The sequence below is a fragment of the Arachis hypogaea genome, chromosome 5 (assembly GCF_003086295.3).
Source record: "Arachis hypogaea cultivar Tifrunner chromosome 5, arahy.Tifrunner.gnm2.J5K5, whole genome shotgun sequence".
Taxonomy (NCBI): domain Eukaryota; kingdom Viridiplantae; phylum Streptophyta; class Magnoliopsida; order Fabales; family Fabaceae; genus Arachis; species Arachis hypogaea.
Window position 1 is genome coordinate 78305644 of NC_092040.1, and position 72089 is coordinate 78377732.

Consider the following 72089-nt stretch of genomic DNA (forward strand, 5'->3'; position numbering starts at 1 on the left):
TATTAAGGTAATCCCTGAAAGAGACCTGACAAAAGTCCAAGAAAGAGGATTACAAAAATAACTTAGAAGGGGACCAACACAAAGAAATCGGTTATGGGGCGCTAAAAATACAAGCAAAAGCGAGAAAACCGAGAAACAAGTCGGACCCATACAGTCACGCCCTCAAAGGATCCAAGTTACAAACAATAAGTACAAAAGCCATCCAAAGAGGTCAAGCAGCAAGATTCCAACACTCTCAGAAACCAAAAGAGATACCATGTTAAAGCGCAATAAAAGCATAGTATAATAAAGCTTCAAGAGGCCACCAAAATCTACCTCAGAAAGCTACTTTTGTTTCTCAAAGTAAAAGTTGCCAGGCAGGCAACTAAAATGCGTTAGCAGTTAAACAAAACAATAAAGCAGTTCAAAAGCCCACAAACCGGGCTATTTACACAAATACTTAAAAAGAAGATCAGCAAAGATCGGGAGCCTTCCACGCAGCATCAGTACGGGGAGAAAGAGGGCGAGTCTGAATAGGCACAGCATCTACAGTTCCATCATCCCGGTTCAGAATCTGACAATCTGTATCAGACATAACTAGAGGAACCGAGGAGGTCGACACCTTGATAGAAGGCACTGGGGGAGGTTCAACATCATCATCATCCTGGTCATTAGGGACAATCTTAGCATCCCTCACAACATTGTCCAGGCTGAAGAGAGTAAGATCGGCCTCAGGAGCAATAACCCGAACCTGCTCCTTCAGGTTCTCATGGGCAGCAGTTACACTACCAACAAGATGCCCCTGAAGCTCAGAGTAATCAGCTCGGACATTCTCCATCTCCTCCTTCAGACGCATTCCCTCCCGATAAGATGTGACATAGCTATCCTTATGCCTCAGTGCCGTGTCTTCAGCCAGCCTCACAGAGGCAGCCAAAGAGAGGGAACTCACCTTCTCATTCTCCAGATTTTTTCCAACTTGGCCACCTTCACTTCAAGCTCCTCCTTCAAGCCTTTTATCCAAGCAAACCCCCATTTGGCCTCCTCCATAAAAGCTTTGGTGGCATGGAGAGGAAGACTTTGAGCAGTTCGATACAGGGCCGCTCCCATGTGTGCCATCTTGATACTACTTCGAGTTATATAATCAAAATGATGAAGAAGTGACACGTCATCCATAAGGAGGACACCATAAGACCGATTTGTTGATCTACAAACTCGACCGCATCAAAGTCAGGAGCATCAAGGTTGAAAGGCTCAATTGTTTTTTGCTTCTTACTAGGAGGAGCACCAGAAGCAGCGGCAGAAGTTTGTGGAGGATTGACTAGACGAACCCGAGGAATAGGAATTGCTTTCCTCGGCCCGGGAGAACTCGGCACAGGAGGTTTCACTGGAACCTAAGATGATCCCTCTCCGGCCGTCTTGGCCGAGATATTTTGAGCAGCAGTTGCCTTCTTTGCCTTTTTGAAGGCCTTCATGGAGTCATTGTTTTTTGACATCTCTGCAAATACAGAATCAGCCATAGTAAAGGGTTACAATCACATGAAGAGGAAGCAAAACTAAGAAAACAAGTACAGAAACAAGTCAGACAAGTACCCAAAACAGTCCGAACTAAGGACGGGTCATTCAAAAACCTTTTTGTATCAAGATGCGGTGGTTCCCCCCATAAATCCTCAAGAACAACAACCAAGCACGCTCAACCTCGTCAAGCATCTCCCATGTATACCGAGACACTTTCACATCCTTCTGCCACTCTAGAGGGAAAGAAGGCTCATCATTTTCATCAAGAAAAAAGGGGCGGCCCCCTCGACAGCACGAACTTTAAAGAAGTAATTCTTAAAATCCTTAAAGGACTCGTCATACATGGCGAAAACTTTATGGCCCTGGGCAGACCTGAAAGAAACCCAGGAAGCTTTCTTTTTGGAAGAACCACCAGGCTTGGCAGAAACAAACAGATGAATGAAAAGAGTCTGAGAAGGTGTTACGCCTAACTCTTGGCAAAGTAGCTGAAAGATCTTGACAAAACCCCCAAAATTCGGGTGAAGCTCAGATGGGGCAATGTTACACGACCACAACAGGTCAGTCTCGAAAGCAGTAAAAGGAAAAGTAATGTCCAACTGACTGAAGAAATATTCATAGGCATAGAATAAGGGATGCTCTCCCTCGATGAAGGTAGGAAAACAAACCCTTTCATCAGAATCAGGAGCGACAAGCTCACAATCCCTCTCCCAGGCACTATTACCACAGATCCTATGGCGCTTCCTCAGCTCTACGCAAAATTCAGCATCCACAACAGAGACACACATCAAGACAACGGAGTCCATCCAATCGGACATCCCCTCGGGAACTCTGGAAGACATCTTTACAATGTTATTGTGAGAAGACATGAGGCCAACTAATCCTACAATAAGAAAAGAAGATGGGATTACTAAAAACATCTCGGACAAAGGACAAAACAACTCGATTAATACGACAGAGGCAAACAAACAGAAAAAGAAAACCCCAAGACTCAAACCAAAGTCCTGGGGCATCCTTTGGAGGCAGTAACAAAGCAAGGTTTTCAGGAAAAATCTACAGCTCGCATCCCAACATCTCTCAAACAAGAAAAGAAAACTTCAAACAAACAAAGCATTTCGAAAAAGGAAAGTAGAAACACAAAAATCATCAAAGCCACTATCTTTCTACAGTCTACCAGCAAAGAGCATTGTCACAACACTAAGCAAAAAATCGTCAAAAACACAACCTTTTGCAGACTCAAGCAAAAACCCTAAAAAGTATCAAGAGGAAGTCAAGAAAATGCACTCCAAGCAAAAAGCAAACTATAGGTATCATTATCTCCCACAAAGGTACAGCAACAAGGATCTTTTGAAATTAAGGAGAAAGAGGCAGTTTTTCCAAAAATAACAGCTAGAAACAAGAATAGAACATGCGAACCCCTGGGAAACCACAAAGAAGAAACACCAAGAATACACGAAGAAGAAAAAAAACATTACAGTGATAAGAAAACACAAGATCATAAGAAAGGTTCAAACTTTTTCGACATTCAAGCAAATATCAACAATTTACCAGAGAATTAAAGACAAAGCAAAACGAAAAGAAAATGGAACCAACCTGGAAAAAAGTAGGAAGCTTCAGAAAAGTTGGAGATGGAGAGACGGAATCACCGATCACTGAACGACGCCGCAATGCAAAAAAGCAAAATGTGGGCGAAAGACAGAGAGCGAGAGAACAAAGGGAGAAGTTACGAAGAGGAGCGAAGAAGAGAAACCGTTTTTTGATCACAAATTCAAAATAAAAGGCCACAAGGAAAAATGGGGCAATTAATACCAATTAATGAAGGTATTAAACCCTCACACGTTCCCAAAGCGCTAATATAAAAGCATGCGCTTTTAGAGAAAAACGTTCCACATTCAAAAACCTTCTACAAAGGAATTGACAAAATGCTTGAGTTCGGCTTCACTAGAAAGGGACTGAAGTCAAGGACTCGACCTCAAAAAAGAAGACCGAGCTCAAGCAGGGGCACTGTTCATACCCTGGGTCGAGCTGTCCGAGCCGGGATGTTCAGTAGCAAAGCGACCGACCTCTTTAGGTCAAGCGGGCCGACCTCTTCGTAAAGAACTCGGCCAAATCGACAGGAAAGCCCAAAGAAGGGCCCAACTTAAAATGATATGGGCTGAACTTGCCACCCCGCCCCGCCAAAGGGCGGACTGGCGGGTTGGCGGGCCGGCCCGCCTTTCTTTTTTTTGCCCCAATAAATAGTTTGAAATCTTAAATAACATAACAAATAACACTATCTAAAATAAGATCAATTACAAAATAACAACAAGAATGTTAATACAAACTAAATCAATAACAAATTAACAAAAAGTAAATAATAGAGAACTGAATAGAGATTAGAATTAATAATCAGTAAGAAAAAGGTATAAAAAATAAAATAAAAACATAGAACAGAATCATCCTCCCAAGCTCCCACAAACAGAACCATCAGTCATCAAGCATCCCTCCTACAAATAGAGAACAGAATCGTCGTTCCCAGAAACAGAAAAATAAAAGAAAAACTAATCAAAAATAGAGAACAGCTGTTCCACAAATAGAATCATCAAATAGCCTCCCACGAGGGAGAGATCCGATTCGTCGTCGCCACCAGTGGGAGGGAGAGATTAGGGATGATTCGGTAAGGGTTTAGGGAGAGAGACTGCGCCTTCCAATCGAGTTGTGAAGGAGAGACAGAGACAGCAACGCTGCCATGCCGGTGCGAGGAAGAGCGGGGATGTCGTCGGAGGGAGACAGAGGCTATAGTTTGGTTACGTGAAGACTAGAGAAAGAGAGCTAGAGGGAGAAGGAGAGGGAGGCAGCGCTGCTGTGCTGTGGCCTGTGGTTGTGGGGGTTCACAAATGAAACCCTAAACTCATGTTAGTTCCATATATATATGACAGTGTAAATGACCAGAATGTCTTTCAAAAAAATTTTTGCTAGCCCACCGGGCCAGCCCGCCCCGCCCCGCCAAAGCCCGCGGGTTTGGCGGTGCGGATTTGGCGGGTCTTAAAAAAATGGCGGGCTTAAAATCTCACCCCGACCAGCCCTTTTTGGCGGTTTTGGCGGTTTGACCTGGCGGGTTTGACCCGTTTTGCCACCCCTACTCAAAGGATACGACCCTGATCCAAAGGCAGCCCAAGCCTATAGAGATAAGGGCGGTTCCATGGAAGATAAGCTTACCTCGACAAAAGATAAGATAAGATAAGATAACTAATTTATTTTATCCAAAGAAGGTCACATCTCACCATTATAAATACACATCTCACGTAGCGGACGCAAGCGGAGAGGAGAGCACGGAACAGCAATGGATTACAGAGCAGTAACCGATGAGGACATAAAATTATTTTCTCCTAACATTGCTTAGAACAAAATCTCATTAAAGAGAAAAAAATCAATCAACAAAGTAACTAATGACAAAACAAGGTCTACCTATTTTGTTCTCAATTGCAAATGACAGGATTTAACATACCTAACCTAACCCAACCCTGTTTTCATGAATTGAAAGCGATGTTGGAGACTTTGGAGTACATAATGGTTTTAATATCACATCAAGATGATTAGGTACATAGGAATTCTACATCCACTGTAGTTCATACCAAAGACATAGGAAAACTAAAGCGAACCATCGCACAGACCAAGTTGCAAATCACAAAAAATATAACGTAGCACATAATTCTTTAAGTCAAGTCTGATACCTTACATCATAATAAAGAAAAGTTTAATCCATGAACTATCTTCAAAGAACTAAAAAATAAAAAAGGCATGGTAAATTTAGCAAAGATGTCATCAATATAGAAGTCATAGTATTATACATAACCAAGCCTTAAAATTATCATACTTCACATCGGAAGAACAAAGTAAAAAGTCTAGTTTCTTTGGATTACCTTCAGCTCCCTCTCAGAAGCAATGTCAAGAGCCAATAATAGCTTCCTCACTCTCTCAAATGGATCACGCTCCTATAATCATATTAACCAAGAGAAAAATTTGAGAAAGAACTCCATGATATTAAAATAACAGCACATTATATGCTTTACTCAGTAGTGTGACAAACTTGTCTCTCATTCGAAATCTCGTCACATGTACGGTATGTGCTGCCAGGATCAGACATAGAGTGCCCGTGGTATCTATAGGTGTCTATTTCAAGAATATTTACAAAATAATAAAGAATACAAGAAAGCAATCAGAGTAAAGAAAATACCAAACTTTGATAATTTAATCAAAACTACACAAATGCTAGAAAGTATTAAAGTTAATGCAATCATATATGCAGCACTTGGGTTGAGAAAGCCCAATCTTACCTTATATACACAAGTAAGCTTTAATTCAGAGATCTATACGTACATCCATGTCTGATGGCTACAAAATTTTTATAGTTAATTCGATACCACTTATAAGTTCTTTCAGAGATCTAGTTAGCAAATCAAAATCATAACAGTATTATAACAAATTAATATTAAAATCAAAACAAAATCAAAGTAGCATTGCCAGAGAACCAGTTTCATACTAAATCAATATTAAAATCAAAATAAAATCACAACAGCATTTCCAAATTACCAGTTACCAAATCAACATCAGAACAACATAATACCAAATCAACATTAAAATCAATATTAGGCGACAGCAAAGTAACTCGCAGCAACAGCTTCAGTTAACATAAACACTTTAACAATAACCCTCACAGCAACAACGGGATAACTTAGGCGACCAATGAGAAATCAGAAACAGGGTAAAGCTCACCAGTACAGTGGCGAGTTGCAGCTGAAACAGAGTGCCGATCCAAATACCAACGGCAGTGCATAGCTCAACAGTGACGGCGAACCCAACCCCGCCAGGGACGGCTTGGCAGCAACAGAGGCAACCTCCTCCTCCCTCATCATGTTTCTCTCTCCGCGCGAACCCTTTCTTTCTCTTCGAGCTCTTTAGTGGCAGCAGTGATGGGAGGTGTGACGGCGACGACGAGCTCGACGGTCAGGACCTTCAGCGGCGGTGATGGAGTCCTCAACGATGGTGGCTACTCCTCTCTTGCTTAGTTACAACCTTTACTTCATTAAGCTTTTCTTTCATCACATCCATCAATCTCTACTTCCGAGTCCCTAACTCGCTAATTTCTCTATCCACTTCACGTTTACTTACATTTACTCCTCTTTCACCATCCTTTAAAGGTATGATGACTTTATTGCTTAATGAGTAAGAGTTGTTGATTTTATTGAACATTGAATTCTCGGTTTATGGCTATGTTTTCTATTCTTACTTGCTATCCAAGTTTTCAAGTTTCACTCTTATCATGTTTGCTTGTTGTCTATCTTACATCCTGAACATTGTTTACTTGTTTCGTGCTACGTGCTTAATTGCTTATATTCTATTATATCCTTCTTTTCAGGATGTCAGACAAGGAAAAGGCCATAGCCACTAACTCCAGAAAAAGGAAAATCTCTAAGACCTCCACTCCTTCCCCCTATGCGAACTATGCTAAGAATCCACTGAATGAAATTGATAAGGCAAATCAGTTGCTACCCTCCAATGAGCCAGAAAAATTTCCCAACCTTTACTGTAAGCTTCGCCTTCCCAAGTATCGGACGAAGAAATTGAATATGGAAAAGAAGCTTATCCCTCCCAATGATGTAAGGCGTGCTATCACCTCTCGTATTCTTGAGTTGGGTATGGACTTTGTTGATAGGGATTTGGGAAACATCAATGTCTCATGGGTCAAGGAGTTTTATTGCAACTTCTTCCATCCTACTCTGGATTCAGTACAGCTACAGGGAAGAGAGATTATGATTGCCGAGACTGCTTTTGAGGAGGCATTGCAGTGCCGCCATCTTTCTGAGGGCACCTGCGCTCATCAGCAGGCTGAGGTCGCTATCCACTGCATGACCTTTGACTATGAGGCGCTGAAGCGCGTGATTGCCTTCCCAGATGGTCCTTGGGTCATGGATGCGAACAACACTAAGCCTAAAGGGATGCACTTTGCTCATCTGACTAGAGAGGCCAAGACTTGGCAGATGATATTTGCCCACTATGTCTTACCCACCACTCACTTTTCTGAGATCCCTATGGAGATGCTACTTCTGATTGGTTGTGTTATGGAGGGTAGGGAGGTTTATTTTCCTCGATTGATCCGACAGTGTATGTGGAGAGCACATATTCATGGCCTACTCCCGTTTCCCACCTTGGTTACCAGTATGGCCGCATTAGCCGAGGTCCCCTGGTTGGATGATGATGCAGTACCACCACCCCCAGATGACAATGACAAGGAGGTTACTATTCCTTGGGGTGGCTGGGTGCACGAGAAGCCCCCGACTAGATGCCAATCTAGGGCTAGAGCAGTTGTAGAGGCAGCTGGACCTTCAGCCTCGACAGCAGCCCCATCCTCTTCTACAGCAGCAGTAGCTCCATCTTCTTCGACAGCCCCTTCTTCAGCGCCTGAGCCGACTTACCTACTGGTTCAGCGTCTGTTTTGATTTCTGTAGCGCAAAAAGTGCCAGATAATGCACCGACTGGATCGGATGGATCAGGCTCTCATCCCCCTGGGCGCTGAGTTACCTCCGCTCCCAGACTCTCCAGCCTCTGATGAGCAGGATCATCAGGAGAAGGATGTTGATGAGCCGACTCAGCAGGATACACCTCCAGCTGCACCTGACGCCACAGAGATTCAGTAGCCCATAAGGAGCCGGTCCCACAGCCTTAGACAGAGTCAACACCTACCGGTGTACCGACCCCTAATCCTCAGGTTTAGCATCGAGGATGATGCTTAGTCTTAAGTGTGGGGAGGTTGCCGGTGGCACCATGAGAGGACCGGTGAACATTCTCAGCTACTTCCTAGTTATCTTATTTTGCGCACTTTTGTATACATTTGATGCATTTGAGTTTATTTTGGATACTCCTACTATTTTGGTCCGTTCTGGATACTTTTACTGCTTATTTTGGATTTTAGATATTTTGGATGCTTTTGGACATTTTAGATGTTTTGGTTGCATGCTAGATTTTTAGTGGATTTTTATTTAGTGGATTTATATTTTCACTTTTGCATATCTTTCTATTTAGTTGTGGTTGTGATTAGAAATTGTTTGTGAATTGTTAAGACTTAGTCACCTTTTTGCATGAGAAATTGGTTTTAAATTGAAAAAAAAAAAGAGAAAGGGTAAACTAAGGAAATTTTTGAATTTTTCAATCACAACAATGCTTAGTCAAATATTGAGATTTTCCAAGAAACTTAATTATAGGGCACCAACCCAATTGATTGAAAAAAATATTTTTAGGTAACTTGCTTGAATTCATACTTTGTGAAGCATGTATTGAGCTAAGAACACAAGCTTGTGAGACTTGAGCCTATTGATGTGGTTACATTTTATAACCACTTATTTTTCATTCTTGTGTGCAATTATTCTCTTTCTATGATTGTGATCCTTGATTTGCTTGATTCTATATGTCCATTTATTTCTCGTATTCATGCATTTATATGATTGAGGCCATTATTTCATTAGCTCACTTGTCCAAATAGCCTACCTTTTATTATCCATTTTTAGCCAATTTTGAGCCTATGCTTAACTAACTTGTTCTCATTTTAGCACATTACAAGCCCAAGGTGAAAAACCAATGAAAGTCCTTTGCTTGGATCTTTGATTAGCCTAGGCTAGTGAGAGTGCTTATTATTCAAGGTTGGTAAGGCTTGGGAACATTGGATGGGATAAAAAGGGTAGTACACTTTCATATTTAGGAATTGGGAATATATTCATGTATTGATTAAATGTATAAGACCTTATGCAATTGATGTCCTTGTACAAAGTATAAAAAGAAATATAGAAAAAAAGAAGAGAAGAAAAAGAAAGAAGAAAATGAAAAGAAAGCAACCAAAGGGGACAAAACGCCCCGAAGTGAAGCACAATAAAAGGAATCAATGCATAAGTGTTATGAATCAAGGAATAGAATGCATGAATATGTAAGAAAAAGTGAAGAATGGGTAGTTAGAATAGTTTGAACTTGTATAGGTCATTATATAGGTTAGATGGGAATGTCTATGCTAATCAAAGGTCTAAACTTTAGTCCACTTAACCATAAATAATCCTACCTTGACCCTAACCCCATGACAACCTAAATGAAAGACCTCATGATGAATTTATGCATGCATTGAATAGGTGTTGATTGTTAGAAAAAAATCAAATTTTGGAAAGCATGATTAGAAGGGAATTGAGTGAATTAACCCTTAAACACTCGAGTGAATAGAGCGGATACACATCCGGTGAGGGTTCAAAAGTTCAATCACATGTGTTCACTCATATTATCTATATTCTTGCAAGCTTGAATTTCTTTTGATAGTTTCAATACAATTATGGTTTGGACTTGATTCCTATTGATCTAGTTCTTGTGCTTACACATGTTTCCCTGGGAATTGATTTGTTTGAACCAAGCATTTTCATTCACTTTAGGTAGTTGCATTTAGATAGGACTCATGTAGTTTAGTTGCATCTAATAAATGTCATGCCCTTTAGTTCCTTCTTATTTTAGCATGAGGACATGCTAAGTTTTAAGTGTGGGGAGGTTGATAAACCCCAATTTGATGGTTTATCTTGTATTGGATTTAGAGTATTTTGATGACCTTTTCTCACATTTAACCTATGAATTAGCAAAGTTTTGCAATCTCTCCCGTATTTGTGCTTAAGTGTAAAAACATTCTTTTTAAGCCTTATTTTGATGAATCCTAATTCCTCTTTGATTCCATAAGATGCCTTGATGTGTTTGCTAGTAATTCCAGGATTGAATTAGGCTAGGCATGGATCAAAGGAGCAAGGAAAAAAGTATACAAGTGGAGAGAAGCATAAAAAGCCAAAGAAAAGAAACCAGCCATGCACGCGCACGCGCACAAGGCGCTCGCGCGCACATTGCAGAATCGGCCAGGGACGCGCACGCGTACCGTGCGCGCACGCGTCGCAGTCTGCACATGACTTCATTAAGGCAGTACGTGCCTGGCAATCTTGAGGAGTTTCTGAACCAACTTTGGCGCCAAAATGCATTAAAAGGAATAAGGAGAGAATGGGAAGGCATGAATTTCTTAGATCTAGGTTTAATTCATGCTTTGATTCACTTCTCCTTTAACAATTCTCACTCTTCTCATCTTCCTCTTTCTAGTTATGTGCTTTAATAATTGCAATTCTTCACTTTATTTTGGATAGATTGTTATTCCTTTGTTTTCTTTCAATAATGCAATTTGAGGTAATTCATGATAATTGTGATTTCCTTGATTGTTGTTGTTAATTCTTTGTATTCAATTGTTGTTAGAATTCATACTTGTTGTGATTTAGTATACTTTTCTTTTGTACCTTCCAAGTGTTTGATGAAATGCTTGGTAGGATTTTAGTATAGCTTTTGTTCCTCTTGGCTTTGGTTGAGTAATTAGTGACTCTTGCGTTATCTAATTCCTTTGTTGATCGATGATTAGAAGTTGCTAATTGATTTGAATGCCTCTAAAGCTAATCTCTCCTTTAGGAGTTGATTAGGACTTGAGGAATCAAATTGATTCATCCACTTGACTTTCCTTCATGGTTAGAGGTAAACTAAGTGGGAGTAATGGACAATTTGTTATCACAATTGAGGAGGATAACTAGGATAGGACTTCTAGTACTCATATCTTGCCAAGAGCTTTGTTAGTTGTTAGTTTATTTTCTTTGCCATTTATATTTCTTCTCTAAAATCTTAAAAACCCCAAATATAACTCACAACCAATAACAAGACACTTTATTGTAATTCCTAAGGAGAACGACCCGAGGTTCAATACTTCGGTTTATAAATTTAGGGGTTTGTTACTTGTGACAAACAATCTTTTGTATGAAAGGATTATTGTTTGGTTTAGAAACTATACTTTACAACGAGATTTCATTAGTGAATTTCTAAGCCGTCAAAAATCCAATCATCACTCCTCCTAGTACTCTCCCAAGCAATACAAAAGAGAATCCAAAGAGAGAATGCAAGGCCATTGATATAGTCAATATGGCCGAATGCAGAGAGGGAGGAAAGGACAAAAATCCTAGTAAGGAAGACCTCCTGGGACGTCCTCTGAGCAAGAAGGAATCCCCTATTGAGTACCTAAAGGAATCTGAGGCTCATATAGAGACCATAGAGATTCCATTAAACCTCCTTCTGCCATTCATGAGCTCTGAAGACTATTCTTCCTCTAAAGAGGATGAAGATGTAACTGGAGAGCAAGTTGCTCAATATTTAGGAGCTATCATGAAGCTGAATGCCAAGTTGTTTGGTAATGAGACTTGGGAAGGTGAACCTCCCTTGAACTAGATATATGGGTTCAGCAAACATTACCTCAAAAGAGACAAGATCCTGGCAAATTCTTAATACCATGTACCATAGGCACCATGACCTTTAACAAGGCTCTATGTGACCTGGGGTCAAGCATAAATCTTATGCCACTCTCTGTAATGGAGAAACTAGGGATCATTGAGGTACAGCCTATCATATTCTCATTACAAATGGCAGACAAGTCAGTAAGACAAGCTTATGGATTGGTAGAGGACGTGTTAGTGAAGGTTGAAGGCCTTTACATCCCTGTTGATTTCATAATCTTAGACACTATGAAGGAGGAGGATGAATGCATCATCCTTGGAAGACCTTTCCTAGCCACAGCAGAAGCTGTGATAGATGTTAACAGAAGAGAATTAGTCCTTCAATTGAATGGAGACTACCTTGTGTTTAAGGCACACGGCTATCCTTCTGTAATAAGGGAGAGTAAGCATGCGGAGCTTCTCTCAGTACGGAGTCAAACAGAGCCCCCACAGTCAAACTCTAAGTTTGGTGTTGGGAGGCCAAAACCAAACTCTAAGTTTGGTGCTGAATCCCTACAACCAAACTCTAAGTTTGGTGTTGGGAATATACAACATTGACCTGATCACCTGTGAGGCTCCATGAGAGCCCACTGTCAAGCTATTGACATTAAAGAAGCGCTTATTGGGAGGCAACCCAATTTTTATTTATCTAATTTTATTTTATTTTATTGTTTTTTTATGTTTTATTAGGTTCATGATCATGTGGAGTCATGAAAAAGAATATTAAAATTAAAAACATAATCAAAAACAGCAGAAGAAAAATCACACCCTGGAGGAAGGACTTACTGGCGTTTAAACGCTAGTAAGGAGTATCTGGCTGGCGTTCAACGCCAGAACAGAGCATGGATCTGGCGCTGAACGCCAGAAACAAGCAACATCCCGGTGTTCAAACACCAGGAATGCACCCTGAGGAGAGCTGGCGCCGAACGCCAGAAACAAGCATGGAACTGGTGTTCAACGCCAGAAACATGCTGCACATGGGCGTTGAACGCCCAGAACATGCATCACTTCAGTGTTTAAATGCCAGAATTGCATGCAAAGGAATTTTACATGCCTAATTGGTGTAGGAATGTAAATCCTTGACACCTCAGGATGTGTGGACCTCACAGGATCATCTCAAGATTTGTGAACCCCACAGGATCCCCACCTACCATATTCTCCCCTCTTCTCAACATTCATCCTCTCTTCTTCACCACTCACACCCATCATCTCTTCCCTACCCAAACCCACCCTACATATCGGAATACACACCTCTCTCCCTCTCCTCCATATCTTCTTCTTCTTCTTCTATTCTTTCTTCTTTTGCTCGAGGGCGAGCAACGTTCTAAGTTTGGTGTGGTAAAAGCATAGCTTTTTGCTTTTAGATAACCATTGATGGCACCTAAGGCCAGAGAAACCTCAAAAAAAAAAAGAAAGAGAAGAAGAAAAAGGGAAGACAATTGCTTCCACCTTTGAGTCATGGGAGATGGAGAGATTCATCTCAAGGGTCCATAGCTCAGTAATAGAGCATTTGACTGTACATCAAGAGAGCATGAGGAATTCCCTCATCAAGAAATCGCTGAGATACCTCAGGGGATGTATTTTCCTCCACACAACTATTGAGAGCAACTAAGGATAAGAGCACCAAAATCACTAGGGATCAAGCAACAGAGGCAAGGAAGAGACATAAAGGAGCTCAAAAAGCACCATTAGTCCTTCAAAAAGGCGCCACTCTCACTAAGGTGGACTCATTCCTTAACTTCCTTGTTCTTAATTCTCTATTTTCGATTTTTATGCTATATGTTTGTTTATGTTTTGTGTCTCTACTTCATGATCATTAGTATTTAGTAACTATGTCTTAAGGCTATGAATAATTCCATGAATCCTTCACCTCTCTTGAATGAAAAATGTTTCTAATTCAAAAGAACAAGAAGTACATGAATTTCGAAATTATCCTTGAAATTAGCCTAATTATATTGATGTGGTGACAATACTTTTTGTTTTCTGAATGAATGCTTGAACAGTGCATATTTTTTATCTTGTTGTTTATGAATGTTAAAATTGTTGGCTCTTGAAAGAATGATGAACAAAGAGAAATGCTATTGATAATCTGAAAAATCATGAAAATTGATTCTTGAAGCAAGAAAAAGCAGTGAAAAAGCAAAAGCTTGAAAAAAAATGGCAAAAAAAATAATAGAAAGAAAAAGAAAAAGCAAGTAGAAAAAGCCAATAGCCCTTAAAACCAAAAGGCAAGGGTAAAAAGGATCCAAGACTTTGAGCATCAATGGATAGGAGGGCCCAAGGAAATAAAATCCAGGCCTAAGCGGCTAAATGAAACTGTCCCTAACCATGTGCTTGTGGCATGCAGGTCCAAGTGAAAAGCTTGAGACTGAGTGGTTAAAGTCGTGATCCAAAGCAAAAAGAGTGTGCTTAAGAGCTCTGGACACCTCTAACTGGGGACTCTCGCAAAGCTGAGTCACAATCTGAAAAAGTTCACCCAGTCATGTGTCTATGGTATTTATGTATCCGGTGGTAATACTGGAAAACAAAATGCTTAGGGCCACGGCCAAGACTCATAAAAGTAGCTGTGTTCAAGAATCAACAAACTTAACTAGGAGAATCAATAACACTATCTGAAATTCTAAGTTCCTATAGAAGCCAATCATTCTAAACTTCAAGGGAAAAAGTGAGATGCCAAAACTATTCAGAGGCAAAAAGCTACAAGTCCCGCTCATCTAATTAGAATTAATATTCATTGATATTTTAGAATTTATAGTATATTCTCTTCTTTTTATCCTAATAGATTTTCAGTTGCTTGGGGACAAGCAACAATTTAAGTTTGGTGTTGTGATGAGCGGATAATTTATACCCTTTTTGGCTTTGTTTTTAGGTAGTTTTTAGTATGATCTAGTTACTTTTAGGGATGTTTTCATTAGTTTTTATGCTAAATTCACATTTCTGGACTTTACTAATAGTTTGTGTGTTTTTTTGTGATTTCAGGTATTTTCTGGCTGAAATTGAGGAACCTGAGCAAAACTCTTATAGGAGGCTGACAAAGGACCGCTGATGATGTTGGAATCTGATCTCCCTACACTCGAAATAGATTTTCTGGAGCTACAGAACTCCAAATGGTGCTCTCTTAATGGCGTTGGAAAGTAGATATCTAGAGCTTTCCAGCAATATATATAATATTCCTTACTTTATTTAAGATTTGATGACGTAAATTGGTGCTCAACGCCAGTTCCATGCTGCATTATGGAGTCAAACGCCAGAAACACATCAAGAACCAGAGTTGAACGCCAGAAACACGTTACAACTTGGCGTTCAACTCCAATAAAAGCCTCTGCACGTGTAACATTCAAGCTCAGCCCAAGAACACACCAAGTGGGCCCCAGAAGTGGATTTCTGCATCAATTACTTACTTCTATAAACCCTAAGTAGCTAGTTTATTATAAATAGGATATTTTACTATTGTATTTTCATCCTGGATCCTGGATTGTATTTTTGATCCTGTGATCATATTTTGGGGGCTGGCCATTCGGCCATGCCTGGACCTTCATCACTTATGTATTTTTAACGGTGGAGTTTCTACACACCATTGATTAAGGGTGTGGAGCTCTGCTGTACCTCAAGTTTTAATGCAATTACTACTATTTTCTATTCAATTCGACTTATTCCTATTCTAAGATATTCGTTGCACTTCAACATGATGAATGTGATGATCCGTGACACTCATCATCATTTTCACCTATGAACGCGTGACTGACAACCACTTCCGTTCTACCTTAGACCGGGCGCATATCTCTTGGATTCCTTAATCAGAATCTTCATGGTATAAGCTAGAATTGATGGCGGCATTCATGGGAATCTGGAAAGTCTAACCTTGTCTGTGGTATTCCGAGTAGGATTCCAGAATTGAATGACTGTGATGAGCTTCAAACTCGCGATTGCTGGGCGTGATGACAAACGCAAAAGAATCAAGGGATTCTATTCCAACATGATCGAGAACCGACAGCTGATTAGTCGTGCCGTGATAGAGCATTTGGACCTTTTTCACTGAGAGGATGGGATGTAGCCATTGACAACGGTGATGCCCTACACACAGCTTGCCATAGAAAGGAGTGACAAAGATTTGATGAAAGCATTAGAAAAGCAGAGATTCAGAAGGAACACAGCATCTCCATACACCTATCTGAAATTCCCACTAATGAATTTACATAAGTATTTCTATCCTTTATTATTTAATTAAGTATCTCTTTATATTTTCCGAAAACCACTATCAATTTGAATCCGCTTGACTGGGATTTACAGGATGACCATAGCTTGCTTCATACCAACAATCTCTGTGGGATCGACCCATACTCACGTAAGGTATTACTTGGACGACCCAGTACACTTGCTGGTTAGTTGTGCGGAGTTGTGACAAAGTGTGATTCATGTTTAAGAGCACCTAGTCTTTGGAGCCATTGTTGATGATCACAATTTCGTCCACCAATCGCCTGTCAGGTAAATCTCACTACTGCTTTTTAGATGGTTATACAAGTTATTTTCAAATCCATATAGCTTCTGAAGATCAGGAAAAGACTACTTTTACATGTCATTTTGGGACTTATGCTTATAAAAGAATGCCCTTTGGCTTGTGCAATGCACCAGCTACTTTCCAAATGTGTATGATGAGTCTTTTCTCTGATCTCATTGAGACTTGTATGGAAGTTTTTATGGATGACTTTAGCGTTTATGGTGATTCATTTAACCTTTTCTTGGATAGTTTATCTAAAGTATTGGATAGGTGTGTTAGTTCGAACCTTGTTTTAAATTTTGAAAAGTGTCATTTTATGGTAAAACAAGGTATTGTTCTAGGACATGTTGTTTCTGATACTAGTATCTCTATAGACCCAACAAAGGTGGATGTTATTTCTATAGACGGTGTGTACCCCAATCAGAATTCCAGTCAATTTTAAAGGCCTGCCACTCATCTGAGAGTGGAGGACATTTTGGCCCTCAACAAACTGCTAGAAAAGTTTTAGACTGTAGATTCTGGTGGCCTACTCTTTTTAAAGATGCTGCTGATCTTTGTAAATCTTGTCCTCCATAGAGATACTAGTATCAGAAACAAATTTCCCAACAAATTTCCCTTCGGCAAGTATACCGAATTGTCGTCAAGTAAAACTCACAATAGAGTGAGGTCGAATCCCACAGGGATTGATTGTTCAAGCAACTTTAGTTAGAAGAATATGCTAGTTGAGCTAAACAGAATTGAGATTGAGATGCAGGAATTTAAATGACTAGAAAGTAAATAACAGAAATTAAAGTGCAGAATCTTAAATGGGGAGTTGGGATAATGAGTAGGAAATTAAATGGCAGAAAGTAAATAGAATGGGTAAGATCAGAAATGGGGAGATCATTGGGTTTAGGAGATGTTGCATTCTCCGGATCAAGTTCATTCTCATCTCTTCCTCAATCATTGCATTCATTAATCTACTTGGCAATCTTAAGTGATTGGATCCCAATTCCTTGGCAATCCAATCTCTCTAAGCTTGAACAATTGCCCAATTCCTTGATTTAATTCCTCATGGGAAGAGATGAAAGTGTGGTCACTGACTATACCACATGTATTTCCAAATCAAAGTGTTGGAAGGATTAAATGTCACAATATCCATCCAAACCCCAATTTGGTCCAACATGAGAAAGTATTTCTAGCATGATTTCCTTATCCCTTTTCCAAGGTTCAAAGGAGATCCAATTATGGAGAGTTTTTTTTCCAAGACAACTAACCAATTGAATTAAGATCGAAAGCTTTCTAGTAAGATCAAGAGAAAAGAAAGAAGAAGAAGAATGAAAACTATAATTGATCCATCAAATTACAACAGAGCTCCCTAACCCAATGAAAGGGGTTTAGTTGTTCATAGCTCTAGGAATCAAAAATGGCAGAAAAGAAGAATCCATGCTAGAAGTACAGAAAAGTAAATATGCAGAGAGTAGTTCCCAAAAGTGCTAAGCTCCTCTCTAGTTCAAAACTACTCCTATTTATACTACTCCTCATGATCTTCTAGTGAGTTCTTCAAGTCTTGGATGTGGGCTCTAGACCTTGAGTTGAAGCGATTCTCATCTTTAGTGGGCCCAGCTTGCAGAGAAATATGAATTAGGCTTGGGCATTTAGTGAGAGTAACGTTGGGTAATATTTTGAGTGCGAGAATGTTAGTGGCATTCACTTTTTCCACTAACATTCCACCCTTATATACCCACGTTAGTTCCAACGTTAGTAATCTTAACGTGAATACTAACGTTTCTTACTCAATCCTTGGCCAACGTTAATGGGACTCACTTTTCCCATTAACGTTGGCTTGTGCCCCTTTTTGCAAACGTTAATGGGAATCACTTTTCCCATTAACGTTGCTTGCCTCTTGCCCCTACGTTAGATCTCACGTTAGCTTGGCTAACGTAGCTCTTAACGTGGGTCTCTATCACCTTCGAGAGAGTTAGTGACACTCACTTTTGTCACTAACGCTTCAATTGCCTTAAGTCCCTACGTTAGAACCCACGTTAACTAAGTTAACGTGGCTCTTAACGTAGTAATGAAGCCATCTCCCAACGTTAGTGACAAAAGTGAGTGTCACTAACGTTGGTTCTTTGAACCCAACTCCACGTTAACTTTCACGTTAATAATCTTAACGTGAGAGTTAACGTAGGCAATGCTAATGATCCAATGTTAGTGACAAAAGTGAGTGTCACTCACGTTGGCGTTGTTGATCCTCTTCCACGTTAGAGTTCACGTTAACTAAGTTAACGTGACTCTTAACGTGGGGCATTGCCTAGTTTCCCAATGTTAGTGGTGTTCACTTTTACCACTAACGTTGAGAAGAAATGTTATTGGAGTTCATGTTTCTCGTTAATGTGGAGTCCTCTTTTTCTTCTACGTTAAGTACCACGTTAACTTAGTTAACCTGGCTCTTAACATAAGCTATGAATGGCTTCGCATGTGTTATTGGTGATCACTTTTCTCATTAACGTTGCAAGCTCTTTGCCATCCCACGTTAGTAGTCACGTTAACTAGGTTAACGTGAATGCTAACGTGGTTCTTCCATGCTTCATTTGTCCTGAAATCAAGCAATTAAAGTGCATCAAAGCTCTAGCCAAAGTTATGAGATTATGCATCATCAAGTTATCATGCAATGCTGGCAAAAAATCTCATGAAATCATGCAAAATTCACAATAGTTGCTTAAATGAAGGTGTAAGTGTATTTTCACCCAAAACTTGCCTTATTCACTAGGAAAATGCATGAAACTACCCTAAAACAGTAAAGAAAAGGTCAGTGAAACTGGCCTAGATGCCCTGGCATCACAACACCAAACTTAAAGCTTGCTTGTCCCTAAGCAAGTACTGAAGCATAAGAAAAATGAATTGAAAGAACAAGAAGATAAAATGGAAGTAGCATTCCTGGTTCATGGAGTTTCATGCATAGCAACTTAGGTTCTTTCTTTTTAGGTTTCAAGCCTTTATCAAATCCCTAGTCACTCTCTTTATTGCATCCCTGCTTCTTTCTTATTGATCCTTCTCTTCTTTTTTTTCAAAGTTTATTTTTCTTTTTGCTAGGTTCTTTGTAAGAGGGCAACTCTTTATGATAAGCTTTCAGCCAACACTCCCAAACCAGTTGGTTTTAAGGTGCTAGGTGTTAAGACACCCCTAAGGACTTACTCCCTCAAGTCTCTTTCCCTCATACATACACACCACAGGCACATGGTTTGTTATTCTTTCTTTCTTGAGACCTTGGTGTCCAGCACCTCTTTGGGTTACTAAGTGCTCTGTAACAAGGGTTACTCTTGATAGTGGACTTTCAGCTGATAATCCCGGATTAGTTAATCCAAGTTACCAAGTGATAAGGCACCCCTAAGAGCTTATTCATCCAAGTATATCCCTTGTACATAAACACCACAGACACATGCCTCAATTTTGAAACCCTTGGTGCCTAGCATTATTTCTTATTATGTTCTTTTTCTTATTTTCACTTGTATTACTCTTTTTCTTTTCTTGTTGGGATCTTATTGGTTAGCTAGCCTCAAAGAATGTGTCTCAAACATAGGACTTAGGATGGATAGTTGCTTTCTTTCCTTTCTTGGTGAACCAACTTAGCTTACTAATCATCCTACCACAAACATTCAGAATGCACTTCACAAAATGACTCCACTCTTGTTTTTCCCATAACATTTTTTTTATTAACTTAAAGAGACAAGCATACAAGTAAGAAAGATGAAAGTGAGCATTCAAGACATTAGGCTCAATAACATAAACCTAAGCAAGGAGAATTAAATGCATAATTGAAAATTCTAAGCTACCATGGAAGCATGTTCTATTTCATACATGATTTTCCTTATTTAAAGCTTTGAAAAAGAAAGTAAACTAAGAAGGAACTTCACCACCTTTCACTTGTTGGTATGCTCATTCTCTTCTGCTCCCCTGCCATTTGTAGATTCGCTTTGTCCACTTGTGCTTCCTCTCATCCGATTTGCTCTAGCTAATTTCCAATCTTCTAGTGCCTTCCTTACTGATTCATGACTTTGTTCAACTCTTTCGTGCTCCACTCGTGCTAATTCATCCTTTACATCCTCATATTTTGTGATTCTTGGATGCAAAACAGGTAATTGTCCGACTAGATATCCAAGCCTGGCTTGGGTATTCACATGGTATCCAGTCTCACTCATGTAGACTCCTTCTGAGAATATTCTATATTCATCGAAAAGATCTGCTTGTTCTCTTTGTTTCCTATGCATCTCATGAATGTGTGCTCCTTGATGTGCTTGGATGTTGATTAGCCTTTGGATGGCTTCTTGTTGTTGATCATGTTTCTGATTCAGGTTGTGGAAGGATTCACTCCATTGTCTTCCTTGTTCCAATTGCTGATCCATCAGTTGTTTTTGCCACTCCCCTTGTTGATTCATCCATCTAAAAAGTGACTCTTCATGGCGATCCCTTGATTGTATTTGGAGCTCTCTTTAAGCCTCTTGATTTTCCATGCATTGCCTAGATAAGGTGTCAATAGCCTCCTGCAGTTGGTGCATGCTTAGGGTGGCTGAAGCTTGCTCTTGTGGATGTTGTTCTTCTTCAGCTTGATGAGCTGGCCTCTTTCGTACCCTTCGTGGAGGTAATGGAGTTGCAGCAGCGTGCATCCGGCGATAAGTGAGTGGAAGACCAACCTTTATCCACTCAGGGTTTTCATCTTCGAATATCACCCTGGCCAGTTTGCAAAGGCAGAAGATAGTGCTAGGATAACCCAACTTTCCTCCAGAGTCACTCTTCTCGGCGAGCTTCCGAATGCCTTGAGCTATAAGTTCATGAACCTTGATCTCTCCTCTCTTCATTATACATTGCACCATCGTTGCTCTCTTGAGGTTCACTTCCGAGTTGTTTCCAGCTGAGAGAATGGATCTCCTTATAATTTTGAACCATCCTTTAGCCTCAGGGAGGAGATCTCCTCTTTTTATAAATTTCGGCTTCCCCTTGGGACCTCTCTCCCAATCAGCTCCTTGCACACATATATCCTGTAGAATCTGGTCATAATTGGGGTTTTGGTCCATTCTCGAGTGATAGCTCTCCTCTTTAAAGGGTATGCTTCTCAATTTCAACACTCTCATGATAGTCATGGGGCTAAAGTCTACCACGACCCCTCTCACAAAACTTGTGTATGAGTCATCCTTCTTGTCTTGCCTAACTGCATTTGCATAGAACTCTCTTACTAGAGTGGCATTCACCCTTGTGACAGGGTCGGTGAGGAGCTCCCATCTGCGTTGTTCCACCTTCTCTATGATTTCTAGGCACTCGGCTTTTATGACTTGAAAGCCTAGTTCATAAATGATTTCCTTCTCAGTTATCCACCCATACTGAAGTGCATGATAGAAGGTTCTAAATCACACTTCATCAAAAGGAGGATGCTCTATGGGTCCCTTCCCTTTTTGCCTCTTGGAGCTTGATGATGCCATGAGTGAGGCTCAGTTTGCGAAGATGGTGAAGGCTGTGAAGTTGAAGATGGAATTCGGTTGATGTGAGGCAGAATGTGTCTTAGAGAGAAGGGAGGAAAGGTGAGGATATAAGGTTACGTGAAGGTTGTGTGAAGGGGTTTATATAGAGAGATGGCAATTGTTGAAGGGTGTGGATTGATGGTGTTGTTTGATAGTGGACGGTTGGGGTTTTAAGATTGAATGAGCACAAGGATCACCTCTTTTATGAGGGTATTGGTTCGGTCTCCAAAGCCATCCACTCCCAATGTTGCATGGCAACACTTCCAAGGACATTCCCTATGAAGACAAGTGTGAAATTCCCTTGGTGTAGTGGCTGAATCCTTCTTCCTCAATTGTCCTATCAAGTACCATCAATGTCCTTTTTGATTCCCTATACACGAAAAAGGGAGAATGTGAAAATTAATTGAAAAATTGGTGGGAAAATGTGTGAACTAATAAAATATTTCTTTTTCTTTTTCTTTTGTTTCTATATGACTAAATGTTTTCCATGAAAGCAAATCAATCAAACATTAAGCTACCCATGCATGCACGTTGGTATACCAAACTTGTTTGTAATCACATGGTGCAACAAGTTTGGGGAGTGAACTTTCCTCATAAGGTGTGTTCAAACCACACTTGGTGTGCTTTGAACACCAAACTTATCATGTACTATAAGTTACATGTAGAGGGGCTTTATGTTAGTTGTCAAGATTAATTTGAACTTCCATGGAAATTACCTTATTGCTGTTTTTAGAAATTTAAGAAAGGAGTTATAGAACATGGGTTACCTCCCATGAAGCGCTTCTTTAACATCATTAGCTTGACGTTTGGTTCTTGTCAAGGTGGCTGATAGTGCTTGAAGTCCTCCCCTCTTGCAGTGAACCTATGTCCATTAGCTTTGTTGATAAGCTCCATATGCTCTAAGGACATGATTTTGTTGATGGTATATACTGGGGGAAGCTGAGATGGAATAGTGGGGAGGTGAGGTGGTATAGATGGAAAGTATGTAGAAATCACTTCATCACCTGGTGAGAAATTTTTTGTAGGAATTTTCTTATTTCTCCATCCCCTTGGAACCCTTTTTTTTCATTGATGTTGTCCTGTTTTCTATGGATTCTTTCTCTAGTGGATTCTTATTATTGATCTTGCATGACTCTGATGGTTCTGGTTCCCCTTGGATCATCTTTGAACATGGTTCTTCTTGACTATATGGCTTCCCAACTAATGGGGCTTCCAATTGTGTTGTTTGTGCTTCCTTGTTTGGCTCCTCCATCAACTTATTGTCTTCATGATCTGCTTCTTGTGAGAGGTTGAAAACATTGAAAGTGAGCTTCTCATCATGTATTCTCAACACTAACTCTCCTCGTTCTACATATATGAGTGCTCTAGCTGTGGCTAGGAATGGTCTTCCCAAAATGATGGGGTAAATAGGATTCTCATCCATTTCCAGAACAACAAAATCTGTGGGAAGATAGTAGCTCCCAACATTCACCAGCACATTTTCAACCACCCCTACTGCTTGTTTTTGAGTTTTGTCAGCCAATCTGATAATTACATCAGTAGGAGTTAGTTCATTGATTTGAAGCTTCTTCATGAGGGAGAGAGGCATTAGGTTGATGCTTGCTCCCAAGTCACAAAGACCTTTGTCAATCATTGTTTCTCCTATGGCACAAGGGATGTGGAAACTCCCTGGATCCTCCTTCTTTGTGGGTGGCCCTGGTTGAATGAGAGCACTACAATCTCTTTTCATCTTGATTGTTTGTCCACCCTTCAATGGACTTTTTCTGGCTAGTAGCTCCTTTATATACTTGATGTAGAAAGGCATCTGTTAGAGGGCTTTAATGAATGGTATATTTACATCTAGAGATGCAAACATATCAAGAAACCTTGAGTATATTCTCCTTGCTACACCACCTTTAAGCCTGTGGGGAAAATGTGCATATGGGTTCAATACCTCCTTCTTCTTTAGCTCTTCCTTGGATGTAAGCTGAGTTGCATAGCTTTCTTCCTCCTGGCTTTCCTTTTGGTTATTTTGGAGGTGTTCTACTCCATTCATACTCCCCTCATCACTTGTGGTTATCATTTTTCATTCTTCCCATCTCACTTTCTTTGTTTCTCCTCTTGGATTCTTCTCTGTATCACTGGGGAATCCATCAGTGGGTTTGGGAATTTGTTGAGATAGGTACCATACTTGGGACTCCAATCTCTTGATGTTTTCTCCTTGGTTCTTGATATTAGCTCGCACTTCTTCCTTAAACACTTTATTGTCTTGGATTTCTTTGCATATGTTTTCAAGTAGAGCTTCAATCTTTGAAAGCCTATCATCTGTTAATGATGGTGGGTTGAGATTAGGTGGTTGAGAAGGTTGGTTAGATGGATGTTGGTAATATCTGTGTGAGGTGTTTTGATGAGTAGCATTGTTGTTGGAGTTGAAGTTGTGGCGTCTCTGATCTTGCCCTTGGTCTTGTTGATTTCCCCATCCAAAGATGGGATGATTCCTCTATCCAGAGTTGTAAGTTTTGGAGTATGGATCATGGACTTGTCTAGGTGAGTTTCCCACATAGTTGGCTTGCTCCCACTCACCTTCTTCTCCTATGTTTACTCCTTCTTGAGTTGGTGATGAGGTGATGGCTGCTGCAACTTGGTTCTCTTCCACCTTCTTGGTAAGATCTGCTAGCTGCTTGGTGATCATCTTGTTTTGGGCTAACAGTGCATCCATGTGGTTTAGCTCCATTACTCATCTAGTGTTGCTTCTTTCAGAGGGATAGAAGTAGTCATTCTCAGCAACTGTTTCAATGACATCTATGGCTTCTTCAATGGTTTTCTTCTTGTTTAAAGAGCCTCCTGATGAATGATCCACAGCCTTCTATGACTCATAGGAAAGACCTTCATAGAAGATGTGAAGTTGAACCCACTCATTAAACATCTCTGGTGGGCATCTCCTTGTCAAGTCTTTAAATCTCTCACATGCTTCATAAAGTGTCTCACCATCTTGTTGTCTAAAAGTATGCACCTCAGTTCTTAGCCTATTGATCATTTGAGGAGGATAAAATATTACTAAAAACTTGTTCACCACTTCTTCCAAATTAGTTAAGCTTTCCTTTGGAAAGGATTCAAGCCATTTGGATGCCTTGTCCCTTAGTGAAAAAGGGAACAAGAGCAGCCTATAGACATCCAGGTGGACTCCATTGGACTTCACTGTGTCACAAATCCTCAAGAAGGTGGTCAAGTGTTGATTAGGATCTTCTTGAGCACCTCCTCCAAATGAACAATTATTCTACACCAGGGTGATGAGCTGAGGTTTTAGCTCGAAATTGTTGGCATGTATGGTGGGCTTCTGAATGCTGCTTCCACAGTTTCCTGGATTAGGATTGATATAGGATCCTAAGACCCTCCTTTCTTGCCCAGCCCAGTTTGCATGGCCTTCTCTGGCATGATTATGAGCCTCTTCTTCATGATTGTTCTCCAAATTCTCTTCCATGTTAGGTTCGAAGTACTCTTCCTCTTCCTCAGCACCAATAATCCTTTTTCCTTTTGCCTCCCTTCTTAATCTCAAAAGGGTTCTTTCAGGTTCTGAATCAAAGAATGTTGAGACTCCTTCTCTTCTCCCTGTCATACAACAAACAGATTACACAGCAGGAGGTATAATGAAGATTATTCTTATTAGAGTAATAGTTAGTGTGAGTGATGCAATTTATCAAACAGTTAGTGGGTTAGTGAGCTGAATTATGATCAACTAAGAAAAAGAGAACAGAAAATAGAGAGGGTATAGGGGTGAGGAAGAAATTAAAAACGAACTAAGGTAAATTGACTGCATAATACAAAACGAATAACGAAATATAAAAAAATGCTCAATCTAGTGATCTTCTAACTTAATCATTGTTGATTCAAAATCAATCCCCGGCAACGGCGCCATAAACTTGATGCATGAAAACTTGTCTCTCAACAAATTTCCCTTCGGCAAGTATACCGAATTGTCGTCAAGTAAAACTCACAATAGAGTGAGGTTGAATCCGACAGGGATTGATTGGTCAAGCAACATTAGTTAGAAGAATATGCTAGTTGAGCTAAACAGAATTGAGATTGAGATGCAGAAATTTAAATGACTAGAAAGTAAATAACAGAAATTAAAGTGCAGAATCTTAAATGGGGAGTTGGGATAATGAGCAGGAAATTAAATGGCAGAAAGTAAATAGAATGGGTAAGATCAGAAATGGGGAGATCATTGGGTTTAGGAGATGTTGCATTCTCCGGATCAAGTTCATTCTCATCTCTTCCTCAATCAATGCATTCATTAATCTCCTTGGCAATCTTAAGTGATTGGATCCCAATTCCTTGGCAATCCAATCTCTCTAAGCTTGAACAATTGCCCAATTCCTTGATTTAATTGCTCATGGGAAGAGATGAAAGTGTGGTCACTGATGATACCACATGTATTTCCAAATCAAAGTGTTGGGAGGATTAAATGTCACAATATCCATCCAAACCCCAATTTGGTCCAACATGAGAAAGCATTTCTAGCATGATTTCCTCATCCCTTTTCCAAGGTTCAAAGGAGATCCAATTATGGAGAGTTTCTTTTCCAAGACAACTAACCAATTGAATTAAGATCGAAAGCTTTCTAGTAAGATCAAGAGAAAAGAAAGAAGAAGAAGAACGAAAACTATAAGTGATCCATCAAATTACAACAGAGCTCCCTAACCCAAAGAAAGGGGTTTAGTTGTTCATAGCTCTAGGAATCAAAAATGGCAGAAAAGAAGAATCCATGCTAGAAGTACAGAAAAGTAAATATGCAGAGAGTAGTTCCCAAAAGTGCTAAGCTCCTCTCTAGTTCAAAACTACTCCTATTTATACTACTCCTCATGATCTTCTAGTGAGTTCTTCAAGTCTTGGATGTGGGCTCTAGACCTTGAGTTGAAGCGATTCTCATCTTTAGTGGGCCCAGCTTGCAGAGAAATATGAATTAGGCTTGGGCATTTAGTGAGAGTAACGTTGGGTAATATTTTGAGTGCGAGAACGTTAGTGGCATTCACTTTTTCCACTAACGTTCCACCCTTATATACCCACGTTAGTTCCAACGTTAGTAATCTTAACGTGAATACTAACGTTTCTTACTCAATCCTTGGCCAACGTTAATGGGACTCACTTTTCCCATTAACGTTGGCTTGTGCCCCTTTTTGCAAACGTTAATGGGAATCACTTTTCCCATTAACGTTGCTTGCCTCTTGCCCCTACGTTAGATCTCACGTTAGCTTGGCTAACGTAGCTCTTAACGTGGGTCTCTATCACCTTCGAGAGCGTTAGTGACACTCACCTTTGTCACTAACGCTCCAATTGCCTTAAGTCTCTACGTTAGAACCCACGTTAACTAAGTTAACGTGGCTCTTAACGTAGTAATGAAGCCATCTTCCAACGTTAGTGACAAAAGTGAGTGTCACTAACGTTGGTTCTTTGAACCCAACTCCACGTTAACTGTCACGTTAACAATCTTAACGTGAGAGTTAACGTAGGCAATGCTAATGATCCAACGTTAGTGACAAAAGTGAGTGTCACTAATGTTGGCGTTGTTGATCCTCTTCCACGTTAGAGTTCACGTTAACTAAGTTAACGTGACTCTTAACGTGGGGCATTGCCTAGTTTCCCAACGTTAGTGGTGTTGACTTTTACCACTAACGTTGAGGAGAAACGTTATTGGAGTTCATGTTCCTCGTTAACATAGAGTCTTCTTTTTTTTCTACGTTAAGTACCACGTTAACTTAGTTAACGTGGCTCTTAACGTAAGCTCTGAATGGTTTCGCAGGCGTTATTGGTGATCACTTTTCTCATTAACGTTGCAAGCTCTTTGCCATCCCACGTTAGTAGTCACGTTAACTAAGTTAACGTGAATGCTAACGTGGTTCTTCCATGCTTCATTTGTCCTGAAATCAAGCAATTAAAGTGCATCAAAGCTCTAGCCAAAGTCATGAGATTATGCATCATCAAGCTATCATGCAATGCTGGCAAAAAATCTCATGAAATCATGCAAAATTCACAATAGTTGCTTAAATGAAGGTGTAAGTGTATTTTCACCCAAAACTTGCCTTATTCACTAGGAAAATGCATGAAACTACCCTAAAACAGTAAAGAAAAGGTCAGTGAAACTGGCCTAGATGCCCTGGCATCAATATTGCATTTTTATATAAAAAAAGGGGTTACGGCATGCGACGCGCCAGTGTCGCTGACGCACTCGCGTCATTGTGCCTTCGAAGCATTAATGAAAAGGAACAGAGAGTTGCGCAGGTATGAGGCTGTGTGCGTGCCCCTGGCACCATTTGATCCACGCGTCCGCGTGGATGACGCACTCGCATCACTCGTATAATGGCCTCCCGACGCGTCCACGTCACCCATGCGAACGCGTGGCTCTGCAATTCAACGTAAATGGGTGTATGGCAGTGAGTTGCGCTGGAGCTGGGCTGCACTTGTGCTAGTCGCGCACGCCTAGCCACGCGAACACGTGCCACACACGTCCGTGCCGTTTTCTCAATCTGACCATCCACGTGATTGCGTCAACCACGCGACCGCGTCACTCTGAAATTTGGCAAAAACATGTTTCACACAGAGAGTTATGTGAGCGCGAAGCTGCCCTCGCGCCCCTAGCGCAAATCATATCACGCGTCCGCATGACCGACGCGTCCGCGTCATTTCCTTCAAGGGCCCTCCGCGCGATCGCGTGCATTACGCGTCTGCGTCGCTTGCGCCGCCCAACTCATTCAAATCTGCCAGATTGTCTTATCTTTTCCTACCCCAATCTTCTTTCTTCTTTCTTCCTCCCTTTTCTCTCCCTTCTTTCTCCATTCTACTCCCTCTTTCCCACCACCATTATCAAGGTTTTTCTTTTCTTCTCCTCTCCTTACTTTTTCATTCTTCTTATTTTCATGTTTTCTTTTTTCTTTCTCTTCTACTTTCCCTATCCATGTTTTCTTTTTCTTTCCTCTTCCTCCTATTGGTGTTGGAGATTTATTTGGGTCATTCTTTTTATATGTTGCTTGTGGATTGTTTAGAACTTGTTTAACAATTATATATTATTTTTATAAGGGTTACTTGCATATTCAAAATTAATATTTTCTATACCTTATTTAACATGCATGCTATGTGTTTGTGAAAATGCCCATTTGGCATTTTGCACTATTTTTAGATTTCTTTCAATCTACTACTCTAAATGCCTGCTTTTCACAGAACCCTTCTTATATTTTATTAATTAAATATAATTGGTATTACAAGCATATTGTTTGTCTGAAAGACTTGGTAATCTAACTTGGACATTGAATGCTTGATCTATGCTACTCATGCCCTTGCCGGCATGCCAATAAACACCTTGCATTTAACTGTCATCACATGCACTTGCTATACTTCCGTTGTTAATTTGTCACATGTAGTCAAGACCATGTGTTCACATCATTATCCTTTCTTATGCATTGATTACAACCTTTTCCATTCTTTTCATCGCTATTACCCTTGAAATATTCATGTTTTTTCCTCTTTTCCTTTCAGGATGGCCACCAAGAAAGGCAAAGAGAAAGCTACCCCTAAATCCACAGCAAGGAAAGAAACAAAGAGAGCATTAGTGGCACAGCCATCTTCAACTACAGTTAAGCCCTCAACAAAAAGAATTAAAATGATTATAAAGGTCGATGAAAAGGAGAAAGCCTTCCCAGCAAAGGACATTGCACGATTTTCAAATCGTTACTGTGAGCAGATGTTTCCCATTCTGGCTACTCGGAATTACAACAACGAACACCTTCTTATCCTTCCACCTTGTATTGCTGAATTTGTTGAGCCACAAATTGCATAGACATTGGGGATTCCTACAGAGACAGCCACGAGAGGTTAATCTTTCTTGGGTAGTTGAGTTCTACTCCAATTTCCACCTGCCTACCCTACAGTCTATTTATGTCCGTCAAAAGCAAGTCCCCATTATAGAAGAGGCCATTTAGCGAGCCTTAGATCTTCCCCCTGCTCTAGAAGGATTGGACGCATTTCAAGAAGCCGCACTCAAGCGCCAGGCGTACAAATTTGACTGGGACGCTGTTCTCAGAGTTATCGCACAACCTGGCAGCAAATGGATTTTTGGATACCATCATTCCCGTCCTAAGGGAATATCGGCTTCTGCACTCACCTTAGAGGCTCACGTAAGGGCACAGATTATGTCCCATTACATCTTTCCGAGCACTCATGAGTCCTCCTTCATTGCAGACATGGCCGTTCTACTATGGTGCATCCTCACAGACCAGCCTCTCAATCTACCGAAACACATCCGGAATGCTATGGGACACGTGCAAATCACGGGCAACCTACCTTTCCCCGCCTTAGTCTTTGATCTTGTCTCAGCAACCTGAGTCTACTACAAAGCTGGGGACACCAAAGCCATGCTTCCACGGGATGATCAATACGTCCCTAACGGGAGATATCTCAGGCCACCACTAGCCACCACCATCCAGTCAGCAGAATATCCTGCAGACATTCCACCTTCTACTATTCAGCTGCTGCATCAAATACTGGAGAGGTTGGACCGGCAAGACCAGAAAGTGAAGCTACGAGAGCGCCACAACCACCGCGGTTTCAAATACCTCAAGGAGCTACTCATAGGCAACCACAGACCTGACGAGGACCCAGGCACTCCGGACTCCACTTTCTTTACCAGCACAGGGAGCCATGACGGCCCTGAATATGGAGATACTGCCACCAGCCCACCCTTGTTCCAGACAAATGGCACTGAGGATGGTGCAAAGCCTTATGTATGGGGAGGTCGGTCAGTACCTGACTTCCGGAGGTAATTCTTTCCCCCTAACACCAATTTCTTTTTCTTTAGAATAAGATATATTGCATAGTAGTAGGTTAATTGCATGCATGTTCTACCTGATTGAAAAGATAACAAGTTTCTTTTAAGACCATATATTTTTTGAAAATTTCACTAATTTAAATCAAAACACTTATGTTAAATTTGTTTGAAGTTGAAATTGGAGCAGGATTTTTGAGCTAAAAGAACACACAACCCGTGAGACTTTGAGACTAAATAATTGGTTACACTATTTAACCATAAATATTATTTCTCGTGTGTTTTCTTCTCAATGATTGTAATCTGAATTTTGTTTTATCCTATATGTCCAATGTTAATGTGTTATGTGCATGTATATGATTGAGGCCATTGTTGATTTAGCTCACGTATCCCAAATAAGCCAACCCTATTAATTACCTTTGTTAACCACTTTGAGCCGTTTTTAATCCCTTGTTCTATATTTTACCACATTACTAGCCTTAAGCAGAAAAACAATTGAAAATCCCAATTGAATCTTTGGTTAGCTTAAGATAGAATTTGTGTGTTAACTGACTATGGGAAAATTGTGGGAATAAAGGGTAATAGGAAAATATGTCATGATAAAATAAAGGGAATTTGGGTACCTATTCATGTGAAACCATAAAAGAAAAAATTACAAATCTATGTGCATTGATAAGCTAAAAAATAAATAAATAAATAAATAAATTCTGTTATTTTAGTGAATAAGGGGACAAAATCACCCCAATGATAAGTCAGAGTTTAATAATCAATGCACGTGTGATAAAATTAAAATAAAGGTTGATGCATGAGTATGGAATGTGAAAAGGAGATTTTGGGTAGCTAAGATGAATATTGAAATTATATAAAATATATGTATGTTAGGTGAGAGCTTAGGTTAATTAAAGATTCAATGTATAAGCTCACTTAGCCATATGTATACCTTCACCTTACCTTAGCCCCATTACAACCATGAAAAGACCTCATGAAGTTTTCATTAGCATTTTAAAATTGTTGATTGGTTAAGTGAAAAATAAAATTGTTGAAAGCATGATTAGAGAAGGATAGAGTGATTACCCCATATACCAGAGATGATTAGAGTGCACACGCACCAATAGTAAGGGTTCAATGCTCGGTCCTGTATTCCCCGCTTTCACGAGCTATCTTCTTACAAATTTACCTACATTCACAATATAAATTGAATTAGTGAAATCTGCCCATGTTTTGTCTTAGAGAACTTATCTATTTTTAATCATATAGACAAAATCATATAGCTGCATTCATATGTATATAGGTTGCATTGCATTGCATGAGTCTTACGTGTCCCTATTCATTCATATTTATCTCCTTCAACTTAGCATGAGGACATGCTAATATTTAAGTGTAGGGAGGTTGATAAACCACTATTTTGTAATTCATATTGTGTTTAATTGTGTGGTTTTATCAAGTCTTCGCCCACTTATTCATATGATTTGCATGTATTTACAATTTCTTCCTAAAAATATTCTATGATTAAAAACTTGCTTCCTAAAGACCTTTTAGTTGTATATTTTTATTTTTCTTCATACCATTCGATGCAGTGATCTGTGTGTTAAGTGTTTCAGGCTTCATAGGGCAGGAATGGCGTAAGGAATGAAGAAGAAGCGTGCAAAAGTGGAAGGAACACAAGGAATTGAGAAGATGACCAGCGAGAAGTCACGTGGTCACATGGCTCACGCAACCGCGCGAAATGGAAGAAATCACGGTGATGCGCGCGCGTGCCAGACGCGACCGTGCATATTGAAAGTTGTACGAACGACGCGAATGCATGAACGACGCGCACGCGTGGTACAAAAAATGCTGAGTGACGCGTTCGCATGACCGACGCGGCCGCGTGAGGTGCATGATCTGCAGAATTACAGAAGTCGCTGGCACAGATTCTGGGCCGCATTTTAACCCAGTTTTCGGCCCAGAAATACAGATTAGAGCCAGGGAACATGCAGAGACAATAACAACAATTCATTTAGCATAATTTCAAGTTTTTAGATCTGATATTACTGTCCCCTAGGTTTTTCTCTCTTTGACATTCATAAATTAGGATTTGTAGATTTTTGGCTTTAGCTTTTGAGAAGAGTCTACCTCCGGTACTGGTCATCATAGTTTATTATTTACTTTTCATTTACTCTTCCATATTCCTAATTTTTCCAGAGTTGACATTGGATTATTTTCATAGTTTATTAATACAAAACTATTTTTACTTTTAATTAATCTCTTTCATTATTATGTATTATGTCTTCTCTTATTTCTCTCATTGATTTTGTGAAGTTTACAATTATGATGATGGAGTAGTCCCCCAACTTGATTGGGAGTTGATTAAAAGGAGAACCCTGAGTTAGAATACTCAAGAGTTCAATTGTAATTGGTTCATTGTTGGTTGGCTTGTTAGTCACTAACTCTAATCCTTCCCAAGGGAGAGGATTAGGACTTATGAATAGAAGTTGACTTTTAATTTGACTTTCCTTCATTCGTTGAGGGTTAACTAAATGAAAACAATGACTAATTATTAATTGCTCTTGATAAAATTATAACAAGGATAGAACTTCCAATTAATCTTCTCCCGCTAAAGATTTTATTTAAATCATATAAATTCTCTAATTTAATTTTCTGTTCATCAAATTCAAAACCCCTTTTGAAAACCTCTAATTGATAAAATAGCACATCTTCCTGCAACTCGTTGGGAGACGACCTGGGACTCATACTCCCAGTATTTTATTTCTAAAATTTGTGACAACCCTTTTCTAAATTGATAAGTGGATTTTTGCCGGTTAAGAACTGTACTCGCAACGCCATTTCTCTAATTAATTCTTAATCTGCCAATTTCCGCTCACATCAGTGACCTAAAAGGGTCTATGGTTATGGTTTTACAAATGAGTGACCTAAAGAGAGTTTATGGTCACAGTTTTGGAGGATGACTTAAAGGGGGGTCTATGGTCATGGTTTTGAAAAGTGACCCAAAAATGTCTATAGTCATGGTTTTACAAAAGGGTAACTTAAAAGGGATCTATGGTCATGGTTTTAGAAAGTGACATAATTCATGAGTTATAAAAATTTAAAAATAATAATTAATTGAATACAAAATAAAACTAAAGAAAAAAATATTTATTATAGAAAATAAAAAAATTAAATTACATTTTATATAACTTGACGTGAGAAAAATCGTCGGTTCGAAGTTTTCACTAAAATAATTCTGTTGAAGTATAGATCCAAACTAACAGATAACTTTCAATAAAAGTTTAATTTGTTTGTCACTTAAGTCAAACTAATAAAAACCAAGAATATTTAAACCTCGGGTTGTCTCTTAAAAGAATTGCAGGGAGGTATACATATTATTGGTTATGAGTATAAGGGGGATTTGTAGAGAAAGAAGCAAAAAAGTAAATGATAAGAAAATAAAGCTAACAACTAAAGAAGTGTAAATGTTAAAAGACACTCCTGGCAAGGATTAAGAGTTGAGGCTTCATTTTCAAGTCATTGACCACGGACATGGTGATTATCTAGAGTTAATCCCATATAGTCATCTCCAATATCGAGAGAAAATCAAATAGGCATAGTCAGTCTTATAACAAGAACAACTAACAACCCTCAATCACCAATCAATATCGGACATCAAAGACATCAAGGCACATAAATCCTCAATACCAAACCAAGAGTGCTAAAAATCTACTCTAAAACTAAACCAGGCATTTTGTTAAACACTTGGGGTGCATAAATATAAAAGCATGGTAAAATGACAATAATCATAAAATCTACAACTACCAAATGCAAAAAAAAACAATAATAATAACTTAATTAAACATCAATAAACAAAGAAACATTGAATTGCATTAATAGAAATCAAAATCAATAAGAGTTCGTAAACATAAAAGTGACAAAAAAGAAAAATTAACAACGTAAACTAAGGGAATTAAGACAAGTAAGCAAGGAGAAGCAAACGAAACTAGATCAAGACAAGAAATGAAACCTAATCTAAGAGAGATTAACATAATTCTACCCTAATTCTAGAGAGAATAGAGAGCTTCTCTCTCTAAAATATAACTTAAAGCATGTTTCTATTCTAAACCTAATTGCTCTCCCTTATTTCTTCTTGAATTTGGCCTCAAATACTTCAAAAATGAGTTGGATCTGGACTTAGAGAGGTTCAGAAATCACCAGCCACGTTTTCTTTAAGTGAGTCATGTGCTTCATGTCACGCGTACGCGGAAGGCATGCGTATGTGCGACATGGCAAAATCTCAGGTCACGCATATGCGCAAGGCATGTGTACACGCAACTGGGTAGAATTCCAAAACTTCATTTCTTCATGAATTCTCCACTTTTACATGCTTTTTCTTCATTTCTTCAATCCAATCTTTGTCTTCTAAACCTGAAATCACTTAACAAACACATCAATGCATAGAATGGAATTTAAGTAAATCAAATTTATCAAATTAAAGGATTAAAAAGCATGTTTTCATTCTTAAGCATAAATTAGGAAGAATTCTCAAAACTATGCTATTTCATTAAATAAACATAGGAAAATTGATACAATCCACCTAATTAAAGCAAATAAATACCATGAAATGTAGATTTATCACATCTCCACTCTTAAACAATAACATGTTCTCATGCTAAATCCAAGAAAAAACTGAAAAAAGGATTTTAATATTTATTTAAAATAAACTACCTATATACAATTTACCCAAGTGCATGCAATTACTTGATCAAAATAAATCAATTAGTTTCCAAATTTACTTTTTGGATTCTAAATTGAAAATTTTGGTAGAAGAATTTTGTATTTTGATCTCCAGCTCTCAACCATTTAACTTGAGACTTCTCTTTCCAATAACTTTCCACTGTAGAGTATGCTTCCTCTAGTTGAGACTTCAAGACTTGGATATTCTTACTTGCATTTATTCCCGTAAAGCGTATCTATCCAATAACTTCTTAAGAAGGTCATCAATGTACCTCCTTGTCCTTTTGTAGTGGTAAATCTTCATCTTTTGAGTCAAAATGAACATAGTAGAGCTTTTAATTTGAAAACTCCAAGCATCTATAACCAGATTTCTAATTTCCTCTATGCCACACCAACTCTCCTAAAATTTGAACCTCTTATTTGGTTTCGATTAAGGGCTTGAGTCTAATAGTATTGGGGGTTATTTGAGTCATTCCCTAATAATTAAAACAATGCATCTGAATTATAAAGATCAATCCAATCTTGTTGTGCTAGCATTTTATCAAGTAGTTCACGTGAAAAGCCTACAGCTCATTGTTATCAATAAAATATGTGAGACTAGCAATGGAAGCTGCTGATGTAATGCCAACTCCAACCTTTTTTAGGTGGTTGGTAATGGTGCTAAAGTCACCCACAATCAAACAATTGCCCTAGAAATGATGTGCAACTAGTGAAAGTTTCTGAAATTGATTTGACCGAATCTGATTATGAGAGCTTAGGTGAGCACCTATCAATTCCCATTCAACATTTATCAAAGAATCAGTAATAAAGAACTCACAATATCAACTGAATAACCTGAATGTCTGAATCCTTCTTCCATACTAAGGCAAGTGCCCCGGCTGTTCTAGTTAGATTATTCAACAACCAATTATTAAAACCATAGCTCTATAAGTTCCTCTCTAAATTGTGGCTCTATATGGGTAAATAAAATATTTATTTAAAAAAAATCAGAATAATTTCTATTTATTATATTTTTTGCTTTTTCCATTCTACTCCCAAAAATAATACAGAAAACATTTGTGTGTCATACGGTCATTATCTCAATTACGTATATCTTTGTCTCCATCTCTTTTCTCTCTCTTTACACAATCCGTGAATCCAAGCACTATCCATAGACCATAGACATTGTTAGCTATTGCTTGAATGCTTGTGTTGCTACTAATAAGTGATAGCCACATGGATATATATATAGATATATGCTTGCTAGTTTAACTTCTATATTTATCATGGTCTATGCCGGATTGTATTCTGCATAGAAAGTTTTTTAAGACTACTCTGGCTAACTATTCCTGTGAAATATTGGGGGCCTAGAATATTCTATTGCTAAAGCTGCTATAATAGTTTTTGCAAATCAATGTGACCGATTATTGCAACTTTTCACCAGTGATTTAATCAGAGAAATTAACAAATAAATCACTCAGCTCTCATTCATGAACAAGATCATCAAATGGTCCAGAGGATCAGAAAGTGACATTTTGTTAATTTGCATGTATCTGTCCATACACATATTCAAGAAATTAAATCAAATGTGAGTAATCTTTTTTATAGAGGCAACACTGTATATTTTAATCCTGAGCAGTGAATGTTAGGAACGAATTAATCTGCAAAATATATAGATCGAAGAACCGAAAAGAACTACTTCTATACTGCATATTTTTAATGAAAAAAAAAAAGATAAACTATATTCAATTTACATCAAAACATATGGTACACAATATATAGCAATAAAGCTTATAAGGTCAAGGAAATTAACCAAAATCAGGAAATTATATATATAGAAGCGTAACAAATTTAAAACAAAAAAACCTAACAGTTAATGCGATTTCGCGGTGTTTTCTCCCATGATGCAAGTGGAATCAGCAGCAAGCACCACAAGAGGTGAAAGTAGAGGAATAGGATCCTTGCCGGTGAAGAAGGAATTGAATGAAGCTGAAGCTGAAGCTGAAGAGGAAGAAGAGGAGGAAGAAGCTGAACCTGATGCACCAATTGGTGAGAAGTTATTATTATTATTATTATAAGAAGGCTTTATTTGAAGTGGACAAGGAGCTCTCTTTTGTAGCCTACTCATGCACCTATATTCAAGCTCTTCCCTGTGACTATATATTTGAAAACCTGGAAACTGATCAACCACAGAAGAGTCGTTCGTGTTCATCTTCATCCCCAGCACTAGTAACTCTCTTCACTTCTTGGCTCTTTTCTGTTTAATGGGACTAAGAATTAATAGAGTATGAAAATAGATATGTTGAGAATAGAGGTTAGACATGAAAAAAGGAAATGAATATTGAAGTGGATTTCATTTGCTTTTTGATTAGCACTACTGCCTTTCCCCTAATGGCCATTAGCATGTGATGTTTGTGTAATTAGAGATTAGACCCTGAGGACCTCTTTGTTGGCCAATAGCTTATTGCCACGCAATCATATGGACTCGATTTACAATATCTATTCTTTTAGTTCTTTTCATACTAATAATTAAAATATTTAAAATTAAGAATTAATTATTAAATTAATTATCTATTATCTTAACCAATCTATGTTGGTCAAAACATTTTTAATCAAATTAACTATTAGTAATTTGTTTTATAATCATAGTAGGTGTACATAAAAAATCGCTACTAAATTAATTATTAATGTAAAATATATTTTAAATATAAAGTATATATTAAAAATGAGTTAAACAAAAAATATATATATATATATATATATATATATATATATATATATATATAATAACTAATTTGGTGATTGATTTTAATATGTATATAATATTTTTTTATAGTATATAAATGGTTATATTGTTTATTATTTTGTTTTGGACAAATACTTAATAAATATTACATTGAAATAGCCAATAAATTATAGTATAAATGATATAATCTTTTCATACTCAGAAATCGCGAGTTCAAGTCTCACTCCAAATTAAAAAAAAAAACACAAACATTACATTGAAATAGACATAGATATTGAAAACAATTTTTTTTAAGTAGAAGTTTTAACTAGACGAATTACTTATAAAATCACAAAAAATTAAATAAAATTATAAATTAAAATAAGTTATTTTATTAGTCCTATAATTTTTTAAAGTTCTAATTAAATTTTTATATTTTAAAATATTTTTATTTATCTCGTACTATTAGTGAATATATCTTAATATATTCCGTTAATTCAAATATTTGTAGAACCACAATAATATGATTATAAATTTAAAATTAATGAATAAAATTATGAGCTGAATTAAAAATTTAAAATATAAAATTTATTATAAATTTAATAAAATTATAAAGACATATATATATATATATATATATATATATATATATATATATATATATATATATATGAACAATATTTTATTATTAGTGAACTATATCTTAGAAGAGTATTTACATACACATGTGAGGTAATAAGGCTATGGGTTTGCTGTTTCTGTAAGTAACGACCATTTGCCTCATTTTCTGATTCATGTGAGGGAAGAATCTATGCACAAATTTTAATAAGGGGGCTTAAATTTTTAAGTGACGACAGAGACACTCCTCAGAGTAATGCACATGACACTAAGCAATTTCTTATATTATTGCATTGTTTTCCACCCACTTTCTAAAAAGAACGTTAGTAACATGATTAATCTAATTGTTAATAACATGATTCATCTAATTGTTAATAACGTTTTGCAGCTAAAGTTATGGGCATTGCCAAGTAAACTAGCCACTAAGACTAAGCAAAGATGATAATTTAAGTACATCCGAAATATTATTTCTGATGGATAAAAGTGTCTTATTATTAGTAAATTTGTATACTTTTGTTTTTGTCCATTAAAATCAATCTTTTAGATATATTTTTATATTTATGAATTTTAATATATATTTTTGTCTACATCAAATTCTTTTATGCATATTTTTGTCTATTTATTTCTATATTATATTTCCCCAAATTTGATGAGAACATGATTTGGTTATGATTATCATGCCAATGGAGCTGAATCAATATAGCTAGATTAAACTACAATTCAAAGCACGTTTGATATTTTTATCAGAATATTTTAAAAGTTTAATTAATTTGTTGGTTTTTATAGCTTAGTTTGACCAAATTTTTAATTAGGTTTTTATATATATTTTTTAATTGGATCTCTACTTTTAATTTTATAACTAGGTCCTTTTTAGTATAAAAAAATATTAGAATTAATTAAATATGTCTTTGCAAATTGAATGTATTCATAATTAAAAATCTAACTAGATTTTTTACCACATATATTTTGGGAGAAATATTTTATTAATTTTAACTTTTTAATATGAAAATGACATAATTAAAAAAATTCAAAATAATGTAGGAATTTAATTAAAGAAAATATAAAAATTTAATTAAAATTTTGATAAAATTATAAAAGTTAATTGAATAATTAATCTTATTTTAAATAGGAGATTAATTTTGATATACTGAGATATATTTTTTTTTGTGACTATACTGAGATATTATATATATATATATATATATATATATATATATATATATATATATATATATATATATATATATATATAGCTTACTCAATTATTTAATTTTTAAAATAATTATTCATATGGCGAGTGTTTAGAGTAATTGTTTTCGTAATGTAATAATATTTCATAAATATTTATATGTAAATATATTTGTGCTGATTATATACAGAATTAAATCCTTTTTATGTTTCAGAAAAAAAAAATAAAAAAGAAATCCTTTGTATAATAGCCATTTGTATATTTTATGTTTTTCATGTTCTTTTGCTCAGACATGTTGGCAACATTGACTGCTGACCAAAGCTTAGTAGTAAACAATATGAAGATCAATAACTTCATGAAGGTCTCTGCTATTCATGTTCCTCATTACCTCGGAAGATGCATGCACTTGTAACAACAACAACAACAACTTGTTGGGCTGCACTGAACAATTGAGAAAAATATCCAAAAGGTGATTTACTATCCTGGCCTCGGACAATTTTTTTAAGGATCACAGGACCTTAATAAGTAAAAAAAGAAAAATCTTTTTTTTTTTTATCTTTAATTTTATGAGACTTATTAGTCACTTTGTTAATAATTCTTCTTAAATTAATAGAATGTAACACGTTAATCGCTACCTATTCATTAAGTGTCAATTAAGATTGACATATTTTTTTTATTGAGAACCTACTATCTTTTAGAATAACTTTTAGAAGTCATTTAAAATTTTTTTCTTTATCTTTTGTTATTTTTTTCATATACATTAATTAAATATATTATGTAAAAATAGAAAAATTATGATTTTAAATTTTTCCATTTATAAAAATTGAATAGAGAATATACATATTAATAAGAATATTGCTAATTATTATTATCAGTCTTACCTCTTTGTTACTAGAGATTTCAAACTATAAAAATTTGTATAATTGACTTAATATTCTTATTTGTTGTATTTATTTTAGATAAAATATTGTGTCAACTTTTTTATTATCTATTATAAAACTTCTAATAATAACGAGTTTGTGGGAATTATGATGGTTAATTTAAATTAAGTACACTTAAAACTTAATAAAATTCTAATAATATAATATTTTTAACAATTTTTAAACAACAATAAAAAGATTCAAAAAATATGTCATCCGTTCAATTTTATAAGTAAAAAAAAATTAAAAATTACTAATATTTTGTAGTTCTTACACGATAAATTTAGTTAATGTATATAAAAAAAATAACACAAAATAAATAAAAATCATAAATAGCATCTAACAATTACGCCCCAAAGACAACGAAGGCCCTAACAAAAAAATTTGTTAATCCTAGTTATTACTTAACGAAAAAATTAACAGTTTAACATATAGCATAGGCATACTCTGTTAACCCAAAAAAAAATATTGAAAGAGGAACTAATTAGTCTCACAGAAGTAAAGTTCAAGAGCCAGAAAATGATTTATCTTTTGTTGGAGACCTCGTTGCCTTTTGGAGTGATTTTTAAGGACCGTTTAGAATTTTTTTCTCTATCCAAGAACATAGCCGATGTTGTCGGAAACGGGCTCCATTTGAAGTTGATACTTTTTTTTGTCAGATAGATTGGACAACTTCCAAACCTAGGTATCACAATACCATAACGCATTCACACTACATACTCACCCACACAACACTAAAAGGTTCATTTAGTTCTACATCATAGGGAGCTTGATGAGCGAATAATTTATACGCTTTTTGGCATTATTTTTAGGTAGTTTTTAGTATGTTTTAGCTACGTTTTATTATATTTTTATTAGTTTTTATGCAAAAATTACATTTTTGGACTTTACTATGAGTTTGTGTATTTTTCTGTAATTTCAGATATTTTTTGAATGAAATTGAGGGACCTGAGCAATTATCTGATTCAGAAACTGAGAAAGGACTGCAGATGCTGTTGGATTCTGACCTCTCTGTACTCAAACGTGTTTTTTTGGAGCTACGAAAATCCAATTGGCATGCTCTCAATTGGGCTGGAAAGCTAACATCTTGGACTTTTCAGCAATGTATAATAGTTCATACTTTGTCCGAGATTTGATGGTCCAAACTGGCGTTTAAACGCCAGCCAAAGATCATTTTCTGGCGTACAACGCCGGAACTGGCACTAGAGCTGGAGTTAAACGCCTAAACTGGCATCCAAGCTTGCATTTAACTCCAAGAATGGCCTATGCACGTGAAAACTTCAAAGCTCAGCCTAAACACTCACCAAGTGGGCCCCGGAGGTGGATTTTTGCACTATCTGTACTTAGTTACTCATTTTCTGTAAATCTAGGTTACTAGTTTAGTATAAAAACTACTTTTAGAGATTCATTTTGGGACTTATGACATTTTACATCTCATATTATATCTTCTACGGCATGAGTCTCTAAATCCCATAGGTGGGGGTGAGGAGCTCTGCTGTGTTTCAATGGATTAATGCAATTACTATTGTTTTCTATTCAATCATGCTTGTTTCTGTTCTAATATATTGACTCGTACTTCAATATGAAGAATGTAATGATCCGTGACACTCATTATCATTCTCAAATTTATGAATGCGTACTTGACAACCACTTCCGTTCTATCTGAGCTCAACATAGTCATTGGGCAACAGCTTGAGTGCGTATCTCTTGGATTTCTAATCCATGAGTTTGACTTGCATCTCCTAACAACAGAGCATTCAAACTCATGAGATCGAAACCTTCGTGGTAGAGGCTAGAACCAATTGTTAGCATTCTTGAGATCCGAAAAGTCTAAACCTTGTCTGTGGTATTTCGAGTAGGATCTGGGATGGGATGACTGTGACGAGCTTCAAACTCACGAATATTGGGTGCAGTGACAGTGTGCAAAAGGATAGAGAGATCCTATTCTGACACAACTGAGAACCGACAGATGATTAGCCGTGCGATAGCTGTGCCTGATATTTTTCATCCGAGATGAGAGAACCGATAGTTGATTAGCCATACAGAAACCGTACCCAGACCTTTTTCACTGAGAGGATGGATGGTAGCCATTAACATCGGTGATCCACAAACATATAGCTTGCCATAGAAGGAGCCATGCGTGTTTGGAGAAGAATACAGTAGGAAAGCAGAAATTCAGAAGACAGAGCATCTCTGAACCTCAACCTGTTCTCCATTACTGAACCACAAGTATCATTAATTTCACGCTCTTTTACTTTTTACAAACGAAATCATTTTTATCACTAATATCCTGACTAAGAGTTACAGGATAATCATAGCTTGCTTCAAGCCGGCAATCTCCGTGGGATCGACCCTTACTCACGTAAGGTATTACTTGGACGACACAGTGCACTTGCTGGTTAGTTGTACCGGAGTTGTGAAAAGTGTGATCACAATTCCGTGCACCATGTTTTTGGCGCTGTTGCCAAGGATTGTTCGAGTTTGGACAACTGACAGTTCATCTTGTTGCTTAGATTAGGAATAATTTATTTTTGTTGGTTTAGAGTCACTAAATTTGAGTCTTTTATTTTCTTTTCAAAAATCTTATTTTTCTTTATCAATCTTGAATTTTTCTTTGAATCTTTTATTATTGTTTTTGTTAAAATTTTAAAATCCTTGTTTTCTTTTTCTAGATTTTTTTCAAAAATTTTTAATAAATAGATAAAAAACCAATAAACTAATAATTGAATCTTCTGTTTGAGTTTAGTTTCATGTTTTAAGTTTGGTGTAAATTGCATGTTTTTATTTTCCTTCAATTTTTCGAATTGTCTGCACTTTTTATTCTTCATATTTTCGAGTTTTATGTCCCTTATTCTTTCTTGATCTTCGAGTTGTTCTTGTTTATTTTCCTTGTTTGATATTTAGTTTTTCTTATTTTGTGCCTTTCCTTGTTTTTCTTGTGCATTTTCAATTATTAGTGTCCAAAGTATAAAAATTTTTAAGTTTTGTGTCCTCTGTGTTTTTATTTTCTTAAAGATTTCTAAAAATTAGTTTTTGGTGTTCATCTTGGCATTCAAAGTGTTCTTGGTGTTCATCTTGATATTCAAGGTGTTCTTGGTTGTTTTCTTTGTTTTGATCCAAACTGTTAAGTTTTGTGTCTTTTTATTGTTTTTCTCTTTACTCATTAAAAATTCGAAAGTAAAAAAATATCTTTTCCTTATTCTTCTCATAATTTTTGAAATTTTGAGTTGACCTAGTCAAATTTTTTTTTTAAATTTAGTTGTTTCTAATTAGTCAAGTCAAAATTTGAATTTAAAAAATTTATCTTTTTAAATCTTTTTCAAAACAAATTCTTTTTCAATTTGCTTTTTATATTTTTCGAAAATCTTTTATAAAAATTTTCAAAATCTTTTTCTTTTTTTATTTAATTTTTGAATTACTTGTCCTATTTTGTTATTTTGATTGAAAAATTTTAATTTTGGTGTTTTCTTGTTAAGAAGGTTTCAATCTTTAAAATTTTAAAATCATATATTTTTCAAATATTTTCTTTTATTTTTTTTCTTACAAGTATCTTTAATTTTAAGACACATCGTTTTCAAAACTTCCTAACTACTTTCTCTCTCTTCATTTTTCGAAAATCCACACCAAAAATTTTCAAATCTTTTTAATTAATTAATTAATTTAGTTTTCTAATTTCTTTTATTTCTTTTTTTTCTTAATTTTCGAAACTTGCATCAATTTTTTTATTTACTTTATTTTAATTTCTTTAATTTCAAAAAAAGGGGGATAAAATTTTTATTTACAATCCACATCATCTCCCTTTCTCCATCATGGACTTAAGTGAAAATAAAGAGTCTAGAGGGACTCTGGGATCATATGCTAACCCCACTACTGCTTCATATGGGAGTAGTATTTGTATACCCCCCATCAGAGCCAGCAACATTGAGCTGAACCCTCAGCTCATTATCACAGTGCAGTAAAATTGCCAGTATTCTGGTCTTCCACAAGAAGAACCTATTGAGTTTCTGGCACAGTTCTTACAAATTGCTGACACAGTACGTGATATGGAGATAGATCAGGATGCCTATAGATTATTACTATTTCTATTTGTTGTAAAAGATCAAGCAAAGAGGTGGTTAAATAACCAACCCACAGCAAGCATAAGAACATGGAAACAGTTATCAGACAAATTTCTGAATTAATATTTTCCTTCAAAAAGGATGACATAGCTAAGGCTGGACATCCAAGGCTTTAAACAAGAGGATAATGAATCCCTTTACAATGCCTGGGAGAAGTACAGAGAGATGCTAAGGAAATGCCCCTCTGAAATGTTTTCAGAATGGGTACAGTTAGACATCTTTTACTATGGGCTTACAGAAAAGGCCCAGTTGTCTCTAGACTACTCAGCTGGTAGATCTATACATATAAGAAAGACAATTGAAGAGGCTTAAGAGCTCATTGATATAGTTGCCAGAAATCAGCACATGTACTCAAGTGGTGAGACCTCCATGAAAGAAGAGGCTGAGGCAGCATCCACTGAACTTAGTACTCCAGAACAAATTGCTGAACTCAATCAGCAACTATTTTCATAACAAAACAGTTAGCAGAATTTAAAGAGATGCTACAAGAAACCAAAGATACTAACCAGAATATGGAAAAACAATTTAATCAGACAAGACAGCAGTTATCTAAATAGATAACAGAAGAATGCCAAACTGTTCATTTAAGGAGTGGAAAGACATTGAATGTCTCAACTCAAAATAGCAGGAAGCCAAGAAAGGAACATCTAACAGAGGATGACCAAGCCATTGCCCAAAATTCCTCTGAGGATAGTAAGAGCCCAAAGAGGAATGATTCTGGCATTCAAACGCCAGAAAAGGGTCAAAAGTTGGTATTGAACGCCCAGTGAATGGCCAATTCTGGCGTTCAAACGCTAGAAAAGAGTGGCAATCTGGCGTTGAACGCCCAAAAAGCACCCAGTTCTGGCGTTCAAATGCCAATGAGGTACCAGACACCTGCAAGTGTTGATAACAACCCCCTTAAGCAAGCATCTCCAACCACTTCTGTAGGAAATAAACTTGCAGCAACTAAGGTTGAAGAATATAAAGCCAAGATGCCTTATCCTCAGAAATTCTACCAAGCGGAACAGGATAAACAATTTGCTCGCTTTGCAGACTATCTCAGGACTCTTGAAATAAAGATTCTGTTTGCAAAGGTACTTGAGCAAATACCCTCTTATGCTAAGTTCATGAAAGAGATCTTAAGTTATAAGAAGGATTGGAGGGAGACTGAAAACGTTTTTCTCACTGAATAATATAGTGCAGTTATTTTAAAAAGCTTACCAGAGAAGCTTAAGGATCCCGGAAGCTTTATGATACCATGCACATTAGAGGATGCTTGTACCAAGACAGCTTTATGTGATCTTGAGGCAAGTATCAACCTGATACCTACATCCAATATCAGAAAGCTTGGTTTGACTAAAGAAGTCAAACCAACCTGAATATGTCTCCAACTTATTGATGGCTCAATTAAAATTTCATCAGGCGTAATTGAGGACATGATTGTCGAGGTTGGGCCATTTGCCTTTTCCACTGACTTTGTAGTGCCAAAAATGGAGGAGCACAAGAATGCAACTCTCATTTTAGGAAGACCTTTCCTAGCAACTGGAGAAACTCTCATTAACATCCGAAAAAGAGAGGTAACCCTAAGAGTCAATGAGGATGAGTTTAAGTTGAATGCTGTCAAAGCTATGCAGCATCCAGACACATCAAAAGACTGCATGAGCGTTGATATTATTGACTCCCTGGTGGAAGAAGTCAATATGACTGAGAGTCTTGAATCATATCTAGAGGACATTTTTAAAGATGTTCAGCCTAATCTAGAGGAACCAGAGAAAACAGAAGAACCTCTGAAAACTCCTTAGGAAGAGGAGAAGCCTCCTAAACCCGAGCTCAAACCACTACCACCATCCCTGAAATATGCATTTTTGGGAGAAAATGACACTTTTTCGGTAATCATAAGCTCTGCTTTAGAGCCACAAGAAGAGAAAGCACTAATTCAGGTGCTAAGGACACACAAGACAGCTCTTGGGTGGTCTATAAGTGATCTTAAGGGCATTAGCCCAGCCAGATGCATGCATAAGATCCTATTGGAGGATGATGCTAAGCCAGTGGTTTAACCACAGAGGCGGCTGAATCCAGCCATGAAGGAGGTGGTGCAGAAAGAGGTCACTAAGTTACTAGAAGCTAGGATTATTTATCCTATTTCTGGTAGCCCCTGGGTGAGCCCTGTCTAAGTTGTTCCCAAGAAGGGAGGCATGACAGTGGTTTATAATGAAAAGAATGAACTAGTTCCTACAAGAACAGTTACAGGGTGCCGTATGTGTATTGACTACAGAAGGCTCAATACAGCCACCAAAAAGGATCATTTTCCTTTACCATTCATAGACCAGATGCTAGAGAGACTAGCAGGTCATGAATACTACTACTTTTTGGATGGCTATTCAAGTTACAACCAAATTGCAGTAGATCCTCAAGACAAAGAGAAAATAGCATTCACATGTCCATCTGGAGTATTTGCCTACAGAAGAATGCCATTTGGTCTGTGCAATGCACCTGCAACCTTTCAGAGGTGCATGCTCTCTATCTTCTCTGATATGGTAGAGAAATTTCTGGAAGTCTTCATGAATGACTTGTCAGTATTTGGAGACTCATTCAGCTCCTGTCTTGACCATCTAGCACTTGTTCTAAAAAGGTGCCTAGAGACTAACCTAGTTTTAAACTAGGAGAAATGTCACTTTATAGTGACTGAAGGAATTGTCCTTGGACACAAAATTTCGAACAAGGGAATAGAGTTGGTAGAGGTAATTGAAAAATTACCACCACCTACCAATGTTAAGGCAATCAGAAGCTTTCTGGGGCATGTAGGATTCTATAAGAGGTTTATAAAGGATTTTTCAAAAATTACAAAACCTCTGAGCAATCTGCTAGCCGCTGATACACCATTTGTCTTTGACACAGAGTGTTTGCAGGCCTTTGAGACTCTGAAAGCTAAGCTGGTCATAGCACCAGTTATTTCTATACCGAATTGGACGTTACCATTCGAACTAATGTGTGATGCCAGTGACCATGCCATTGGTGCAGTATTGGGATAGAGGTATGACAAGCTTCTGCATGTCATTTATTATGCTAGTCGTGTTTTAAATGATGCACAGAAGAATTACACAACCACAGAAAAGGAGTTGCTTGCAGTGGTTTATGCCATTGACAAGTTCAGATCTTACTTAGTAGGATCAAAAGTGATTCTATACACTGACCATGTTGCTCTAAAATGTCTCCTCACAAAGCAGGATTCAAAACCCATACTCAAAAGATGGGTGTTGCTTCTGCAAGAGTTTGATATAGAAATAAGAGACAAAAAAGGGACAGAGAACCAAGTAGCTGATCACCTATCTCGGATAGACCCAGTAGCAGGAGCGTCCCTCCCTCCTACTGAGATCTCTGAAACCTTTCTGGATGAGAAACTCTTTGCCATTCAGGAAGTACCGTGGTTTGCAGACATTGCAAACTATAAAGCTGTTAAATTCATATCCAAAGAGTACAATAGACAGCAAACAAATAAATTGGTTTCTGATGTAAAGTACTACTTGTGGGATGAATCTTATCACTTTAAGAGATGTGCAGACGGAATAATCCATAGATGTGTGCCTAGAGAAGAGGCACAGAAGATCCTATAGCATTGCCATGGATCACAATATGAGGGACATTTCGAAGGTGAGCGAAGAGCCACAAAAGTTCTCCAATATGGCTTCTACTGGCCTACTCTCTATAGAGACTCCTGAGAGTTTGTACGTAACTATGATAATTGCCAGAGAGCTGGTAATCTGCCTCATGGTTATGCCATGCCTCAACAAGGGATCTTAGAGATTGAGTTGTTTGATGTATGGGATATTGACTTCATGGGGCCTTTCCCACCATCATATTCAAACACTTATATTCTGGTGGCAGTAGACTATGTATGTAAATAGATAGAGGCAATTGCAACACCCACTAATGATACTAAGACAATGATGAGGTTCCTCTAGAAGCATATCTTCAGCAGGTTCGGTGTCCATAGGGTACTGATTAGTGATGGAGGCACTCATTTCTGTAATAAACACCTTGACTCTGCTCTGATCTGATATGGAATTAACCACAAAGTGACAACTCCATATCATCCATAGACAAATGGGCAGGCTGAAGTCTCAAATAGAAAACTAAAATAAATCTTGGAATAGACTGTAAGTATCCGTAGAAGGGATTGGGCAAAAAATCTGGATGATGCTCTGTGGGCATACAGAACCGCATTCAAGACTCCTATAGGGACCTCTCCATACCAGCTTGTGTATGGAAAAGCCTGTCATCTGCTAGTGGAACTGAAACACAAGGCCTACTGGGCAACTAGGTTCCTAAACCTTGATGCTAAGGTAGAAAGAGAGAAAAGATTACTCCGGTTGAATGAGATGGAGGAGTTCAGACTCAATGCTTTCGAAAATGCTAAAATTTACAAGGAGAAAGCAAAAAGGTAGCATGATAGAAGGCTGTCATCTAGAGTCTTTGAGCCAGGATAGAAGGTTCTGCTATTTAACTATAAGCTCAGATTGTTCCCTTGGAAATTGAAATCCCGGTGGAAGGGACTATATGTGATTACAAGTGTGTCACCATATGGATATGTAGAGCTTTAGGATATTGACTTTGACAAAAAGTTCATTGTTAATAGATAGAGAGTCAAACATTATCTGGAAGGCAATGTTGAGCAAGAATGCTCAAGACTGAGACTAGATTAAAGCTCAATAAAGTCCAACTAAAGATAGTAAAAAAGCGCTTGCTGGGAAGCAACTCAGCCCTTAGCAAAGTTTTTGTTATTTAAATAATAATTATACGAGTTTAATATAATTTATTTTTAAGGTTTATGGTCAATTGTAGAGGTTTACAGAGTAACAGAAGAGTTCAGAACATAAAACAGAGAAGCCAATGGAAAAAAAGCTTATTGGCATTTAAACGCCAGTAAAGGTGGCAAATTGGGCGTTAAACGCCAGAATGACTATCATTCTGGGCGTTAAACACCAGAAAAGGTATCATTCTCGGCGTTAAACGCCAGAATGGGCAGCATTATGGGCGTTTAACACCAGAAACAGCAGCATCCTGGGCGTTCAGAAAAAAGAAAAGCCCAGTAACAAAGAAATTCTGGCGTTTAAACGCCCAAAGTGGCTGCCAGATGGGCATTAAACGCCAGAATGGCTATCATTCTGGGTGTTTAACACCAGAATAGCAAATGGAAGGTAATTTTGTTTCCAATTCGATTTTTTTTTCAATTTTTCATGTTTTAATTCATAATTTTTTGCATAAAAAATATTTCAATTGTTCATCTTTCAATTTCTATTTTCAAAAACTAATAATCCTTTTAATTCTTGTCCTTATCTTTTTTCAAACTTACATATCTTCTCAAATTCTTTTCGAATCCTTTTAATTTTTTTTAACATTGACAAGTTTTTCAAAATTAATTACCTCATTCTTTTTCTACTCCCTTCTATCTTATTTTGCTCGAGGACGAGCAAAGCTTTTAAGTTTGGTGTGGAAAAGTTCTGCTTTTTGCTTTCCATTACTAAGAAAGAGGATGGAGCAAACTAGAGGAGCTCAAGCACTCCATTGGACCATCAAGAGGAAGAAGTAGCCGCCGTCACTAAGGTGGACCCGCTCCTTAATTTCCTTGCTTTTATTGTTATTTGTCTGTTTTTATGTTTATTTTCTGTCTAAGTCTTGTTTTTATTACATGATCATTAGTGTTTAGTGTCTATGTCTTAAAGCTATGAATGTTCCATGAATCTTTCACCTTTCTTAAACGAAAAAAGTTTTCTGAAAAAGAAAAATAAGTACATGAATTTTGAATTTTATCTTGAAAATAATTTAATTATTTTGATGTGGTGGCAATACTTTTTTTTTCTAAATGAGTGCTTGAACAGTGCATGTTTAAAATTTGAATTAAGAAAAGTTGACTCTTGAAAGAATAATGAAAAAGGATACATGTTATTGCTGATCTGAAAAATCATAAAACTAATTCTTGAAGCAAGAAAAAGCAGTGAAAAGAAAAAGCTTGAAAAAAAATGCAAAAAAAAAGAAAAAAAGAAAGAAAAAGAAAAAGCAAGAGCAAAAAGCCAGTAACCCTTTAAACTAAAAGGCAAGAGTAAAATGGATCCAAGGCTTTGAGAATCGATGGATAGGAGGGCCCAAAGGAATAAATACTAACCTAAGCGGCTAAATCAAGTTGTCCCTAACCATGTGCTTGTGTCATGAAGGTCCAAGTGAAAAGCTTGGGACTGGGTTGTTAAAGTCATGACAAAGCAAAAGAGTGTGCTTAAGAACTCTGGGCACCTTTAATTGGGGACTCTAGCAATGCTGAGTCACAATCCGAAAAGGTTCACCCAGTTATGTGTCCGTGGCATTTATGTATCCGGTGGTAATACTGGAAAACAAACTGCTAAGGGTCACGGCCAAGACTCATAAATTAGCTATGTTCAAGAATAAAAAAGAACATAACTAGGAAAATCAATAACATTATTTGTATTTCTGAGTTCCTAAAGAGGCCTTCAATTCTGAACACCAATGGATAGAGAGATACCAAAACTATTCAGAGGCAAAAAGCTACTAGTCCCGCTCATCTAATTAAAACTAATCTTCATTGATATTTTTAAAACTTATTGTATTCTCTCTTCTTTTTATCTTATTTTGTTTTTGGTTGCTTGTGGACAAGCAACAATTTAAGTTTGGTGTTGTGATGAGCGGATAATTTATACACTTTTTGGCATTGTTTTTAGGTAATTTTTAGTATGTTTTCGTTACTTTTTATTATATTTTTATTAGTTTTTATGCAAAAATTATATTTCTGGATTTTACTATGAGTTTGTGTATTTTTTTTGTAATTTCAGGTATTTTCTGACTGAAATTGAGGGACCTGAGCAATTATCTGATTCAGAGGCTGAGAAAGGACTGCAGATGCTATTGGATTCTGACCTCCCTGCACTTGAAGTGGATTTTCTGGAGCTACAAAAATCTAATTAGTGCACTCTTAATTGGGATGGAAACCTAACATCTTGGGCTTTCCAGAAATACATAATAGTCTATACTTTATTCGAGATTTGATGGTCCAAACTGGCGTTTAAACGCCAGCTAGAGACCCTTTTCTGGCGTAAAACGCCGGAACTGGCACCAAAGCTAGAGTTAAATGCCTAAAATGTCACCCAAGCTGGCGTTTAACTCCAAGAATGGCCTATGCATGTGAAAGCTTCAAAGCTCAGCCCAAACACTCACCAAGTGGGCCCCGGAAGTGGATTTCTGTACTATCGGCACTTAGTTACTCATTTTTTTGTAAACCTAGGTTATTAGTTTAGTATAAAAACTACTTTTAGAGATTCATTTTGGGACTTATGACATTTTACATCTCATATTGTATCTTCTACAGCATGAGTCTCTAAACCCCATAGGTGGGGGTGAGGAGCTCTGCTGTGTTTCAATGGATTAATGCAATTACTGTTGTTTTCTATTCAATCACGCTTGTTTATGTTATAAGATATTCACTTGTACTTCAATATGAAGAATGTAATGATCCGTGACACTCGTTATCATTCTCAAATTTATGAACGCATGCTTGACAACCATTTCCATTCTATCTGAGCTCAACGTAGTCATTGGGTGACAGCTTGAGTGCGTATCTCTTGGGTTTCTAACCCATGAGTTTGACTTGCATCTCCTGACAACAGAGCATTCAAACTCATGAGATCAAAACCTTCGTGGTAGAGGCTAGAACCATTTGGCAGCATTCTTGAGATCCAGAAAGTCTAAACCTTGTCTGTGGTATTCCGAGTAAGATCTGAAACTGGATGACTGTGACGAGCTTCAAACTCACGAATGTTAGGCACAGTGAAAGTGTGCAAAAGGATAGAGAGATCCTATTCTGACACATGTGAGAACCGACAGATGATTAGCCATGCGGTAGCTGTGCCTGGTATTTTTCATCTGAGAGAAGAGATTCGACAGTTGATTAGCCGTACAGAAACCGTACCTGGACCATTTTCACTGAGAGTATGGATGGTAGCCATTGACAACGGTGATCCACCAACATATAGCTTGCCATAGAAGGAGCCATGTGTGTTTGGTTCAGAAGACAGAGCATCTCTGAACCTCAACCTGTTCTCCATTACTGAACAACAAGTATCATTAATTTCATGCTCTTTTACTTTTTACAAATGAAATTATTTTTATCACTATATCCTGACTACGAGTTACAGGATAACCATAACTTGCTTCAAGCCGGCAATCTCCGTGGGATCGACCCTTACTCGTAAGGTATTACTTGGAAGACCTAGTGTACTTGCTGGTTAGTTGTACCGGAGTTGTGAAAAGTCTGATCACAATTCCGTGCACCAGAGCTCAAATCATCTCATTCAATATTTATCTTTATTATTCAATCATTTTGTTGTAAAACACTACCACACAAAGCATTACGCTTAAGCCGTAAAATAAAGATGGTGTAATATTACGACCTCTAAAAAAACATACATACATAATATAGTTGAAGGAATATAATATTCAAGGAGTCTTGAAGGTTGGTTAAAGAAAAATCGTGAAAATAAAAGCACAACACTCAAGATAACATTTACTTACGTACGAAGAAAGGTAAAGATAGACATATGATAAGGGTAGAGTGCTAAAGATACAAATATTCAAACTCCAGGCTCGACCTGTAAAGCCAAGGTCAGCCGAAGAATATTTACAAACATAGGTATAGATATACAGCCCAAAGTATGCCATAAAAGAAGACAGAAAACCTGTTTCTCCACGTCGACCTTTAAAAGGGACAAACACAAAATATATATATATATACACATACTTAGAAGAGTCTACAAACTTAAATGCATAACAACTTTCCATAATATAACAACCCAAAAGCTAGACTTTGCTTGCTCAGAACTCCAGACGTTTAGGGAGGTACGTCTCAACCTACATCTGAAAACAATAATATAGATATGGAATGACAACTAGAAGTTCTCAACATGGTAATGGTGCCCTGATAAACCCCATTTTTAGGGTTTATCTTGTATTGAATTTAGAGTATTTTGATGACCTTTTCTCGCACTTAGCCTATGAATTAGCATGGTTTTGTAATCTCTCCCGTATTTGTGCTCAAGTGTAAAAACATGCTTTTTAAACCTTATTTTGATGAATTCTAATTCCTTCTTGATTCCATAAGATGCCTTGATGTGTTTGCTAGTAATTCCAGGATTGAAATAGGCTAGGCATGGATCAAAAGGAGCAAGGAAGGAAGCATACAAGTGGAGAGAAGCATAAAAAGTCAAAGAAGTGAAATCAGCCAAGCATGCGCACGCGCACAAGGCGCTCGCCCACACATTGCAGAATCGGCCAGGGACGTGCACGCGTACCGTGCACGAATACGTCGCAGTCCGCACATGACTTCATTAAAGCAACACATGCCTGGCGATCTTGGGGAGTTTCTGAACCAACTTTGGCGCCAAAATGCATTAAAAGGACCAAGGATAGAAGGGGAAGGCATCAATCTATCATTTAGCGTCATTAAGATTAGGATTAGTTAGTTTTAGAGAGAAAAGCTCTCACTTCTCTCTAGAATTAGGATTAGGTTTAGGTTAATCTCTCTTCTTAGATCTAGGTTTAATTCATGCTTTGATTTACTTCTCCTTTCTCCTTTGTTTTCTTTCAATAATGCAATTTGAGGTAATTCATGATAATTGTGATTTCCTTGATTGTTGTTGTTAATTCTTTGTATTCAATTATTGTTAGAATTCATTTTTGTTGTGATTTACTATACTTTTCTTTTGTGCCTTCCAAGTGTTTGATGAAATGCTTGGGAGAATGTTAGAATAGAATTTTATGTTATGTTCTTGGCTTGAGAAGGTAACTTAGGATTTCTTGAATTACTAGTGTCCAATTGATTGATAGTTGATAACCATTGACTCTAGCCTTCATTAATCCAATTAGTGAAAAGCTAGGATTTATGGACTAGGATTAATATAACTCACTTGACTTTCCTTTGTTAATTGACTTAAGGATGACTAAGTGGGATTAATCCTTGCAACTACCTTACTTGTGGCTAGTAATAATGATGAAGACCCTTGACAACCAAACCTTGCCAAGACCGTTTTGTTAATAAAGTTTTCGTACCATTTACTATTCATATCTCTCATCTAAAACCCCAAAATAAACAAGTCCATAACTAATAACAAGAACACTACCCTGCAAGTCCTTTGAGAGATGACCCGAGGTTTAAATACTTCGGTTTATAGATTTTAGGGGTTTGTACTTGTGACAAACAAAACTTTTGTATGAAGGGATTATTGTTGGTTTAGAGACTATACTTTACGGCGAGATTTCATTAGTGAAATTCTAAACTGTCAAAAATCCAATCATCAAAATGGCGCCGTTGCCGGGGACTTGCAATGGTTTTATGTTATTGGTTATTGTACATATGTGAATATTGTGAATAGCTTGTCTTTTTCTTGTTTACTAGATTTTGTTAGTTTTATTTTGGATTTCCATAATGAATTCTCACTATGGCTATGAGTTAGGTTCTAATTGTGTTGTAGGAATTGTGGACTTTAATGGTAACATGTACCAAGGATGGAACCAACAAAGATGGGAGGAGCCTCAAGGAATTGATCACTCCTATTGGCAACAACCTCCGGATACTTATAGGTATAATTCACATCCTAATGCATGTCAACTCAATGGCTATGGTGACTCTTTTTGTGACAATCAACCACCACCATATGCTTATGAATCTTATCCTCAACATGAACCTCAACCATACTCACAAGCCTTTCCACATCAAGCACCTTCCTATGATCCATATCCACCATATCACCAATCATCCAAGCCATACTCTTATGACCATTATGAGCAAGAACCTTTAGAACCACCACAACCCTATTAAGATTACTACCAAGAACTACCTCAATGCACACCACCTCCACAATTTTGCCAAAAGGAATCACCTTCTTACCATGAAACTTCTCTCCAAAACATCGAACCTTCATACTCACCCCAAACCCCAATAGACGATCCTCTCACTTTGTTACTTCAAGGACAAGAAGCCATGAAGCGGGACACATTTGAGTTTGTGACCAATTTGACCAAGGTGGTGCACGCTTTAGCCCACCAATGTTTGAATACTCAAATTCTCCCCGTAACCTCATGTGAAAAACCTAAGGAAGAGCAAAGCATGAAGAAGATGTCAGAGAATACGGTGAAAAAGGAAGAATCGGTAGTAGTAATAGAACAATTGGAGAGGCCCACGGTTATTGAAATAAAGAAGGAAGTGGTTCAAGATCTAAGAGATTTGGAACCCCCATGTGAATCCCAACAACCTCCGGAGTGTATCAAAATTGAAGAATATGAGGAGGCTACTCAAGAAATAGATTCAATCATAGAGGAATTTCTATCTACAATTAAATCCCCCATATTGGGATAATAGAAGAGTGTGCACAACCACCCATATCCTTGGTAAACAATGAAGAAGAGAATAAACCGAAGGAGATCCACCAAGGAGAGAACGTTGGTACGGTGTATATTGAAATTAAAGAATATGAAGAGGTTGATCAAGAGATGGATTTATTCATCAATGAATTCCTATCCAATATTGAATCACCTCCCATTGGGCGAGAAACCGAAGCTCTTGAAGACAACACCAAGCCAAGTAAAAGGGAAAAGGTTGAAATTGAAGAAATTTGTTAAGAGGTGGAAGCGACAAAAGAAGAGCATAAAGAAATAGATCTTGCATTGTCTAAGTGTGAGGAAGCCCTCCTTCCCAAGTCACCATCCTCCACAATATTCAAGTGGGTAAAATTCTTATCCCTAATCTTTACTTTCTCAGTTGAATATGGTTTGATTGCAACGGATGGACAACATAGAGCTCTTCATAAAATTAAAAGCAAGAATGAGTTGTGTAGTGGTTAGAAAGTAGGAATTAGGCTCGTTGAGGTCAATGTCCCAAGGTATAGGAACCATGATTGGAAGAATGCCACTCTATATGGGTCTCGAAGGAAGAATTGGTGCGCTAAAGAGAATTCTATGTGTCAACCACCCGGAAAGAAAAAGTATGAAAATCAAATTGAAGATGGGTGTGAAGATAAGATATGGGATCCCGGTTCGTTATGTGACGACCAACTATGGAGACTCATATCTTGGGTAGAACTCTACCCTAGATTGGTGAAGATGGTTGGAAATTCTATCAACCATTTGAAAAGCAAAGATCCTTGGAGATTCACGGATGAGTACATGCACAAGCCACCATGACAATAAGCTCCTCAAAATGTCCAACTTAAAGACTTAAACTAAAAGTGCTAGGTGGGAAACACCCCACCATGGTAAACTCTTTCCAATCTCTTTTAATTTTGTCTAATAAGTGGTTTGAGTTGCCATTGTAGGTATATTTCATATAGATTTGTTTGTATAAATTGATTGTTAGCATAGTCACATGCATGTTGTGTTTAGTAGTAGATGAATAAATCAAATTGCATTTTTGTGAACTGTATGATTTTTGAGTGAATAAAGAGTTACAGGCATTATAAGGAGTTCTTGGGAATTTTTCTGCCTTTTTAGCAAAAAAAAAAAAAGAGAGGGGAATGACGCACGCGCACACCGTACGCGCACGCGTCCATGAGCGGATGCACCACCATACATTTTCCAGAGGGTTGGGCCTCTCTTAGGCGAATCTTGTGCCTTTGGCCCAACTCATCCCACGCGGAAGCGCACAACGTGCATCCACGCTCATACAACATTAAGGGAAAACACGCGTACACGCACTTGCCATGTACGCGTCTCTAGGCTGATGCCACCATCCCTCACATGCCACCCGAGAGTTAAGCTTGCGTTGGGCTAACACCAAGCCCCTGGCCCAAAACCCATCATGCGGACGCACACTTCGCGCCTGCGCGTACAAGCATTTATAAGAGGATGCGCGCGCACGCGCAGATGCCGCGTGCATGCCGATCTAGTGACGCAACTTCCAGGCCAAATCCAGAGAGTTGCGCCTACTCTGGGCCAACATTAAGCCCCCAGTCCAACTCCTTGCACGCGTGCGCGCACCATACATGCACGCGTCTTTACCAATTTTCACCATCCACGCCTGAGCGCTTAAGGCGCGCACGCATCGGTTCCCAATTCATCAATGTACGCGGATGCACACGGTGCGCGTCCGTGTCGATTCAAAAAATCACTAACCCTAGGGACGCGATGATCATCACGCAGACGCACCTCTCTTCTCCTCCAACGTCTCTGCTCCCCTATCTCTCACAACCCAGCTCCGCCGCAGCTACCGGCGCACCTCCACTGGTGCGCCGCTGTCACCCCTATCCCCTCTCACCATCACCCACATTCTCCTCCTTTTCTCTCTCACTAGCTTCTCTCTCTCACTCATCCTCTCTCTCTCTCACCACTGCGCGTCACCACCAGCGCCACCGGTGAACATCCAACCTCGACTCACAACCCCCATTCCCTCTCCAGTCCTCTCTCTTTCCCTACAGCCGTGCTGTGTTCACTGCTCACAGCCGTGCTTCTGACCCTCACTGTTGCGCCGCTGTGAGTCTCTGCCGCCACCACCAACTGAGGCAGCCTCTCAGCCTGATCCTTTGCCACACCCCCATCCTTTTACACATCCATTTCAGCTTCCCAGGTTCTCAGACCTCCCTGCCTCTGCTCTATTCATATTATACTTTACTGTTAGTTTAGTTAAGTTAGGAAGTGACTTTTGCATGTTAGGTTAGCTAGAGATAACTGCTGTTAGGTAGCTAGGTCTGGATAGAGGATTCTAGGCCTGATAATTGCTCCGTTTGTGTTCACTTTTTTTTGTTTATCTAATTGTCTGCTGAATGATGATTCTGAGTTGCTCTATATGCATACTAGTGCTCTACACCTGCTGCTGTGTTTAATAGATGCGGTAGTTATATCAATTATGCTATGATTACTATCCGGGAACGTCCAACTTTAAGCCGAAATGTTGCCTGATTTTTTGAAAATTCCTGTATTTTTACTTGTTAATTGAGATTGAATTTGATACTTTTAAACATGAGTTTTCGGAAAGCTATCAAGTGCAATCGCTCAATAACGTCGGGTTGGTCTATCCGTGTTTCATATACTTCCCGTTAGCTGCTTTAAACCATTGCATGTTTTAACCTTTCAAGTCAATCAAATGCCTCTGATTTATGCTAGTTTTATCATTTGACTTGACTTGGTAATCTTTTAGAGCATGGCTCATTTGTTTTCAATAAGTGGTGAATTTTTCTTTGTGTAATCCATTTGACTCAGTTGCCTTCCAATAAGTGACCATGACATTGATGAATTCCTTTCAATTCATTGCACCCCTTTGCAATTTCATTTTCATAATCAATAATTGCACCTCCCTCATGAGTGAGAACATGATTGTTGTATACATTTTGTAAATCTCTTTTTGTTAGGCAAGCTTTCTTTCATCATAACACTAACTATCAATCTCACCTTTTACTCGCTAACTTGTTTAACCTACTCACTTCATTTCTCTTTACTCGACTCATTAACCATTCTTTTGAGTTATGATGATGAATATGTATATTCTTTGAAACATTGAACTCTTGGTTTAGGGCTATGTTTTCTATGCTTATTTGCAAACCAAGTTTTCAAGTTTAGTTCACATCATGTTTGTTTGCCATTTATCTTACATCCTGAACATGTTTTACTTGCTTCGTGCTAAGTGCTTAATTGCTTATATTCTATTCTATTTTTTCAGGATGTCGGACAAAGGGAAAGGAAAAGCATCATCCTCCAGAAAGAGGAAAAGACCACAGGACCCTACTTTTACTTCCCTGCTTGCATATGCTCAAAACCCTCTGAATGAAATAGAGAAAGTGAACCAAATGTTGCTAGCTTTGGACGGGGTCAAATTCCCCAATTTGTACTGTGAACTCAGATTCCCCAGTTACAATTCAAAGAATCTGAATGTTGAGAAGAAGCTGGTTATTCCCTCGGACTTGACAGACACTATCCACTGATAAACCCCATTTGTAGGGTTTATCTTGTGTTGATTTTAGGAGATTTTATCACCTTCTACCCACATTTATTCAATGAAATAGCATGGTTTTGTATATTCTCCTTTAATTGTGCTTAAGAGTGAAAACATGCTTTTTAGGTCTTAAAATAGCTAAATTTAATTCACCTTGATTCCATTAGATGCCTTGATATGTTTGTTAAGTGATTTCATATTTAGGAGGCAAGGATTGGACCAAGGGAAGCATGTAAAATGGAGAACTCATGAAGAAATGAAGGAATCGCAAAAGCTGTCAAGCCGACCTCTTTGAACTTAATCGACCATAACTTAAGCTACAGAGGTCGAAATGATGTGGTTCTAGTTGGGTTGGAAAGCTAACATCTGGGGCTTCGAAACGATATAAGATTTGTCATAGTTGCTACACGTATGGTGATGCGTACGCGAACTGTACGCATATGCATCGTTGTGCCACCTGGTTCACTTAATGCAATCCGTGGGCCAGCGAATTCTCAAGCTTTGTGGGCCCAATCCAACTCATTTCTGATGCTATTTAAGCCGAGGATTGAAGGAGAATCAACTAACTTTTAACCATTAGTCATAGTTTAGTTTTAGAAGTAGTTTCTAGAGAGAGAAGCTCTCACTTCTCTCTAGGATTAGGATTAGGATTAGGTTTAGTTCTTAGATCTAGATTTTAATTCATCTTCTTCTACTTCTATCTTCTCAATTCCTTGTTGTTACATTCATTCTCCTTCCATTCTTTTGTTGTAATTTCCTTTATGTTGTTCTTGTGTTTTGTTGTAGATCTAATTTTGTTTCTTCTACTCTCTTTCAATTCAATCAAGGTAATTCATAATAAATGTGTTTCTTTTGATTGTTGTTGTTAATTCCTTTCAATAATTGTTGTTAGATTTCATTCTTGTTGTCAAATTACTATGCTTTTCTTTTGTACCTTCCAAGTGTTTGAGAAAATGCTTGGTTGGATTCTAGAGTAGAGTTTTATGTTCTTGGCTTGGAAAGGTAACTTAGGAACTCTTGAGTTACTAATGTCCAAGTAATTGATGATTGGGATCCATTGACTCTAGTTCTCACTAATTGAATTAGTGGAGAGTTAGGACTTATGGACTAGGAATGATATAGCTCATTTGATTTTCCTTTACTACTAGTTAGAGGATGATTTAATGAGATTAATCCTTGCCAATTCTCATATTGTGGTTAGTGATTAGGATAGAGATCCTTGACCACCAACCCTTGCCAAGACCTTTGTAGCCATTAGTTTACTTTTTAGCATTTAACTTCCATGTTTCTTATCAAAACCCCAAAAATAACTCACAACCAATAACAAGACACTTTATTGTAATTCCTAGGGAGAACGACCCGAGGTTTGAATACTTCGGTTATTAATTTTAGGGGTTTGTTACTTGTGACAAACAATCTTTTGTATGAAAGGATTATTGTTGGTTTAGAAACTATACTTGCAACGAGAATTCATTTGTGAAATTCTAAACCGTCAAAAATCCAATCATCAAAATGGCGCCGTTGCCGGAGAATTGCAATGGTGTTGTGTTATTGGTTATTGTATATATGTGAATATTGTAAATATGTTTGCTTTTTGCTTCTTTGTTTGTTTTTAGTTTGTTCTCTTTATTTGTTCCTATTTTTTTTTGTTTTTGCCCTCTCTTACTATCATGAATTCTCACGTTGGCTATGAGTGTGATTACAACTATGTTGTAGGTGATGAGAACTTCAATGAGAATGTGTATCAAGGATGGGACACTCAAAGGTGGGAGGAACCATATGCATATGATCAATCTTCATGGCAACAACCTCCACCAATGCACTATGAAGAAGAGCCATTTTATAATGCATATCAATCCAATGGCTATGGTGAATCACCTTGTGACTTTCAAGGACCACCACCATATGCCTATGAACCATATCCTCAACATAACTCCTAACCATACTCACAAGCCCCTTCTTACCAACCACCTTCATATGACCCTAATCCATATCCATCCTACCAACAACCATATGAGCAATATGAACCACACATAGAGCCACCACCACTCCAACATCAACATTTTCAAGAGCCATCTCCTCCACATTATTACCAAGATGAACCACCTCCAATATATGAAAATTTTCAACCACAAGATGAATGCTACTTTCCACCACAACCTCCCATGGAAGAATAATCATACCCATTGATATAAGAGCCGCATAATCCTAATCATATTATACAAGAGGAACAAGAGTCAAGGGATCGTCTCAAGGAAGCATTGGATCAATTTCAAGCAACCATGGAGTGTGTTGTGCAACAAGTGGAAAGAGTGGAGAATATTGAACCACCACAACTCTACCAAGAAGAACCATCTTCCTACTATGAACCCTTCCCCCAAAATGATGAATCCTTCCATCCACCCCAACCTCCAATGGATGACATCCTTGGTGTTCTTGTTCAAGGGCAAGAAGAGATGAAAAGGGATGTGCAAAATTTCATGGCCACCTTGGATACGGTAACAAATCAATTAGCCTCCCAATGCTTGAACACTCAAGGAACTTCTATGGCTACATGTGGAGAATCGAATGAAGAACATAGCATGAAGGAGAGATTGGAAACTCCGGTGGGAAATGAAGGAAGTTGCTTTGTATTGGAACAATTGGAGGAAGCTGTAATTGTTGAAGACAAGGAAGAAGTGGTAGAAGACTTAGGAGATGCGGAGCCTCCATGGGAACATAGAGTTGAAGAAAACCCCTCCAAGATGATTGAAATTGATGCTAGGGAGGAAAGTGCACACCTTCCAAGGCATATTCCATATGAATACTTGGATGGGATAGAGAAAGAATTGAGTTCCCTTGGTGATGAAGATCAAGCATCAAGTCTTAGTGGTGAAGAATCCTTTGAGCCTGAAGAACCTTCTCTGGTTGGATTTGAAAGCGTTGAGGAGGTAAATTTTTCTCACCCTCCCTATTATGATTTGAGTAAAGGAAAAGGTTTAAATAAAATTGTTGAACAAAGGATTGAGATTAAGAGATCTTGTGAAGAGGTGGAAGTCCCTAGAAATAGAAGAACGAGGGTTGGTTATGCTTTGTCAAGATCTTTAGAAGCATCTTTGCCTAGGTTACCATCTACACCTTCATTTGAGTGGGTGAAATTCATTTCTATTAGCTTTATTACCCCACTTGAATATGGGTTACTTGAAACGGATGGCCAACTTAGGGAAGTTTGTGGGATGAAGCGTAAGCGGAGAAGGTTTTGTGGTGGGCGTTGCAAATCAAGGCTCATTATGGTTGATGCATCAAACATGAGATATAAAGGTTGGAGTAGTGCTCAAATAGATGGGTCTAGGAGGATTGTTGGCCACTATATAGAGAATTCACCTTACTTACCACCCGAATGGACTAATAATGATGATCAACTTCAAGACGGGTGTGAAAATAAAGTGTGGGATCCCGGATTAGAAAAAGAGGATCAACATTGGGAGCCCCAAGCTTGTGAAGAACTCCATCAACACTTGGCTCAATCCATGAAGAATCTTGGGGCACAATGGAGAACCAAGCATTGGTGGGAGTTCCAAGATGAGTACAAGCACAAGCCACCTTGAGAGAAGCTCCCCATAAGTCCAACTTAAGGACAATAAATAAAAGTGCTAGGTGGGGACACCCCACCAGAGTAAAATCCTTTCATTTTCTCTTTTGTACATATTGGTAGAACTACTTTAATTTCATGTTTAGGTTAGTTGGTTGAGTTTAATTAGTATTTTATCATGTTAAATAAGGTTTTAGGGTGTTTTGGTAGTTGCCTGGAGGTTTAGAATGCTTGGATTGGTGCCAAAACATAGAGAAAAATTTTGAAAAAAAAAGAGCACCATCCATGCGTACGCACACTTCACGCATACGCGTGCATCAAGCACTTTCGACCATCCATTCGCGCGCGCCATGCGTGCGTACGCGTGGATTGAGAAGTTCCACATTCCCTACATTTTCCAGAGAGTTATGCCTACGCCACGCCAATGTTGTGCCTTTGGCACAACCCCACTCGCGCGCACGCGCACATGACGCGTACGCACAACTCTCGAAATAAGCCATCGACGCGCGCGCGCCATACGTGCGTACGCGTGGATGCCCTTCCTTCAATCCACTTCTTTTCCTCTCCTCTTTCCATTTCTTTCCTCCTCCTTTCTTCTTTCCCTCTCCTACCCTTAATCCAACACTCCCAAACACCATCGATAACCATTTATTTTAGTTAGTTATTAGTTAGTTAGTTAGTTATTAGCTAGTTAGTTAGTTAATTAGTTAGTTAGTTAGTTGATTAGTTAGTCTTAGTTTTGTTTTCATTTTATTTTCTCTCTTTTCATCATAAGTGTTGGATTATTGACTTTGTTTACTATACATTGCTACCCCTTATTGCCTAAATGCTATTTTAGCATGAATGTTTTTTGATAATCTTTGTTGGAATATTTAATTGAGGTTATATTTTACTACTTGGTTTTGAGTTTTTCATGCTTACCTTTTAAGAATACCAAGTGATGAGAATTGCCTTCGAGCTTGTAACTCTTTTTGAATTGCATGATTTGGCCACCATCTGATTTAAGCCTTATTCTGTGATTAGGCAACCTCTTGATGGATGATGTTATGCATTTACCTTAATGCATTGTATTTCATGATCATATGCATCCATATGTTTTAGCTTGAATGCTTCCATGCTTCTTTAATGCTTGTTTTACCTTACAAGTTTACTTAAAGAATCTCAAGCACACTAGGATAAGTTAAGTGCATGCTTCTTTTGTGACATAACTTTTAGGCTAATGTGTGTTCTAAACCGTGCAATTTAGAATTCACACACTTATTTGTCATTCATGTCACACTAATCCACTCACTCATTTCTAGTGATTTACCTCATTCCAACAATGTATGCTTCCGTGCTTTTGCCTTCTCATCTTATGGTGTTATTTTCTATTTTTCATGATGGATGCACCACAAGCAATATGGAAGCAAGACTAAGAACACGCAGCACCGGTTGACCTACCAGCTGAAGGTAGGGATCCGGAGAGTCGCCGTACCCCCTTGCTCATCTTTGAATGCACCGAGGACGGTGCAAACTTTTAAGTGTGGGGAGGTCGTCCGACCGGTCGGCGATTTTAGGTGACAAGTTTCTAATTCCAACACTTTTGCATTTCATTCTAGGATTTTAGGATTTTTACTTGCATTTTCTTATTTTTGCATATGTATACACAATAAGCTTAGTCAAAATAACGAAATTTTTCAAGATTTCTATCTATAAGGCACCAATTGATTTGAGTGAAAACTTTTCATAGAACTTGCTTGAAATATATATACTGTGGAACGTGAATTTTGAGCTAAGAACACAAGCAAGTGAGTTTTGAGCTTAATGATGTGGTTACATCTTATAACCACTTATTTTTCCTTCTTGTGTGCATTATTCTCTTTCTATGATTGTAATCTTTGATTTGTTTGATTCTTTATGTCCATTATTCCTTGTATTCATGCATTTATATGATTGAGGCCATCATTTCATTGAGCTTACTTACCCAAAAAGCCTTACCCTTTATCATCCATTGCTAACCAATTTGAGCCTACGCTTAACCCACTTTGTTCTTAATTTAGCACATTACAAGCCTTAAAGCGAAAAACAATAAATGTCCTTAATTTGGATCTTTGATTGGCTTAGGCTAGTGTGTGTGAGTATCATTCAAGTGTGGGAACCTTGGGACATTGGGTGAATAAAAGGGTAGTTTTGTATTTTTATTGGAAATATTGGGAATTAGTACATGCTCATGTATTGATCAAATATATAGACCTTATGCATTGATGTTCTTGTATATAGAAAAAAAAAGAAAAATGAGAAAAAGAAAAGAAAAAAAGGAGGAAAATAATATGGAAAAGAAAAAATATAAAAAGAAAGAAAAAGAAGAAAAAGAAAGAAATAAAAAGGGGACAAAATGCCCCAAACCAAAGTGAAGCTCAATAAAATCAATGCATAAGTGTTGTGAAATGAAAAGGGATACATGAGTATGTGAAAAAGTGAGGGATGGGTAGTTAGGCTAGCTTTGAAATTGTATAGGATGTCATAGGTTAGCTGGAAAGTTTAAGCTTATCAAAGATTCAAATTTCAAGCTCACTTAACCATATATGCATCATACCTTGACCCTAGCCCCATTACAACCAAAGAAAAGACCTCATGATACTTGTATGCATGCATGAAATATATGTTGATTGTTAGAAGAAGAACAAATCTTGGAAAGCATGATTAGGGGAAAATTGAGAGAATCAACCCTAAACACTTGAGCGAATAGAGTGCAAACACATCCGGTGAGGGTTTGATGCTCAATTACATGTCTCCACCTATGATCATCTCCTTTCATGCAAGTTTGTAAAAATATTTAATAGCTCAATTCAATTGTGGATTAGACTTGCTAGTCCTTTAGCCCTTGTGTATATATGTATTCTTGGGAATTGATTTATTTTGACCAAGCAATTGCATTCATTTACACAATTGCATAGGTAGATTGCATTTAGTTAGTTCCATTGAATAAATGCCATGCCCTTTACTTCATTCTTGGTTTAAGCATGAGGACATGCTTGGTTTAAGTGTGGGGAGGTTGATAAACCCCATTTGTAGGTTTTATCTTGTATTGATTTTAGGAGATTTTATCACCTTCTACCCACATTTATTCAATGAAATAGCATGGTTTTGTATATTCTCCTTTAATTGTGCTTAAGAGTGAAAACATGCTTTTTAGGTCTTAAAATAGCTAAATTTAATTCACCTTAATTCCATTAGATGCCTTGATATGTTTGTTAACTGATTTCAGATTTAGGAGGCAAGGATTGGACCAAGGGAAGCATGTAAAATGGAGAACTCATGCAGAAATGAAGGAATCGCAAAAGCTGTCAAGCCAACCTCTTCGCACTTAATCGACCATAACTTACGCTACAGAGGTCCAAATGATGCGGTTCTAGTTGGGTTGGAAAGCTAACATCCGGGGCTTCGAAACAATATAAGATTTGTCATAGTTGCTATACGTATGGTGATGCGTACGTGCACTGTACGCATACGCATCATTGTGCCACCTGGTTCACTTAATGCAATCCGTGGGCCAGCGAATTCTCAAGCTTTGTGGGCCCAATCCAACTCATTTCTGATGCTATTTAAGCCAAGGATTGAAGGGGAATTAACTAACTTTTAACCATTAGTCATAGTTTAGTTTTAGAAGTAGTTTCTAGAGAGAGAAGGTCTCACTTCTCTCTAGGATTAGGATTAGGATTAGGTTTAGTTCTTAGATCTAGATTTTAATTAATCTTCTTCTACTTCTATCTTCTCAATTCCTTGTTGTTACATTCATTCTTCTTCCATTCTTTTGTTGTAATTTCCTTTATGTTGTTCTTGTGTTTTGCTGTAGATCTACTTTTGTTTCTTCTACTCTCTTTCAATTCAATCAAGGTAATTCATAATAAATGTGTTTCTTTTAATTGTTGTTAATTCCTTTCATTCTTGTTGTCAAATTACTATGCTTTTCTTTTGTACCTTCCAAGTGTTTGAGAAAATGCTTGGTTGGATTCTAGAGTAGAGTTTTATGTTCTTGGCTTGGAAAGGTAACTTAGGAACTCTTGAGTTACTAATGTCCAAGTAATTGATGATTGGGATCCATTGACTCTAGTTCTCACTAATTGAATTAGTGGAGAGTTAGGACTTATGGACTAGGATTGATATAGCTCATTTGACTTTCCTTTACTACTAGTTAGAGGATGATTTAATGAGATTAATCCTTGCCAATTCTCATATTGTGGTTAGTGATTAGGATAGAGATCCTTGACCACCAACCCTTGCCAAGACCTTTGTAGCCATTAGTTTACTTTTTAGCATTTAACTTCCATGTTTCTTATCAAAACCACAAAAATAACTCACAACCAATAACAAGACACTTTATTGTAATTCCTAGGGAGAACGACCCGAGGTTTGAATACTTCGGTTATTAATTTTAGGGGTTTGTTACTTGTGACAAACAATCTTTTGTATGAAAGGATTATTGTTGGTTTAGAAACTATACTTGCAACGAGAATTCATTTGTGAAATTCTAAACCGTCAAAAATCCAATCATCATCCACCAGCGTATTGACCAGATGGGTTTAGCTTTTCTGGAGAGGGAGTTGAGCCGGGTGAACTGGTCTTGGGTGCAGGAGTTCTACTGCAATTTCTTCCATCCCACCCTTGATTCGGTACTTGTCAGAGGGATTCAGGTGCCTATCACAGAGCAGGCCATTGAGGATGCCCTTACTTGCCGGCCTAAGACCAATGACACTGATGCATTCATACAGGCCGAGATAGACATTCATTGCATCACCTTTGATTTTGAGGCATTGAGAGAAGTGGTAGCCACTCCGGATGCTCCTTGGGTTATGGACACCGAGAATAAGGCACCCAAGGGGATTCACTTTAGCTATCTGAGCCGAGAGGCCAAGACTTGGCAGCAGATCTTCTCTCATTACATCATGCCTACAACTCACTTTACAGATATGCCAGTCGCTATGTTGATCCTGATCAGCTGTGTGATGGAGGGGAAAGAGGTTTATTACCCCCAGCTAATCAGGCGGTTCATGTGGAGAGCCCACATCCGAGGTATCTTTGCTTTCCCAGTCATGGCTACTCAGATGATTCAGCGAGCCAGAATGATGTATCACCACCTCCACCGCTCCCTCAGAAGGAGCCGGTTACCATTCCATGGGGATCCTGGGTGCACGAGAAGCCTTCCTCCCAACGCCGATCTCGGGCCAGAGCAGTAGTTGACGGAGCTGGACCCTCTTCATCATCAGCCTCAGCAGGAGCATCTACCGCAGCCACAGCACTTCCTATGCCACCACCAGCCGCACCTCAGCCGATTTACTTACTAGTTCAGCATCTCTTTCGGTACATGGAGCGCAGCAAGCGCCAGATCATGCGTCGCCTGGATCGGATTGACCAGCTATTTATGGCCCAGGGCCTTGAGCTACCCCCGCTACCAGAGTCATCCGATTTCGATGAGGACGCCCATGAGGAGGAGCACGCAGATTTACATGCTGAGGAGATTCATGAGGACGTGCCAGTACATGTGGAGATACCACCTCAGACATAGGAGACTCAGCCTCAGCTGGTTCCGCAGCCAGATTCAGAACCTATCGATGTACCTATCTCTGATCCTCAGGATTAGCATCGAGGACGATGCTTAATCTTAAGTGTGGGGAGGTTGCCGGTGGCACCTTTAGGAGACCGGTGAACACTTTAGTTATGCTGCCTAGTTATCTCATTTTGTATATACTTGATATTTTAGATATTTTGATGCTTTTGGATATTTTTAGATGTTATGCATGCTAGATTTCATACTTTTAGTTGGATTTTTCTTTATATACTTTTGCATATTTTTCTTTAGCTTATAGTTGTGATTAGAAACCATGTTTGAATTGCTAAAACTTAGTAACCCTTTTTGCACAAGAAATTGTTTTTGATTGAAAAAAAAAAAGGAAAGGGTAAACTAAGGAATTTTTGAATTTCTCAATCACAACAATGCTTAGTCAAATATTGAGATTTTCCAAGGAACGTAATTATAGGGCACCAACCCAATTGATTGAAAAAAAATATTTTTTGTGAAACTTGCTTGAATTATCTATATTTTGTGAAACATGTATTGAATTAAGAACACAAGCTTGTGAGACTTGAGCCTATTGATGTGGTTACATTTTATAACCACTTATTTCCCATTCTTGTGTGCAATTGTTCTCTTTCTATGATTGTGATCCTTGATTTGCTTGATTCTTTATGTCCATTTATTTCTTGTATTCATGCATTTGTATGATTGAGGCCATTATTTCATTAGCCCACATACCCAAATAGCCTACCTTTTACTCTCCATTGTTAGCCAATTTTGAGCCTATGCTTAACTAACTTGTTCTCATTTTAGCACATTACAAGCCCAAGGCGGAAAACCAATGAAAGTCCCTTGCTTAGATATTTGATTATCCTAGGCTAGTGAGAGTGTTTATTATTCAAAGTTGGTAAGGCTTGGGAACATTGGATGGGATAAAAAGGGTAGTACACTTCCATATTGGGAATTAGGTAAATATTCATGTATTGATCAATTGTAAAACCTTATGCATTGAGATTATTGTATATAGAAAAAATGAGGGGAAAAAAAGAAAAAAAAAAGAGAAAATCCTCATTATATGAAAAAGAAAAGAAAAGCAAAATATAGAAAAAGGAAAAAGAAGAAAAATAATAAAAGGGGTCAAAATGCCCTAAAGTGAAGCTCAATAAAAGGAATCAATGCATAAGTGTTATGAATCAAATATAATGCATGAGTATGTAAAAGAAAAAGTGAAGAATGGGTAGTTAGGTTAGAATTTAATGGTATAGGTCATTGCATAGCTTAGGTGGGAAAGTTTAAGCTAATCAAAGATTCAAGTCCTAGTCCACTTAACCATAAATGATCCTACCTTAACCCTAGCCCCATTACAACCTAAATGAAAGACCTCATGATGAATGTATGCATGCATTGAATAGGTGTTGATTGTTAGAAGAAAATCAAATTTTGGAAAGCATGATTAGAAGAGAATTGAGTGAATTAACCCTTAAACACTCGAGTGAATAGAGCGGATACACATCTGGTGAGGGTTCGAAAGTTCAATTACATGTGTTCACCCATATTATCTATATTCTTGCAAGCTTGAATTTCTTTTGATAATTCAGTGCAATTGTGGTTTGGACTTGTGATGCTTCGATTTTAGGAAATTGCACGATCGGCAAAAATTCCTTCCGGCAAGTGCATCGGTTATTGTCAAGTAAAAACTCACAATAGAGTGAGGTCGAATCCCACAAGGATTGGTTGAGTGAGCAATTCGGATTAGAAGTGTGTTCTAGTTGAGCGGAATCAAGATTTAGATGAGAATTGCGGAATGTTAAATTGCAAGAATTTAAGAGCGAGAAGCTAAATTGCTGAAATTAAAAAGGGATCGGGGTGATTGCATGAATTTAATTGCAGAATGTAAAGAGAAAGTGGTAGATCAGAAATGGGGAATTCATTGGGTTTCAGGAGATATTGAGATCTTCGAATCAAAACATTTTTATCCCTTCCTCAACCAATGCATTCATTGAATTTTGCTTGGCAATCTTATATGATTGGATCCCAATCCCTTGGCTCACCAATTCTCTCTAAAAACAAACAAATTCCCAATCCCTTGGTTTAAATGTTCATAAGAAGAGATGATGCTCGATCACTGATTATACCACACAGTTTCATGAACCACAATTTGGTAGGATTACATGTCACAATATCTATCCAAACCCCAATCCAATTCACTGTGAGAAAGCTTCTCTAGCATGAATCCTCCATTCCTTTCCCAAGGTTCCGAAGGATTCCAATTATGGATAGTTTCTTTCCCAAGACAACTAACCAATGGAATTAGATCGAGAAGCTTTCTAACAAAATTCAAGAGAAAAGATTGAAGAAGAAGATAAAAACTATTATTGATTCATTGAATTACAATAGAGCTCCCTAACCCAATGAAAGGGGTTTAGTGAGTCATAGCTCTGAATTCAATTACACAAAGTATGAAAACTAGCAAAATGATCCAAAAGTCCCAAAAAGTCCCAACTAACTTAAATTCTATCCTATTTATACACTTTCTAAATTGAGCTTCTGTTGTGTTTCTTGGGCTTTGAGGCCTTTCCCTGATTTCCTTTTGCTTTGGGTTTATGATCCACAATCCTGATGAGGCTGCTGATCCACTTCTGTAACATTCATTGAGCCAACTTAGTGATAATCAAGTAATGACACATGACTCAACAAATTGAAATTCCAGACTCATCAATTCTTCAGGCCCAATCCCATAAACCATGATATTCAATTGGGTTTCATACCAGAGTATGTTTAAGTCAATGTTTGTGCTCAAATGCTAACTTAAACTGCAATATCTTTGGCCCAGAAACCCTTTCAAAAAGTGGCGTTTAAGTTGCAGTTTAAGCTTCAGTTTAAGGTTAAACTGAAGCTTAAACGTGGAAATGGAAGAAAGCAACCACGGAGTGTGGAATGGTCGAACACGTTTAAGCTTCAGTTTAAGCTTAAACTGAAGCTTAAACGTGGAAATGAGAAAGCAACCCTGGAGGAGAAAAAATAGTCGAACACGTTTAAGCTCCAGTTTAAGGTTAAACTGGAGCTTAAACGTGGAAATGAGAAAGCAACCCTGGAGGAGAAAAATAGTCGAACACGTT

General features: G+C 37.8%; 1 long non-coding RNA gene and 1 other non-coding gene across 2 annotated transcripts; one reads left to right on the forward strand and one right to left on the reverse strand.

The window, feature by feature from the left end:
• The first annotated feature begins 24732 nt into the window (after positions 1-24732).
• Positions 24733-24840, forward strand: LOC112804955 (small nucleolar RNA R71). Its single transcript, XR_003203571.1, has one exon. It is a non-coding gene; the product is annotated as a small nucleolar RNA R71 (small nucleolar RNA).
• Positions 24841-34465: 9625 nt separating this feature from the next.
• Positions 34466-37709, reverse strand: LOC112801676 (uncharacterized). Its single transcript, XR_003202024.3, has 2 exons — positions 37185-37709; positions 34466-35025 (listed from the first exon to the last, which is right to left on the reverse strand). It is a non-coding gene; the product is annotated as an uncharacterized lncRNA (long non-coding RNA).
• Positions 37710-72089: the final 34380 nt, after the last annotated feature.